The 60948-nt window shown below is 35.7% G+C and overlaps 6 protein-coding genes and 1 non-coding gene across 8 annotated transcripts; 6 read left to right on the forward strand and 1 right to left on the reverse strand.

Moving 5' to 3' along the window:
* Positions 1–1897: 1897 nt before the first annotated feature.
* On the forward strand, positions 1898–5490 carry LOC113704239 (uncharacterized). 2 transcript variants are annotated; one of them, XM_027226015.2, is made up of 4 exons: positions 1898–2057; positions 3890–4053; positions 4216–4506; positions 4695–5490. In XM_027226015.2, exons 2-4 carry the CDS (start codon positions 3913–3915, stop codon positions 5334–5336), a joined length of 1074 nt encoding a protein of 357 aa, XP_027081816.1. In that variant the 5' UTR covers positions 1898–2057; positions 3890–3912; the 3' UTR covers positions 5337–5490. The 2 variants fall into 2 exon arrangements, with proteins under 2 accessions (XP_027081816.1, XP_027081815.1); XM_027226014.2 differs by having other exon boundaries at positions 1901–2061.
* A 15634-nt stretch (positions 5491–21124) lies between these two features.
* LOC113703229 (uncharacterized) lies at positions 21125–24168 on the forward strand. The gene is made up of 6 exons (XM_027224529.2): positions 21125–21264; positions 21814–21885; positions 21993–22088; positions 23034–23137; positions 23224–23360; positions 23835–24168. The coding sequence occupies exons 2-6, from the start codon at positions 21826–21828 to the stop codon at positions 23915–23917; spliced, it is 480 nt and encodes a 159-aa protein (XP_027080330.1). The 5' UTR covers positions 21125–21264; positions 21814–21825; the 3' UTR covers positions 23918–24168.
* Positions 24169–25520: 1352 nt separating this feature from the next.
* On the forward strand, positions 25521–29388 carry LOC113703160 (uncharacterized). The gene is made up of 3 exons (XM_027224437.2): positions 25521–25643; positions 26283–26596; positions 28713–29388. Exons 2-3 carry the CDS (start codon positions 26405–26407, stop codon positions 28968–28970), a joined length of 450 nt encoding a protein of 149 aa, XP_027080238.1. The 5' UTR covers positions 25521–25643; positions 26283–26404; the 3' UTR covers positions 28971–29388.
* Positions 29389–32575: 3187 nt separating this feature from the next.
* Positions 32576–36709, reverse strand: LOC113704379 (replication protein A 70 kDa DNA-binding subunit A-like). The gene is made up of 2 exons (XM_027226261.2): positions 36284–36709; positions 32576–35217 (listed from the first exon to the last, which is right to left on the reverse strand). Exons 1-2 carry the CDS (start codon positions 36577–36579, stop codon positions 32898–32900), a joined length of 2616 nt encoding a protein of 871 aa, XP_027082062.2. The 5' UTR covers positions 36580–36709; the 3' UTR covers positions 32576–32897.
* Positions 36710–48559: 11850 nt separating this feature from the next.
* Positions 48560–50750, forward strand: LOC113703251 (hypothetical protein At1g04090-like). Its single transcript, XM_027224552.2, has 2 exons — positions 48560–48705; positions 48963–50750. Exons 1-2 carry the CDS (start codon positions 48600–48602, stop codon positions 50546–50548), a joined length of 1692 nt encoding a protein of 563 aa, XP_027080353.1. The 5' UTR covers positions 48560–48599; the 3' UTR covers positions 50549–50750.
* A 4333-nt stretch (positions 50751–55083) lies between these two features.
* Positions 55084–57238, forward strand: LOC113702955 (hypothetical protein At1g04090-like). Its single transcript, XM_027224141.2, has 2 exons — positions 55084–55224; positions 55474–57238. Exons 1-2 carry the CDS (start codon positions 55119–55121, stop codon positions 57057–57059), a joined length of 1692 nt encoding a protein of 563 aa, XP_027079942.1. The 5' UTR covers positions 55084–55118; the 3' UTR covers positions 57060–57238.
* A 2727-nt stretch (positions 57239–59965) lies between these two features.
* On the forward strand, positions 59966–60161 carry LOC113705167 (U2 spliceosomal RNA). Its single transcript, XR_003451815.1, has one exon. It is a non-coding gene; the product is annotated as a U2 spliceosomal RNA (small nuclear RNA).
* The last annotated feature ends 787 nt before the right edge of the window (positions 60162–60948 follow it).

Genomic DNA, 60948 nt, shown 5'->3' on the forward strand with positions numbered 1-60948 from the left:
CTCATATTAAGGACCATGGAGAGTAGTACATCTAGTATTTAAATTAAGGGTGTGTTTAATAAAACTAAAGTCTGAAAACTGAAATCTGAATTTATTAAGTTATTGAATTCTTAAGTATTAAATCTAATACTCCATCCGTCCCGTTTTGTTAGTCTTGTTTTCCTTTTTTGTCTGTCCCAAATTATAATCCACTTTCCCATTAAGGAATGTAGTAATCTTTCAAATTGTCTAAAATACCCTTATTAAATATCTTGTTATTAATACATTGTTATTAAATACTAACCCACTACATTGAATACATTGAGTTTTTCCAATACATAGATAAATGAAAAGTCTATCTTTGTTATTTATTGGCACTATTGGCGGTAATTAAAACAATCAGGGTGCACTATTGGCGGTAACTGATATTTATTGGCACCATTAACTGTAACTGATATTAATTGGCACTCTTCGTGATTAGCATAAGGGTATTTTAGGAAATTATTAATCTAAATTTATGTTTCCAACCAAATTAATTACACTTTCTTAATCTGTGTGAAAAAAAAACCAAGACTAACAAAACGGAACGGAGGGAGTATATTTGAGTACATATCACATTCAGTGATAAGTGAATAGTTTATTACTTAATTTTAGAAATAAATTTATTTAAGAAATTCAGCGCTAATTAATTAATTCAAATATTTAATTTTTTGTTATCAAACGGTTTGAATATGTTAAGATCTGAATTTATTAAATTTAAGTATCAAATTGGGTTATCAAAATAAGACTCAAGAGTCTTGAAAGTTGGCGCAATTGTTGAGGTGCGTGGAAAATTGTTCATCGCTTTGGTTGTTCTCTTATTCAACGCATCAACTTCAACATTCTTTCCATGAGTTGCAACTATTTCACTATTTCTGCTGCGATGACGTCGAATTCTTGTCCATCTTTGATGTCTTGATGTTTCAAGTAGTTGCAAGTTGCAACGCTTAATTAGCCCCTCGCGTTCCTAGTTTATCATTTTTTCGTTATATTTTTTTGTTTGTTGAAAAAAAATGAAAAAAAAAATGAAGCTCCTCGCTATTTTTTTGATTGTCAGATAATGTTTTAATTTTCCAAAATTGCCCTCATTTTAAGCGTAAGAAAAATATTTATATGCAATTTAATTATCCCCATGAACTATGACTATAGTTGTATTATGTCCCCTAAGGAATTTTACAGGCAATTGACCCCTACTAATTTAATTATATTTATGTTTTTGTGTTAGAAAGCAAATTTAATTCAAAAAATAAATCTTTCGACACGTATATATATTGAAGTTTGCTATTAACTAATCATTAAAAATACTATATAGCTTAGTAATGACAAGTGTGATGGGAAAAAGAAGGAGAAAACAAAAAAAATAAGAGAGAGAGAGGAAATAAGAGAACAAAATTAAAAAGGTTTGTTTGGATAGAGTATTATTTGGAATAATTACTGTATCACTTTTTGTGATGTGATGTATGTGAGATAAAAATGTGATTAGAAATATAAAAAGATGGATTGGAAAATGTGTTTATGATACAAGCGAAATATTATTTGAGATAATTTCACTGTCCAAATAAATCCATAAATATCAATGACGAATTCATCCTTGAACATGAGGTAAGAGATACACTGAGTAAGAGATTAAAAGAGAGAGAATAGAAAAAAAAAATAGAAGAATAAAAATAAAAATAAGTATATCAATGGTGATTTCATTCCTAAACATGAGTTTGGAGGTGAATTGAGCACAAGGAAACTGCAATTGCGAACTAAAGACTAGTTATGCCATCTTTTCATTTCAATGTTCTTTCGGGGGTCAAAATGCAAAAAAGATAAAGTTAGGGGCACAGTAGTTTTAGGGCCAAAATAATTTAGGAGGGTCTGCTGAAATTGACCCGAACAGAAATATCAAATCCCAAGTTCCCAACAACCGCCAACCAATTTTGTGCTCTGGGCTGTGCTCTCCACACGTTTCTCTCGCTCGCAGCTTTACTAGGCCAACCAAACCTGCTCCAACTTTCCCCGCCGAGTCATTCACCGGAAAATCCACCTACTCCGTCGGTAACCCATTTGCCCTCTCTTCTCAATTCTCTAAAGTTTACGACTTTCTCTGCTTTTTATTCCTCTGAAAATCTGGATTCACATGTTTAGTTTCTAGAATATTCTCATTAAAGTTTGTATAAGATTTATTTAGTTCTTGGGAAAAATCATGATTATTAGTAGCTAATTGGGGGGTTTTTTTTTTGCTTGTTTTGGGCTTTTGGTTTTGCATTTAATGTTATTTAGCCGCTGAGAGAGAAATCTTGTTGAGGTAAACGATGAATTTGTGACCTAATAATATGTGGTTTTGAACTGTTCGAAGTTAAGCCCATGTTAAGGTTTCAAGCATTTAATTGCTGTAGACGGACTAGAAAGTTGGTTAGCATTATAAATTTTTTTTTCTTGTAGTTTTTTTCCGGGGGAAAACATAGCTGCTCGCTAAATGGGAAAATTATACAAAATACATGGGTAGATATATGGGAAATAATGAGGAGGCATTTTCTTGTTACATGTGATCGAAGATGTATGCTTGGTGGTGCTTTTAAACTATTAAAAGTTCTTTTCATCAACCCAAGGAGTGATAAAGCATATGTTCCTTTCGCTTGATTTTATGGTAGCGTTCCTTGAGGTGGATTAGCCCAATTGGGGTTTGGGGAGTGTCCCATGGTAAACTCTCCCTACTTGTAGGTGGGAGTTTGATTGGCTATCCTGTCACCAATTAATTGCAGAGAGCATGGAAATGTGCTGTTCTTGACTAGAGATCGGGCATGAATCCATCTAGTTCCCTTTTCCCCAAAATCCCAGTTGGGCTCTGCTTAGGTGTGGGTTAATGTTGTTAGTGCTGCTAGAAAGGTTGCAGAATACTAAATTACACACAGGTCTTTGTATGTATTTTGTGGTTGTAGGGGTCTTAGTCTACTGAATTGAGTTGAGTGCGCATTATGTGTCAACATGTGTATTAGGATCCTTTTGGTGGTTAACTGCACAAAGATTGCTTCAATTGGGAATGTTGAAGAGAAAACTGTCCCTGGTGGGGGTTGTAAATGAGCCAAATCAGCCCACATACTCTAAGCTTAGCTTGTTTATTTGCCAAGCCAAACTCAATTAACTAAATTTGACTGAAAGTGAACGATAAAAATTTTGTCCGTCGCCTTGTGAACAAAAATATACTGGATAATAAGATGTTAGAATCTAAAAAGTGGGAAATAGAGTTTGAGGCATATTAATATACTCTTGAGTTTCCTGCTGTTTACCACTTTAAGTGGTTGTTGATGGTTTTTGGGGGTCATAAACATTTCAATGCTTATATATTTCTTGCAACACACTTTCCAAGTTTTCTATCTGATCAGCTTTCTGCTGACTAGTTTCCTGCCGTTATTATGCTGTGACTGGTTAGTGCCCTAGCTGGTTTTGGATTCTTAACCCTGTGCTAACCACTAAATCTGTTCCACTATAGCTTCACCTGATCAGAAGATGCAATACATCTTGAGTTCTAACTCAGCTTGAGTTGCCAAATAGGTGTATTTTTGCTTGTAATACTAATTAAACCTGTTTTCAAAATCTTGGAACAATCAAAACAATAAAGATCGTTGTTATCTCATGTTTCTCTGCAATTATTGCCTGCTTTGTGCCATCAGAAGAGTAGGTTCCAGTTCATGTTTTATATGCATTTCCTTTCTTCATTTGATGAATGGTACTTTCTACAGCTCTATCTACTGTCATCCGTTCGTGCTTGCATGACCATTATACTAGACATGAATTACTAGATAATGTTTCATTTAAATTATCTTGATCTTCTCCAACTATATGAGTTCTGCAAATATGAACTGTGGTAAATGCTGTGTTGCAGAAACCGGTTTGGAGGTAGAAAGAATGGAATTTTTCTTCAAGTCATTGAATGAGGAGTCACGTGACTGCTCCTTTGAAGAGCAGGACATCCAGAAATGTCCATTCTTGAGGAACGTCAGCAAACCAACCAATTTCTCTTTCTCTTCGCTGAACCTCTCTCTTCACGTAAGATGTTTATTCCTTGCTTTGATGATTTGAAGGCTTCCTACTAATTTACTTGGAGAAGCTAATTGAGGTGAATGTCTTTTGGAGGATTGTGATGCTCTGGCTATTTGCTTTGAGCTCCATGGATAGTATGCTTACCATACCTTTGCCTTTAATTTTCAGGTAAGAGGATCCAAAGGACCAATATTTGAAGATGGCCCCAGCTTCGAGACGGCCTTTAGACTTTTCCATGGAAAAGATGGAATTGTCCCACTATCTGGGAAGCCTCAGCTGCAATTTGAGAAAATTGAAGCAGAGCCTGCACCTAAATTTGACCCTTTGGCTGCCAAAGCTGCGACCATCAGTTTGTCATCATTTGGACCAGGTGGTCCATTCGGTTTTGATTTTTTCTCAGAAAAATGGAAAAAGCAGAAAAAGAGTTCAGGAACATCTAAAAAGAAGAATTCACATCAAGTATGTTTCTTTGAACTTTGCAAATATTATTGTTTCTGAAAGGGGATTGACATAATTTAGTTCCCCATTTCCATATCCATAACATGAACTTTTATGAAATTGAACCCTGAGGGCTTGCACATGATTTGCTGTGGTTTTGTTGTGAAACTGGTCCTTTGAATATTTAGTAATATTTAATCGTCTTCCAGGGAGATCCTTCAAAACATGAGGCACTGGGAAATGAATGGTTGGAAACAGGCAATTGTCCAATTGCCAAGTCATACCGTGCTGTGAGTGGTGTCCTCCCACTTGTAGCAGCAGCTCTCCGGCCGCCACCCGGAATCAAGCTTAAATGTCCACCTGCAGTGGTTGCAGCGAGGGCTGCCCTTGCAAGAACTGCTCTTGTCAGGACTCTTCGGCCACAGCCACTAACTTCAAAGATGCTCGCCATTGGTGCTTTGGGCATGGCAGCTAATGTTCCGTTAGGCATCTGGAGAGAACACACTAAGAAGTTCTCATTATCATGGTTTGTTGCAGTGCATGCTGCAGTCCCATTTATAGCCATGCTCAGGAAGTCTGTTGTTATGCCCAAGACTGCCATGGCATTAACCATTGCAGCTTCTGTCTTAGGCCAGGTTATTGGTTCAAGAGCAGAGCGCCTTCGATTGAAAGCCAATGCTGAGAACGTAAAGATGACAGCACTGATAGTTCCAGCTAGTGTTAGTACTGGTTATAACCTACTGCAGGCTGATGGTGTACCCTCTGCTCATTGTGGTAAGCAAGAGTTTATGAGAGATCAACTCCCCGACAAGGATATTAGCATATCTTCACCAGCCAGTGTCTGTTTCTGAAGTGGCACGGCAACAATCTAGTATAGTTACATAAATAAGAATGGAGTATTGCATATGCTAAGACAATGTACTAAGATACAAGTAAATTGGACTTGGAAACTATGATGGCAAGCGGATAATGTGCTATTTATGAGAATAAAATATGTAATTTGTATGCCGCGTGTGATATGATGTTTTTGGTTGTTAGGATGGGATAAACTAAGACTTGAAGGTGTGCTGCAGCCTGTCATTGTATTGCTTTAAAGCAATTAGTGCTTTGCTGATTTTATCTTTCTCCTGTTCCTTTTCATACTTGAATTATATCAAGAAACATATGGTGAACTGCTAAAAATTGCTTAGGTTGTGATTCTGAGCACGGTAGCAAAATGTTTTCAAAGTGCAGCTGTGCTCAAAGCTGAAAACTGGTAGACTTTTTTCTTTAAACTTATGAAATGATGATCAGGGCCCTTCCCCAACACTTAAAACCACCGCTGGTCGTTAAGTTCATGCCTGTTATGACTGTAACTGATTATTAGCTAAGGAATTTTACCACTCTCAACTGCAAGCGTTACTGCAACAGCTGAATTTCCGACTGTACTGAAAAGGGGTTAAACGAAAATCTACCTTATATTTGGCCTAAGTTACCTTTAAACTGACTACATGCAGATGGCTAAAAGTGTAAAAATCTCAAGGTTGGAACTAATTGATTGCGGAGACATGGTTTGGCAAGAGAAATGCTATGTTAAAAAAGCAATCACAGCTTCTGCATTTTTATGTTTGGATTATATTTTTCTGGATTTTTTTTTGTAGAAAAATTACTATAGCGATTTGATATATTTGAGGTAAAAAATTGATTGAAAAATGTGTTCACGGAAAAAGTAACAATTTTCTCCAAACAAGACCAATCATTGAGACTGTGACAGCCCCACCTTCCCCTAAGGCGAACCAAAGAGGTTAGTGGACTGCCTGCCCAACTCTCGCCAGGACTAACGGTGCAGTTTAGAGCGATCTATTGCGTTCCGGGACTTATAAACGCGCGTAAACAAGGCAAAAGGGCAAAATAACCCAAAATAAAAAAAATGAAGTTCGGAGTCAGCCATAAATAGTAACCGACCCGTCAAAACGCAACCAAATATCAAACAAACATTCACATCTTGAACTTTAGCAATTACAATCCAAAGTGACATACAAAAGTTTTCAAAAGTTAATATATACACGGTTTGCCAAATTGAAAGTGAAAACGGCCCTAAAGATACATTTAGGCTTTCATTTCATATACAATACAAAAGAGTTATACATCTAGTTCATTCGGCAACCATCTATCAAGATTCATTCCAAAAAGAGTCATATTCCTGTAAGGAAAACAAAAGGAACGGTGTGAGCTAATTGCCCAGTGAGATACTATCACTTACGCACCCAAGTGCATATAAGTATCAAGCTTTCATTCAATATTGTAAAATAAGCAAAGACACACGTCAAATATAGTGATAAAAGGATACAGATGGCTCTCAAGAGCCCTTTCCTCGTTTGCATTTCTTGATCGGACGTCATTGACTCTCCGTCAATGTTCAAAAGTACCAACCGTAGACTCCACTTTACTTCCACTCCTTCCACCTAACATACCCCTACCGGGCCCGAAATCCAAACACTTGCACTTTGGTTTTACTCGAGTAAACCGGAATCGAGAGTCTCGCATACTACAAGATTCCATATAACACTTCCCCAAGGCATATCAATTGGCACGACCAAGCCCTCGCCGACTCGATTCAATCAACTACCAATGGGGTTGAACTCAAAAATAACAATTGTAGTCGTTGGATACTCGTCCAAACGACACCAAGCCATGTATTTTATTTCAAGTAACACTTCGTGTAACATTCCAATCACATGATAACAATGATATAAAGCACATAGTGAGAGTGATAAAGTACACTTTCACTTCAAGCAATTAACATTCAAAGCACCAAGTTCAAGTATCAAAACCATATATTAACATACAAGTGAGTAGTACACTCACCAAGCTCGCAAATGTGGTTTCATGCACTTCCGTCAAAAGAACGTTGTGCACCACGGTCACGCCCTAAAACATGCAAACAAATACAATGAGACTCGATAACGAGTCATAAACCAAGGCCAAACATGACCCCAATAGGATTCCATAAGCATATACAAACATTAAAGGAAACCAGAAAATTCGGAAATGCAATTAGCTTTGGCCCTGAAAAAAACAGTTTTTGTCCTCGTTTTGCGGTAATGATACCAATTTCACTACGATTATCGGATGAAGGTGTACGACCCACCGATTCGAAGCTAAAAGACAGGGCTACAACATCACAGAAGGTCACTCAACCCAGTTTTGAGTGAAAATAGGTCAAAAATGCAAGATACTACATCAAAACCGTAAAAACAGATTCACAGAACGCATTCTAGCGGAAACATCATAACTCAGGCTCTCCAAGTCCAAATCCAGAAATTCCAAAACTAGATAAAAGCTAAGAAACAGGGCTACATTTCATTAGAAGGCCTCAATAACCAATTCGGAAGCAATTCCAGCCAAAACAACCAATTACAGGCGCAATTCTTACATTCGGGTAAAACCAGAACAGCTCTAGTAATTTCGACTTTTCTCATTCTACACTACTCCGATTGACCTGAAATTTTGTAGGCACCTCTAAAATGTCATTCCCTACAACTTTCATGTTTTAAGCCAAGGCCAATTCGGCCTCTAACTAGGAGCTAAAAATTCGGGCAGAATGCTCCCACTAGAACCCTAATTTTCTGAAATTTCTTCCAAACCAGAAATTGGTTGCAATTAATCACTTTTTCCACCTCCTAGTGTCATTATATACCATTTCCAATCATCATAGATAGCCACACAATCATGCTTATATTAAAACAGAAAAATCCCCAAAAATAATAAAACTTCATCACTTCAACCACAAATCAAGAAATAATCCATAAACTTGCATCTCATACTACCACTAAGCATGATTTAAGCATCAATTAAAGGAGGAGGGTGGTTCTTCACAACTCACCTTAGAAACAAGAGAGAGTGAGCAATTGGTCACCTTAACTTTCCAAATAACTTCACACAACAACTCACCACCACTTCCTTAAGTGGTTTTATGGAGCAAAATCAAGGTTGGATGGTTGGTTTTGATGATTTGGAGCAAGCTTGAAGAGTTTTCTTCCTTGTGCTTAGAGTAAGAGAGAGAGAAAGAGAGAAAGAAAGGGCCGGCCACTTCTTGATGATTTTTTGGTCATTTTTGGTTTATTTAAGTCAAATGGTAAGATCATGAATAGTGGTCTTAAGGTAAGAAGCAATCACATGGTGACACTTGTCACTTTTTATTAAATGCCTACCTAACTTCTCTCTCTTATACCAATCCACTTATCATCTCTTAACACCCGGTAAATTAATTTTAGTATCCAAAACTTAACCTAATTGGCCGAATTTCTCCGAACTTTTCGCACTATTGGGTCCCACGTCCGGTATACGCTCTTAATTTCTCAAAACCTATTCGATACTAGAAAAATCATCTAACAATTATATCTGCTCCTTAAAATTATCTAGAAATTTTTCTAAGCACGAAAATGCAGAAAACAAGCCATAAAAATACGAGAAACCTAGAAAATGAAAATTACGGGTTCTCACACTCTCTCCCCCTTAAAAGAATTTCGCCCTCGAAATTTCTCACCTTAACTCACGAAAAGGTTAGGGTATTTCGTTCGCATTTCTTCTTCCACTTCCCAGGTAGCTTCCTCTACCCCATGGTTTCTCCACAGTATCTTCACCAATGGAATCTGCTTGTTTCTTAGCTCTTTGACTTTCTGGTCAAGCACTTGGACAGGTTTCTCTTCGTAAGCAAGCGATTCGTCTACGTCGATCTCCTCTGGTTGTAAGACATGGGTTGGGTCGGGATAGTATTTATTTAGCATCGAAACGTGAAAAACGTCGTGAATTCGAGAGAGACTGGACGGCAGCTCTAATCGATACGCTACCGCTCCTATTCTTTGAAGAATCTTGTAGGGTCCAACGAACCACGGTTGGAGCTTCTTTCCTTTGCCCGCTGTGACACTCCGTAAAGGGGTGACTTTAAGAAATACATGGTCTCCAACCTCGAACTCCAAATCTTTTCTTCTATTGTCTGCGTAGCTCTTTTGTCGGCTTTGAGCTGTTTGGAGTCGTTGCCGTATCAACTTGACCTTTTCTCGAGCTTCCTCCATCCAAGGAATAGTTGCTGGATCCAGTGCCTTCCTCTCGCCAATTTCATCCCAATGAATTGGTGATCGACATTTTCGTCCATATAATGCTTCATATGGAGCCATTTGAATCGACGAATGGTAACTATTGTTGTACGCAAACTCTACTAAGGTCATGTGTTGACCCCAGTTGCCTCCAAAATCCAGAATGCAAGTTCGTAACATGTCCTCGAGAGTTTGGATTGTTCGCTCCGATTGTCCATCCGTCTGAGGGTGATAGGTTGTGCTTAAGTTGAGTTTCATCCCTAGAGTCTCCTGGAACTTTTGCCAAAATCGAGATACAAACCGGGGATCTCTATCGAAGACGATGCTCACCGGAACACCGTGCAACTTTACAATCTCGTCCATGTACAGTTGAGCCAACTTATCCATGGAATACTTCATGTTCACCGATAAGAAATGGGCCGACTTGGTTAATCGATCGACGATCACCCAAACGGCATCGTGTCCTCGCTGCGTTCGCGGCAAACCTGAAACGAAATCCATGGTGATGTTTTCCCACTTCCATTCAGGTATCTCAAGGGGTTGTAACAAGTCCGATGGTTTTTTATGCTCTGCTTTAACTTGTTGGCAAACGAGACATTTTTGCACGTACAGAGCGATTTCCTTCTTCATATTATCCCACCAATAATTTCCTTTCAGGTCTTGATACATCTTACTACTACCCGGATGGATTGTATACTTGGATCGATGGACTTCCTCTAGAATCTCCATTTTCAATGATTCATCCTTCGACACCACTATTCGGTTTTCAGGACCAAAATTGAAATCAGTGGTTTCTCTTTTTTTCACTTTCTCTCCCCACTTCCGTATCATCTGATCCTCCTTTTGAGCTTCTTTAATTTTTTCCAAGAGAGTGGAAGTCACTTTAATATTGCCAAAAATCACCTTATGGCTCCCAGGGCAGGGTTTCCATTCACACACGGAGTCTAATAATGCCCACTCTTTGATCATTAGACTCGCGACCTGAGCTTTGCGATTTAGGGCATCGGCCACCACGTTTGCTTTTCCCGGATGGTAGTTGATGGTACAGTCGTAATCTTCTAGAAATTCCATCCATCGCCGTTGCCTCATGTTCAATTCCTTCTGGGAGAAGAGGTACCTCAGGCTTTTGTGATCGGAGTAAACCTCGAAGGTTACCCCATATAGGTAGTGTCTCCACTTTTTAAGAGCGAAAACAACTGCAGCTAGCTCCAGATCGTGGGTTGGATAGTTCTGCTCGTGGGGTTTTAACTTCCTCGAGGCAAAAGAGATCACATTTCGGTTTTGCATTAATACACAACCCAGGCCTTCTCGGGATGCATCAGTGTACACAACATATCCGTCCACCCCGTTTGGTAAGACTAGAACTGGAGCCATGGTCAATCTCTTCTTTAACTCTTGAAAACTTGTCTCACTTCGAGCATTCCAAATGAACCGACCATGTTTCTTTGTCAAATCAGTTAGAGGACCGGCTAGTTTGGAAAAGTCCTTGATGAAACGCCGGTAATATCCAGCCAGTCCTAGAAAGCTGGGGACCTCTGTGGGAGTTTCTGGCCTCTTCCAATTAGTCACAGCTTCTATGTGAGAACCCGTATTTTTCCCATTTTCTAGGTTTATTTATTTTCCGTGGCTTATTTTCTGCATTTTCGTGATTAGAAAAATTGCTAGATGAATTTAAGGAGCAGATATAATTTTTCGATGATTTTTCTAGTATCGAATAGGTTTTGAGAAATTAAGAGCGTATACTGGACGTGGGACCCACTAGTGCGAAAAGTTCGGAAAAATTCGGCCAACTAGGTTAAGTTTTGGATACTGGAATTAATTTATCGGGTGTTAAGAGATAAGTAGAGGTTGCAATTTGGATTGATATGAGAGAGACAAGTTAGGTAAATAGTTAATAAAAGGTGACAAGTGTCACCATTGGATTGGTCTTGAAGTAAGACCACTATTTCTTTTCTTACCATTGACCAAATAAATAAAAAACTAACCAAAAAATTCACCATTTTCTCTTCTTCTTGGCCGACTCCTTTCAAGCACAAAGGAAAGAAAACTCTCCACAATTTTGGTCTCCAACCTTGCTCAATCTCCAACTTCAACCGGTTAAATTTGTAATTGCTCCATAAAACTCCTCTACTTAGTGATTTTGAGGTGATTGGTGAAGTTGTTTGGAAAGTTAAGGTGACCAATAGCTCTCTCTCTCTTGTTTTAAGGGTAAGTTGTGAAGAACCACCCTCCTCCTTTAATTGATGCTTAAATCATACTTAGTGGTTGTATGAGATGCAAATTTATGGGTTATTTCTTGATTTATGGTTGAAATGATGAAGTTTTATTATTTTTGGGGATTTTTCTGTTTTAATATAAGCATGATTGTGTGGCTATCTATGATGATTGGAAATGGTCTATATTGACTCTAGGAGGTGGAAAAGGTGATTAATTGCAACCAATTTCTGTTTTGGAAGAAAATTGAAAAACCTAGGGTTCTTAAGGGAGCATTCTGTCCGAATTTTTAGGTCCTAGATAGAGGACGAATTGGCCTTAGCTCAAAACATGAAAATTGTAGGGAAGGACATTTTAGAGGTGCCTAAAAAATTTCAGGTCAATCGGAGTAGTGTAGAATGAGATAAGTCAAAATTACTATTGTTGTTCTGGTTTTACCCGAAATTGAGAAGTGCGTCTGTAATGGGTTGTTTTGGCTGGAATTGCTTCCGAATTGGTTGTTGAGGCCTTCTGATGAAATTTAGCCTTTTGTCTTAGCTTTCATTTGGTTTTGGAATTTCTGGATTTGGACTTGGAGAGCCTGAGTTATGATGTTTCCTCTAGAATGCGTTTTGGTGAATCTATTTTACGTTTTTGATGTAGTATCTTGCATTTTTGACCTGTTTGCACTCAAAACTGGGTTGAGTGACCTTCTGTGATGTTGTAGCCCTGTCTTTTAGCTTCGAAACAGTGGATTTTACACCTTCATCCGATCATCGTAGTGCCTTTGGCACCATTACAGCAAAATGAGGACACAATCTGTTTTGTTTCAGGGCTAAAGCTAAATCATTTCTGGATTTTTCTGGTTTTCTCTATTGTTTGTGTATGCTTAGGGAACCCTGTTTTGGTAGTATGTAGATCTTGGTTTTAGTTTCGAAATAGTATAAAGTGCGTCGAAATCCAAGTTCTGTAGCTTCCGTTATGACTAAAACAAGATTGATCGTCAGAACTGCCTTTGATCTGGACAGTTCTGACGGGTACTTTGGCACTCAATTTTCGTTCTGTTCTGAGTGGATTCAGGTCTTGACCAAAACATCAAAGTTTTAGCCTTATGTCTCAGCTTTCTAATGCCTTTGGAATTTCCTGATTTGGATTTGTGAGCTGGGAGTTATGGTCCAGCAAACATACCCTGTCCGTCACTCTAAAGTGCGAATTTATGGAACGATTTTCCATACTTTCGACCTATTTCTGTTCAGATCCGGATTTAGGTGTCTTCATGAAAATTGTAGCCCTTCCTCTTAGCTTCGTAACGGTATCTCATGTACCTTGATCCGACATTCCTAGTCTAACTTTTGATCAAAACGGTTTGAGAAGGCAGATTTGGCCATTTCCGTTTGCCGTTCCGCGCGGGCGCGTTTGCCCATTTTGCCGTTTCCGCACTTGCATGTGCCAATTTTGCCATTTTGCTTGTTTTAAGTATGTTAGTAGCCGTTTGTGATATATTGTGACACAATCTTCAATTTCAGACGTTGGTGAGTTAGGTGGAGCTGGTTGAGCCTACTAGCTACTCCTCGCGGCACGAATTTTGTACTTTTGCTCTTTTGTTCGTTGTGTAAGTATTCAGGCCGCTCTTATGTGTTAGTTGCTTATGTGTTTCGATATGTATGAAAAGGGTACCTAGGCGAGGGTGTACTTTATCGCACTCGACCTAAACCCTAATTTGCGTACACATTTGTACATGACATATGTATATGAATCATTTTGAAACTAAACCCCTTAAGCTTGTGGCTCGGGGTGACTTTTGAATAAATTTTGTGAAGTTTGTGAGTTTGGGGCCCGATCTCATGACCTAGATGGACTATTCGAGCCGGTTAGGGCTTGGTTGAAGTTAGTCCAACCTGATTTGAGGTCACCAAGTTTGTGAATCCGGTTCACCGATTATGTGGACCAAGTTTGTGACCCGAGCTTGTGAACCAAGCTCAATTTCGTTCGCTCGAGCAAGTTTGTGAGGTGCCTGGCTAGAGAGGGTGATAAGGTGTACGGTGGGTGTACAAGTGAAGTTCTACGGACTATTATTTGAGGTCGACGGAGTGTCGGCAGGAGGTCACACATGGCAAACGATCTGGCTTTGGAGCCACATGTATCCTTATTATGTGATGTTACTTTTCTGCTTTTGCTTTACTCTTACTATGTAACTGTTGTTACGTGGAATTTACGCTTTTGCCCCTGTTTACTTACTAAGCATATAGTTTACCGCTTTCCTTTTGTTTTCCTTAGCAGGGGCCGACGCGGGGACTTTTGAGACATACACTAGTATAGTTAGGTTTGATTGTAACAGTCGGACAGTTGGGATGTTTGTTTTGTTTTGGTGGTTTGTATAAGAACCCTCCATAGGGTCTACCTTCTGCTGGTTGTTATTTTAATGTATTAGAGTGGTTTGACTCGATACTTTTGAAGATGTAAATAGAACTCTTTTGGCGTTAGATATATTGTGAATAGTATGCTTGTGGGTTTATCAAATTTTATTGTTTTGAAATTTTGAGTCCCGGCGAGAGCTGGGCAGGCGGCCCGCCGAACCCTCTGGTTCGCCTTAGGGGGAGGTGGGGCCGTCACATTCTACTTTCGCCGGGTCGACTGAAATACCCTCTTGAGAAATTACGTGTCCCAGAAAAGTAATTTTCTCCAGCCAAAATTCGCACTTGCTGAACTTGGCATACAGTTGATGGTCTCTCAGGGTTTGCAAGACAGTCTTCAAGTGTTGCTCATGCTCTTCACGGGTCTTGGAATAGACCAGTATATCATCGATGAAGACCACGACAAAGCGATCCAGGTAGGGCTTAAAAACCCTATGTATTAGGTCCATAAAGGTGGCAGGAGCATTGGTTAGTCCAAAGGGCTTCACTGCGAACTCGTAATGCCCATATCTCGAGTTGAAGGCGGTCTTTGGAATATCCTCCTTCCTAATTAGTAACTGGTAGTACCCTTGGCGGAGGTCCAGTTTCGAGAAAACCACCGCTCCTTGCAACTAATCAAATAACTCATCGATATGGGGCAGTGGATACTTATTTTTAATTGTAATATTATTCAGGCCCCGATAATCAATACACATCCTCAAACCACCATCTTTTTTCTTCACAAAAAGTACAGGAGCTCCCCAAGGAGACCCACTCTCTTGAATGAATTCCCGCTCCAGAAGGTCCTGTAATTGCAGCTTTAGCTCCTTGAGCTCAGCAGGAGCCATTCGGTATGGTGTTTTTGAGATAGGTGAGGATCCCGGTAGCAGGTCTATTTTGAATTCAATTTCTCTTTCCGGAGGTAAGGCTACTAATTCATCAGGAAACACGTCCGGAAATTCCTTCACTATGGCCACATCCTCCACTTTCAACTTATCTGTGGGGGTGTTAATCAAAAAGGCCAAAAATCCTTGCGCCTCTCGACTTAGCAATTTCCTAGCCCGAATGCCCGAAATCAAAGCAGATGAGGCTAACCGACCCCTTATATCCAACCTTAAGGTCGCCTCACCAGGAATGCGGAATTCGACCACTTTTGTTTTACAATCCAGTTAGGTATTGTACCTGGCTAGCCAATCCATACCCAATATCACATCATAGCCCTTAATGACCAAGCTTATCAAGTCCCCTAGCAATTTCCTTTCTCCTACCCACACTTCACAATTCCTATAAACCATACTAGTAACCAACCGTTGATTTTCCGTAGGTGTACTAACTTCTAGGTCGTATGGTAAACTAGCAGGTTTTATATCGATGTCACACATGAAATCAGGGTTAACAAAGGAATGGGTGGCACCAGGATCAATTAAAATTTTGGCAAAATGGTGAAAAATAGGGATCGTACCTTCTACGACCTCTGAGGAATCTGGGACCTGTCGAGGTTCTAAGGAATAGACTCGAGCTGGCACCTTAGGTTTCGCCTCATTCCCCTTATTCGGTCCCGTATTGGTCTTTGGCATGGTTTGAGTTCCCCTTCCGTCTTGCGTTATGAGTGGGCAGGTAGCAAGCTGGTGGTCTGCGCTTCCGCAACGCAGACATTTACCTCCCTTCTTCCAGCAATTGTCTTCAGAGTGATTTGGCTTTCCGCAGTACCCGCAAGGTCCACGAGACGCCGAACCTGAGCCCTTCTGGAAGTTTCCACCTTGGCCTCTCCCGGCTGGCCGCCCCTAGACTGAGCCCCTCTGCCGGAACCTGACTGTCGTCCACCTCCAGCTCCGCGTCCAAACTTGGAGGGAGTACCTTTGTCCCCTTGTCCGGAGCTGCTTCCAGGAAAGCCCCGCTTTTTAGCTTGGAAGTTCCGGACTTGCAATCGAGCACTCTCTACCCTTTGAGCCTTTTCTACGACCTCGCTAAAAACATTGATTTGAGCCACTGTGAGGTCCTTTTGGATTTCGACGTTCAAGCCCTGAATGAAACGCCTAATTTGCCGTTGCTCCGTCATGATCAGCTCAGGCGCAAATTTGAACAAACGGGTGAACTGGCTCTCGTATTCCGCAACCGATTGAGTTCCTTGGCGGAGTCGGATGAACTCGTCTTCCTTCATCTCCTGAACTAGAGGAGGGAAGAATTTCGCATTGAATTCCCTGATAAAATTCACCCAAGTCCCGGGCGTTTGTTCCCGTTCCCATTTTTGGCGTATGACGTTCCACCAGGAACGGGCCGCCCCTTCTAACTGGAAAACGGCAAAAGTCACCTGCCGTTCATCGGTGTAATGCAACGCCGCAAAAATGTCGACCATCTTCTCGAGCCATCGCTCGGCAACATCCGGATCAGGTCCCCCAATGAACTTGGGTGGAGCAAACTTTTGAAAGCGTTCGAGAGCTCTGTCTTCACTCTCGACATGATTGCCAGGGTTTCCAGGATTAGGGTTTGGATTCTGGCCTTGTTGCTGCACCACTTGTGCCAGCAAGTTAGTCATTTGCTGTATAGCGGCAGCGATTTGCACATTGGGGTCAGGGTTAGGTCCAGTAGAGGTTTCCCCAGTACCCCTATCCGGTGTGGGTTGTCTATTACCATGCCCACGACCCCGTCCACTACGTGTTCCTTCCATAAACTTTACTTGGTCTAGGCAATGGTACTAAACCAATATAAAACAATGCATGTAAGTAAAACCCAAAGCTTTTCCAAACAAAGATATACATTCCAAACAAGGCAAACAACACATATATATACAATCAGTCAAGTCAAGTACAAGCATGGACAATCCCCATGGGAATGGCCTCATCAAAAGAAATATACACGTAGCTAATCTAGCCATACAAAACGATTAGCTAAGACCCTTCTCTCTATCCGCCCTATATACAAAACCAAAACTATCTAAAACAACTCTAGGAGTCATAACCTAGACCGATGACGAGCTATGAGACCCACCCGACGGAGTGGATCCAACCCCAGCCTCAGGACCCGCGCATGAGTCCTCGTCACTCACGCCCTCAACCACGTCAGCGCAAAGATTCAGGATCGATGCAGCTCGAACCTTCACCTTGCGAGCTCGCTTACTCTCGCGCTCTTGGACCTCCTTCAGCTGAGTGCAGAGGTCATCAACCCTATCCTCGGCCTCAAGTACATCGTCCTTCAGGCCCTCAATGCACTCGGCCTGTCTCTCATTGGCCACCCTAAGTTGGGTCACCTCGGCCTCCAGTCGAGCATTCTCTCCGGCCAACTCCTTACGCTCCATGTCCACTGCAAACACGAGAGCGTTCGGATAGGCATACTTATGTTTACACTCACACCGTCGGAGACGGTTAGACGGGTTCCAGCGCACGATGGCCCCTCCTGGCCGTATCTGGTACGGGATCACTGGGAGCGCTACACGAGGTCGCTCGCCTGCAGGGTCACCACTCGGTCCACTAGATCCGTCCATCCTACACCAAAAGCAATTAACCATAAATAATCTTAAAGGCCATAAACAATAAACCCTCAAATCAAGCATTCCCATAACACCCAGGCTAATTCAAACCTAGGCTCTGATACCACCTGTGACAGCCCCACCTTCCCCTAAGGCGAACCAAAGAGGTTAGCGGACTGCCTGCCCAACTCTCGCTAGAACTAACGGTGCAGTTTAGAGCGATCTATTGCGTTCCGGGACTTATAAACGCACGTAAACAAGGCAAAAGGGCAAAATAACCCAAAATAAAAAAAATGAAGTTCGGAGTCGGCCATGAATAGTAACCGACCCGTCAGAACGCAACCAAATATCAAACAAACATTCACATCTTGAACTTTAGCAATTACAATCCAAAGTGACATACAAAAGTTTTCAAAAGTTAATATATACACGGTTTGCCAAATTGAAAGTGAAAACGGCCCTAAAGATACATTTAGGGTTTCACTTCATATACAATACAAAAGAGATATACATCTAGTTCATTCGGCAACCATCTATCAAGATTCATTCCAAAAAGAGTCATATTCCTGTAAGGAAAACAAAAGGAACGGTGTGAGCTAATTGCCCAGTGAGATACTATCACTTACGCACCCAAGTGCATATAAGCATCAAGCTTTCATTCAATATTGTAAAATAAGCAAAGACACACGTCAAATATAGTGATAAAAGGATACAGATGGCTCTCAAGAGCCCTTTCCTCGTTTGTATTTCTTGATCGGACGTCATTGACTCTCCGTCAATGTTCAAAAGTACCAACCGTAGACTCCACTTTACTTCCACTCCTTCCACCTAACATACCCCTACCGGGCCCGAAATCCAAACACTTGCACTTTGGTTTTACTCAAATAAACCGGAATCGAGAGTCTCGCATACTACAAGATTCCATATAACACTTCCCCAAGGCATATCAATTGGCACGACCAAGCCCTCGCCGGCTCGATTCAATCAACTACCAATGGGGTTGAACTCAAAAATAACAATTGTAGTCGTTGGATACTCGTCCAAACGACACCAAGCCATGTATTTTATTTCAAGTAACACTTCGTGTAACATTCCAATCACATGATAACAATGATATAAAGCACATAGTGAGAGTGATAAAGTACACTTTCACTTCAAGCAATTAACATTCAAAGCACCAAGTTCAAGTATCAAAGCCATATATTAACATACAAGTGAGTAGTACACTCACCAAGCTCGCAAATGTGGTTTCATGCACTTCCGTCAAAAGAACGTTGTGCACCACGGTCACGCCCTAAAACATGTAAACAAATACAATGAGACTCGATAACGAGTCATAAACCAAGGCCAAACATGACCCCAATAGGATTCCATAAGCATATACAAACATTAAAGGAAACCAGAAAATTCGAAAATGCAATTAGCTTTGGCCCTGAAAAAAACAGTTTTTGTCCTCGTTTTGCGGTAATGGCACCAATTTCACTACGATTATCGGATGAAGGTGTACGACCCACCGATTCGAAGCTAAAAGACAGGGCTACAACATCACAGAAGGTCACTCAACCCAGTTTTGAGTGAAAATAGGTCAAAAATGCAAGATACTACATCAAAACCGTAAAAACAGATTCACAGAACGCATTCTAGCGGAAACATCATAACTCAGGCTCTCCAAGTCCAAATCCAGAAATTCCAAAACTAGATAAAAGCTAAGAAACAGGGCTACATTTCATCAGAAGGCCTCAATAACCAATTCGGAAGCAATTCCAGCCAAAACAACCAATTACAGGCGCAATTCTTACATTCGGGTAAAACCAGAACAGCTCTAGTAATTTCGATTTTTCTCATTCTACACTATTCCGATTGACCTGAAATTTTGTAGGCACCTCTAAAATGTCATTCCCTACAACTTTCATGTTTTAAGCCAAGGCCAATTCGGCCTCTAATTAGGAGCTAAAAATTCGGGCAGAATGCTCCCACTAGAACCCTAATTTTCTGAAATTTCTTCCAAACCAGAAATTGGTTGCAATTAATCACTTTTTCCACCTCCTAGTGTCATTATATACCATTTCCAATCATCATAGATAGCCACACAATCATGCTTATATTAAAACAGAAAAATCCCCAAAAATAATAAAACTTCATCACTTCAACCACAAATCAAGAAATAATCCATAAACTTGCATCTCATACTACCACTAAGCATGATTTAAGCATCAATTAAAGGAGGAGGGTGGTTCTTCACAACTCACCTTAGAAACAAGAGAGAGAGAGCAATTGGTCACCTTAACTTTCCAAATAACTTCACACAACAACTCACCAACACTTCCTTAAGTGGTTTTATGGAGCAAAATCAAGGTTGGATGGTTGGTTTTGATGATTTGGAGCAAGCTTGAAGAGTTTTCTTCCTTGTGCTTAGAGTAAGAGAGAGAGAAAGAGAGAAAGAGAGGGCCGGCCACTTCTTGATGATTTTTGATGATTTTTTTAGTCATTTTTGGTTTATTTAAGTCAAATGGTAAGACCATGAATAGTGGTCTTAAGGTAAGAAGCAATCACATGGTGACACTTGTCACCTTTTATTAAATGCCTACCTAACTTCTCTCTCTTATACCAATCCACTTATCATCTCTTAACACCCGGTAAATTAATTCCAGTATCCAAAACTTAACCTAGTTGGCCGAATTTCTCCGAACTTTTCGCACTATTGGGTCCCACGTCCGGTATACGCTCTTAATTTCTCAAAACCTATTCGATACTAGAAAAATCATCTAAAAATTATATCTGCTCCTTAAAATTATCTAGAAATTTTCCTAAGCACGAAAATGCAGAAAACAAGCCATAAAAATACAAGAAACCTAGAAAATGAAAATTACGGGTTCTCACAGAGACTACGTAAATTTTTGTCCATCTAACAAGTCGTTAAGATGAACTTCATAGGTTAATTTTTTTAAAAAAATAGAAGTGATTTGAAAAGATGTATAAATGCAAAGGAGAGCAATAATTAGAAATGTATGGATTTACATAGTAGGTTGGATGTGGTTCAGAATTTGTTTTTTTTACAAGTAACTCATTCAAACAATTATAAAAGTGGAAAAGGTCTACTCACTCAATATTTGATTGCATAGGTAGAATAATTAAGAGGAAAATATTACCTTTTTTTTAAAATTTTCTTCCCCCTCTTAATTACAAAACCATTCGGATATGTACTTACTCGAATATAGGTAGATACAATATACACACACATAACATAAATTGTAATCCTCACCATTCTCATATAAGAAGAACAAGCAAAAAAAAAAAAGAATAGGAATAATTTTCCAGCAACAGATTTCCTTAGTCTGGATAAACTAAAATTAAAAGAAAGTAAAAAAGGCGAAAGCAAAAAATTACAGAAAGAAATCGAAAGAAAAAAAAAAACTCGATAATCAATCATAAACAAATTCAAAATTGGTCATATCACTACTGTACCAGGGCTTAGGTAGAAAGACAAAATCGCCCCCAAGTTTATAGAAATATTGTACGTTTTCTCCTTCAAGCCTCAACCCCCAAACCCAACCAGACTAAACCCTACTCTACACTGTAGATTTAACATTTTTTGCTTCTTCTCCACTGCCAATCCTAGAAAGTTTGGAGTATCTTCGTGAAATCCCAGGTTAGGATTTATGATTATTGTTGAAAAATAAGAAATTCCCTTTTTCCCATTATCAAATTTTGTGCATCGTTTTCTTTATATCAATTTTTTTTTGGGTATGAAGTGAGGTGAGTAATTGATATTTCTAGGAATCTAAAGTCGTGGATTTTATGTGGGTTAATTTTTTACTTTTGAATTTATTGGCTTTGAGATTTTTTGATCGGATTTTTTAATTTTTACCAGTAGATTTGTGCTTGTTCGTTGGCTAACGGAGTAGTATCCGCCTTTTCTTTAAGCTTTGAAGAAATGGATAATCCTTACAATCTGTTTGTTAGCTAGAGAAATGCAAAATTTTGAGGATTTATGGTGATTAGTTTAAACAAGGGTTGAGAATTGATTTGGGAATTTCGCCCCAAATGGATGAATTTTGTTGTGTAAAAGATCTTTAGCTTGTTTTAGTGGTAGCATGCCATTTGGATTGTTGGACATGGGCTTCCACGTTTTCGTTTTCTTATGTGAAGTTTCAAAACTTGTATGATTATATTTTGATATGGGTGACGGAAATTGTAGGGACTTCTCGAAATGGGTTGGAAAGCAGCACAGAAATTGATACATCATTGGAAGATTCTCAGAGGTGATAATGTAAGAAAAGAGTGACGAAAGTAATGTGGCCCATTCTTTTCTTATGGCCTTTCTTGTTGAAATGTTTGTTGTTCATTGTATCTCAAATTTTTTTTCCTAACTTGCAGGTGATGATAATTAGGGGAAAAGACAAAGGAGAGACTGGTCTTGTAAAGCGTGTTGTTCGCTCTCAAAATCGTGTTCTTGTCGAAGGCAAGAATTTGGTGAGCTGTTCTGCCTGATCTGTTTTACAAATTTTCACATTCCCTTTCATATGTTTTGGATCATATTGCTCGATGCTTCCTGAACAAATTGCACACAAGATGCCCAATTATGCTGTCTTATATTACTTCTTTTTGTTTTGTGTGAAAGCATGATTGACTGTAATATAGGAAGCTCCAATTGTGTGAGGCATATAGCAGATATTGATGATTCTATTTGTTATTTTTGGTAAGCAAATTTAATTGGAATGGGTGTTTCTCATTGAATTGTTCACTGGAGCACATGAATACCTTCCTGAATGTCTTACAACAAATTGAACGACAAAGTAATTACAAGTATTGGTGCACTTTACTGCATACTGGTCCTCTTTTGTTCAGTGGAGAGTCATTCTCCTGAAGCATCTTTCTGGGGTGAAGAGGAATTGAAAGAAGAGGATTAGTGCTTCACTATCTCTCTCATTATTTCTGTCTCTCTCTCGCTATTCTCCTTGGGTAGGAGCAATAGATTGTGTTGCTTGATTTGTTTTGGATGAGAGAAAGTGGTGATTTACAGTTTCATGGAAATCATTTAGCTGTTACCTAACTTTGTGATGACTTAGATATGGAGGACCTTAATAGAAGAACAAGCAGTTGGTGGATGATGTTGCTATTTAAATTTTTGACACCTGTTACTCATGATTCAAAATGAATAGGCAGTCAATGATGTTATGTATCCCTTGTGTTAATATTTTGAAATTTGAGAGCCATCTTATGGGAGAACCTCCTTTATAACTGCATGATAATCTATTGCTTTCACACCACTTGATGCTATAAGGATATTCAGTTGAGAGCTGGAGGGTATGGATGAAAATTATGTGTATGAACTTCCATGTTCACTAGTGTTTGGAAGTCTTCACTTTTTCTGTGTATTTTGAAACGGAATATCATTTTCAAATTTTCTCCTTGCAGGTTAAGAAACATATCAAGCAGGGGCAAGGTCATGAAGGTGGGATCTTTACAGTTGAAGCCCCATTGCACGTCTCAAATGTCCAGGTTGTAGATCCGGTGACAGGGTACGCATGGATGAACTAGTTAACTGATCCTATCTAGGTCAATTTTGCTTGCAAGGAAAGGGTGATGATGGTCTCTTGTTTGGCAGGAAACCATGCAAGGTAGGAATCAGATATTTGGAAGATGGTTCCAAAGTAAGAGTTTCCCGAGGTATTGGATCATCAGGTTCTATAATTCCCCGGCCTGAGATCTTAAAGATAAGAACAACACCAAGACCAACAGTTGGTAATGTTCAGCTACCCTTTGTTACTTATCTGCTGTTATGTTGTTTTGTCTTAGATTCCAGAATACTTACAGCATTCACACCTTGTCAAGATCTGAGAATTGTTCTTGGATGTAATTTATTGAACCTTGTCATGAGTTTAGGACTGCTGCTCATTGTTCACGTGCTTATAGTGACTGAAACCATTTGTCCGTATGGTTTTTGATGAGTACTCTCAATGTCTTTTTGACAATTACAATTAAAACATGTCAGTGTGAGGAAGACTAGACCAGCCTGCTAATTGCAGGTAGTGTGGTATTTCAAGAAGTTTAAGTTTGTGGTGTCTTCTGTTTTTAACTACCGAAGTATGTTCTAGCATTTGAAATTCCCTTGTGAGAGTACGAAAGGTTGTTCTGCTCAACTTCTGTTTATTACTGCATTTCTTTTGCTATTTTTTCCCTGCATCTTATTAACTGCATTTTCACTCTTCTATGCAGCTGGTCCCAAGGACACTCCAATGGACGTAGTACTGGAAAGGACATATGATCCTAAAACTGGGTTGGGAATGCCTGATCTTTAAGCCTAGTCATGCTTCAAGTTTACAAGATCTTGGATTGGCTTCTTATCACCTCCTGAGTATTGTAACTGATCTTGATAGTGCTCGCTGGCACTTAGAAACGTGGGATGTGTAACCAATTTGCTGTAGTTAGTGGTGTTAGCCTCTTGTGATGATAGGAACCACCATTCTTGAGATATGGGAATGGTAAAACTAAGTCACTTTTTGATTGAAATAACTAAGAAGCTGCTTCTGCACTGACAGGGATTGTGAAATTTGAGATGCCTAGTCTATGAAAATTCACATGGATTGCATCAGAAATGCATAGCTCTATACTTTTCAACTAGTACTAGGTAATTATCATATAAAAATTCATGTGCTTAAGAAGTTAGTTTTTTTTTTTTTTTTTGGCTTAAGAAATTGGTTTACTCTCTTGAATAATAAAGGAAACTAATATACTAACTTAATCTAAATTGGTTTGATAATTTATAAATCAAAATAGTTCGTGCATTTAACCTTGTTTAAACATTGAAATGATAATAACTCATTTAATTTCAACTCATCTTATCATATAACAACTCCATACAAGATTGGGGCACTATTAGTTGAGATTTGGCTCCATCAACTGTAATCAATTCATCTCATTTAAACTCATTAAGTTATATAACAATTCGGAGTTGGGGTAGCAAAGATTGAGATTGGTGCAAATAATTCTGATGATTGTACTTCTTAAAATTTATTTACACAAAAATTTACATTTGTTAAAGAAGTTGAAATAGATATAGATGAACAAAAGACTCGAGCATAATTTTTGTTAGAGGTGGCAATTTTCGACACGACCTGAAAACACGACACGAACCTAACACGAAATTAATGGGTTTGGGTTGAGGTTTCGGGAATTCGGGTCAGAATCGGGTTGGACCCGATGAACCCGAAAAGAAAACAGGTCGATTTCGGGTCAACTCGTGGTGACCTGATATGACCCGATATGACCCGTTTACGAATTAAAAATAATTTAATAAACATAAAAATAATTTTATCTAACTAAACTAAGTTATTCTTTTTTTCAAAGGCATTAATTACTTAATCCTAAATGAATTTATTTAATTTGTGTGAAGTTGAAATTATTATATTTGGACAAATAATATATTATATTATTTTTTACTTTTATATTGTTTTAATTTATTTTGTATTTTGTTTGGGATAAAACACTTTTACGGTGTTTAATTTATTTTAGATTTGGTTTGAAATTATTTATTTAAATTTTTATTACTTGATTATGTAATTAGTTTTGTGAGAAATTGATTTTATTAGAAATTACAGTGATAAATTAATAAATTAAAATTAAGTTTCGGGTCATTTCGGGTCGACCCGTCAACCTGAAATTTTCGGGTTCGGGTCAGCATACCTGACCCGTCACGGGTTGACGGGTCGGGTTCGGGTCAACAAATTTTCTGACGAGTTGACCCGAACCCGACCCGCCAACCTGATTTGGACCCGAATTACCACCCCTAATTTTTGTTAAAAAATTGGTTATCTTTATTGACTTTTTAACACGATCTTTATTAAAAAAATTAATCTTTCTTATTTCTTATCGACTGGGCCAACCTTTTTAGAAGCATAAGCAGAAATGCCTAAACCAATTTGTATTATTGGCCAGGACGTGTTTATGCTTTATAACTAGGACAATTAGGCTTGTTTGAACTCGTTTATACTCTGCGGCTCCAGGGGTGCTGGCCGCCTGCTGTTCAGTAGTAAGTAGGCATGGCCATGGTTCCATTTGGAACCGGGAACCGGACCGGAATCGGACCGTTTGGAACCGGACCAGAACCGGAACCAGAACCGTGGAACCAGAACCGTAATAGAACCTTGGATAAAGGTTCCGGTTCTGGTTCTCTAAAAAATAGAACCAGAACCAGAACCGCCGGTTCTAGAACCGTTAAAAAAATTAAAAATAATTAATATAAAAAATAATAAAAGTAGAGACATCATGATGATCATCATGATCCACCACAACCTTTTGACCAAGCTCTCAACGGATCCAAGAGGAAAAAATTGCAAAGAAGGGCTCGGAAGAAAAAGCTTGTATTCGAAGAGAAAAAAGGAGCTTCTTCAATTTTTGCTCTCGGGGGCTCCTGACTTGCACAGAGGTCCTCGGGCTCTCAACGGAAGAAAGAAACAACCATACGGAACCGGAACCGGAACCATAAGGAATAGAAATCAGAACTATGCGGTTCTGGTTCTACCTCTTTGAAGAACCAGAACCGCCGGTTCTGGAACCAGAACCAGAACCATCTTATATGGTGCGGTTCTGGTTCTACCTCTTTGAAGAACCAGAACCGGCGGTTCTAGAACCAGAACCGTTGGTTCTGGAACCGTGGCCATGCCTAGTAGTAAGCATCCGGGCCAACTGGTTAACGCAGTGGAACTGCCTCTCAGGGAGTTTTTGGGCTTTTAAGAGTTGCGGCCGGTGTCCAGCAACAAGGGTCTTCGATATTGTGGAGGTAAATAATGTGGTTGGGGGGCGGAAATGGAGCTGTGACGACATTCGTGAGATATTTCTCGAGAAAACGAGCACCCAATCTGCGGAAAATCAACCCTAAGGTGCCGCAGCAAGAGGCCGCCGTCATTGCTGAATCTCTCTATCACATCATCAAGCAGAACGGCCCTCTATCCGTCTCCAACACTTGGAACCACGCCAAGGTAATATGCCCTTCAAAGCAAATTCTGGAATTACTACTCTGCTTAGAATGTTATCATTTTGAAAGTTATTATTGTCTTCTAGTTGTTTGATAAAATGTTTCAATGAACTAATGTGCTTATTTTGGTACATGTTTTATTGGTGTTTTGTTTTTTGGAGGATTACTATATAGTCGAGGAGAAATAGACTTTTATCGCATTTTTGCTACAGTTGTATATAGCAATAGCTGGTATTTAGTACTCAAAATTTATCCTGGTTTACTTCAATTATTTATCTATTCATTTTTAGGCATTATAGGGAGCTGTTTTCTTAATGCCCTTCTCTAGCCGTGCACCTACTTTCACGATATCTTACCGTTAAGCCTCCCTGATGAGCAGTTTCACGAGGACATTTGTTTGACTTTGACCTTTATATTTCTCCTTGAGACCACACATTTATCTTTCCAAGAGAAATAGCCTATCCCAGGTCCCCAAAGCTCTCTTTATCTGGGATAATGCCTGTATTGAGGGGCAAATCATTTCCCTTGATAAAAGACAGATAGGTTAAACTACATTGAAGTCAGGAAAAAAAAGGAGAGACAATGAAGTTGGTTTTCAGAATAATTATTCTGTTGAACCTAATTTGATAATAGCTTCTTGTTCGAGTTTGTCAAGAAAGGGCACGTCCCTAAATTGGTACATTATGTTCCTCTCAGTTGCTTTCTTCGTATTAGGAAATATATTGGGGTGAAATATCAACCATGGCCAGTTTTTGTAGTTAATTTAGTGTCACTTTAGGAGAAACATTGCAGCACTGCCGAAATGGATTTGTATCCTGTATAAACCTAAGGAGACAATTTTTTATGGTACTTTTGTGGGCAAGGAAGTAATTTCTAAAAGAAATCTAGTACTTCTTCTCAACATCAAATATGTTGACAACATGAAAGATGTAAAATGTTTAGAGCATTATTTTCTTAACCAAACATCCTCATAGTATTGCTTCTGTGAACCCTTGAGTAAATATTGTTCCTGAATTGTTAGCCTGGGATCCAATTTTGAACTCATACCTTATCGAAGATTAACATCTCTAGCAAACTGGATGCTTTCCTTATACACCTACCCTACTACAAAAATGGTCATAAGATATTATGTTGGAATTTGATTACCTTTCCCAGCTCAACTTCAAATGATTACACGACTGACCTCATGTATTCTGATAATTGTGTCATGTTTTTAGTACTGCTGCTTTTTTATGCTGATTAATGCTTATAGAACCCTAACTGAGGGTTGGGGAAGTTAAAGTCATTCTTGTAGTTCACTTTTAACATAGTTTACTTGGACAAAAATTGACAGGTTCCAGAGAAGAACTTTTTTTTTATGTAGAAATCTTTCTCAAAGTAACATAGTATTTCATGTTTAACCAAGTAGCCTTAATCTTTCTGTTTATAGTAATTGTATGATACATGTCTTTTGAAATGTTTATGTTGCTAGAATCTCAGGCACAAGGAAATGATAGCTGAAAATCTTTTTCTGTCTTAATTTGTCCCTATCTTATTGAAGCTGTCTAGCTTTCTGTGTTCATCTGTCTCTAATTTACGTCCCTTGCCAAAAATGACCATCAAATTTTCCTCCCATTTTCCATTTGAAACCCTTACACATAACTCTTTGCTTAAAACCTTATGTGGACTTTTATGCATGACACCAAAGAGAACTATTGCATTAGAAAAGCATTCCTTTATTTGTCTTTTCCTCTGAACTTGCTCCTTTGGTGCCACACATAAGCTGACGTGCGGCTGACACACTATTGCATTAGAATTTATTTTAAATTTTAAACACAATATTGCAGTGGAATTTATGTTATGTTTTAGTTTCACTGGAAGATTACAGATGCTGTTTTTCTGCTACCTGATTTATTTATTTATCAAGAATTATAGCAGTGATAAGGCATCCTTTGTTCATTTATTTTCACTTGTTGGACTTAACTTTTCTACTGTATTTACTCACACAACAAAATTCTGGTCCATTAATGATTCAAGCCTTATAGCTTGCCCATGCACACTTTGTTTGTCCTCTCTGATCAATTTCAATCAAACATCATAGATCAATCCTCATCTCTCTTTCTTGTCGATATATATTGCAGGAAGCTGGTATCAATGGATTAAATAGCAAGACACACATGAAGCTGATGCTTAAGTGGATGACGGGTAGAAGCATGTTGAAGCAAACTTGTAACCATGTCGGCTCCAGCAAGAAATTTGTGCTTTCAACTCTGCCTGAAGAGTCTCAAGTCAACCAACCAAAAAATTCTGTGGATATGGTGCTTAAGTGTGAAAATCCCAACACAAAAGGAGTAAGACAGGTGCAGTCCAAGACAAAAGGGGCTAAACAAGCACGGTAGTACACGTCAAAAGGAAAACAAGATGATTACATGCTTAGTGAGCATCAGAGAGATAAAATGGTTATGCCAGTGGTGAATGCATACACCGCGGTGTAGCTTTTGTCAAGCGCATTGGTGTCATCCTGGATCTATGTGGTTCTTATTAACGAAACTTTTAGCTACATGAAGCGATCTGTACGTGGCTTTCAGGTTATCCAAGTTATGAGACTTAGTGGCTTAATCCTTAACCTATTTGCTTTTTTCCAATGGAACTTTGTAGCTCTATGAAACCATCTGCATATTGCTTTTGGATGACCCAGATTGCGAGACTCAGTAGCTCTGTTAGTGATGTGTTTTTGGCCCGGAATGCCTCTCCAATCTCGATTGGCTGACTTATATTCTAGTACTGGCCTTCCCTTAGGGATTGGGTTTTGTTTCATTTTGAACCATTTTGCTCTGAGCGACTGGTGCTGTTCTTTATTGAGCATATCCTCAATTGTTTTGAGACATGGAAACATATGTTCGACCTGAAGGAGCTCCCTTTGACTCCCCGTTAGTTTGAGATCTTGAGACCATTTTCCCTCCTGTGCACTGCCTTTTTAAGATCTAAAAGTCTTTGGGATCATTTAGGCCGGGCTTGTTTTTTCTTTTTTTCTTTTTCCTTTTTTAGTAGAAAACTACAACTTTATTCATTAACCATTAATCAACCAACTAGATAAATCAGTCATAATAGGGGAAAAAGTAGTTCCAGGTGGATGCTTAGCCAGATTCAATAACCAGAGCCAAACAAAATTCGCAAGCTTAATTGGGCTTTGTTTTGATTTTAAACTTTCATGTTTGATTCTTGTTAATCGGATCGTTCTTTTTTAGGTCAATTGGCTGTGGATTTAGTTCGCAAGGTATAAAGTACCATTCTGTTCTGGAATTTCAGGAGTTTGACCTTAATTTGGCCGATATTTGTGACTCCTTTTTAGAATTTTAGCTTTTGTTTTTTGTGAAAAAAATAGATTCTCCTCAGCAAAAGGATCTCAAAAATATATACGAGAGTAAGAAAAAGATGACCTTGGGAAATTTCCAGCAATTCATAGTGCAGTTCTGGTGCTAACAGCGTATGATTTGTGATAGTGAAAGAGAAGAAGAGGAAAATACAAGGAAACCAAAAAGATAAATAAAGAAATTAAAACCCATTCCTGAATTATAGAACTACCAAACACTCGATGGAACCGTGAATCCATCGCTACTATCCAGTCATAACTGTCTATAAGCATCTATGAAAATAAAACCATTATCCCCAATAAGAAACTAAAAAGCTAAGGGTGTGTTTGGATCCTTGTTTTTGGAGCTGTTTTTGAAAAACTGTTTTTCGCATTCCAAATGCTACAGTAAATGTGTATTTCTAAAACAACTCCAAAAACACCATATCCAAACATTATATCAAAAACAACTACATATGTATATTATATATATATATATTATATTAATATAAATTGAAATATACAAATTGAAAATTATATATATTATATATTATATAAATATTTATATACATTAATATTATAAATAATATATTATAATATACATAATATAATATACATAATATGTAATATTGTATACATAAATGTGTAAATATTTATACATAATATATTATGTACATTATATTATAATATATACATTATTAATGTATAATATTATTATGTACATTATTGTGTATAATAATGTCTAATAATGTTAGGTATAATATATAATATACATAATATGTAATAATGTAATAATGTATATTATGTATAATATATTATATTATATGTATACAATATTATGTATATTATACAAATTGAAAATTATATATTATATATTTATATATTAAATGAATATTTATATAATGAAATATACAATAAATATTACAAATTGAAATATTATATAAACACCATATTTATAATATTATAATATTTATAATTAATATTAATGTATATTATATATATTAAATATTTATATATTTATTTTTACATATTATAAATATTTTATTTTACTTAAAAAATATTTTTGCATATTTATAATATATTTATATGAATATTATATATTATATATAAATTATATATAATATAATATATATTTTACATTTATATAAATGTACATTTATACATAATATATATATATTAATGTATATTTATAATATACATTTATATTATGTATTATACATAATATAATACATTTATATTAATATACATAATATTAATTTTACATTTATACATAATATTAATACATTTGTACATTTATATTAATTATATTAATACATTTATACATAATATTAATATATATTAATAAAATTATAATTTATACATTTATATAATATTCATTTGTAATTTATACGTTTATAATAATATACACTTTTACATTTGTAAATATATTTATAATATGTATTATATGTAATATAATACATTTATATATTTTTATATAAATACATAAATATATTTATTTATAAATGTATATTTATATAAAAATATAAAATTTATAATTTATAATTTATACATTTATACATTTATGTAATATTCATTTATAATTTATAAATTTACAATAATATACACTTATACATTTATAAATATATTTATATTATGTATTATATATAATATAATAAATTTATAATAAATTTTTATATTTTTATATAAATATATTTATTTATAAATATTTATTAATGTATTATAAATCCATAAATGTATATTTATATAAAAATTATAATTTATAATTTATAATTTATATAATATTCATTTATAATTTATACATTTATAATAATATACACTTATACATTTATAAATATATTTATATTATGTATTATATATAATATAATACATTTATATATTTTTTAGCGAATATATAAATATATTTATTTATAAATATTTATAAATTTATTATAAATGCATAAATGTATGTAAAAATAAAATTATAAAAATACCCAAAAATATGTTTTAAAAATACCTCTAAAAATAATCCAAAAAAATCTTCAGTAAAAGTTTTTCATATAGTTTTTGAAAAACAACCTAAAAAACAACTAATCCAAACGGACTTGTATTTCAAAAACGAAATGCTACAGTGCTGTTTTTGAAAAACAACCCCAAACAGCTATAATTTTTTAGACATCATCTGTAGCAATTGTAGTATCAAGTCATTTCTTCATGGTACACGTCAAAAAAAAAATAAGGGATTATAATAATTCTAGAGGTCGATTTTATATTTCATATCTCATCCTGCAATGCAAGCCCCGTTCCATAATAGGTTAGCTTAAGATGCTTGTGATAATTACAGCCTTAAAGAGTCAGAATCAGAATTCAGAAAAACATCCATGTGAAAACTACAACCTTAATGTCAGGCAGGCATCGATTAAATTGCATCTTTCAAGAATTAAACAGAAATTAGTCAGACTTCTAATGATACAACACATGTATTGAGATTAGTACTTCTAACAAAGTGGTTCCCACGATGCCTCCTCCATCAAGCATAGTTCATGCTTCTATGAGCACACAAGAACCAAGAAGACACGCGAAAGCATCCACCAAACGCTACCCTTTTCAGAAAATACATCAAATGCATAGAAGGAAACATAAACCCTTCTTCCCAACACAAATGGCAAACGCATGTAGAAAAAAACAGATGTAAAATATTAAGTGATTTAGAACACTAATACACAAGCCAGAAGAAACAGCTAAAATAATTTACACAAACCAGCAAGCAAAGACTCCCCTTTGCAAACAAAGACAGATCCGAGGGCTCACTGTACTTGCCATCTCTAAAAACACGTAGACCTAGACTGCTTGAAGATCATTTCAAGTGCCCGACTGTACAGACAGACAACTTCAGAATATGACAGAAGGGACCTCCAACAGGAAACATGAAAATGCAAAAAACAATACTTGCACCTATTTTTACAGAACTGTTGCAATTTCATTTTGGAGTAGTAATTCAATAACCACCAACATGCTGCCTTGATACATTCCCATATCTACCAGGTGTCGCATGTCTGCTCCCGTAAGCTGGAGGAGCATTTACTAGACCAGGACAATCCCTTGCCCAGTGCCCTGATTGATGGCATTTGAAGCACTCACCACCACCAGCATTTGCAGCAGAAGATACCCTATTGCTAAAGCTACCACCATATGACTGTCCCTGATTACTTGCAACACTTGGACAGTTCACAGAGCTGTGACCAGTTCCACCACAGCTCGTACAGTTGGAATACATGCCAGTTTGCCTGGTTGGAGGAAACCTAGAACCACCAGATTGACTTCCATGGGAAGTTCCTTGGTAATTTGTGTTTAACCCACTTTCCCTACCGATACTAACTGTACTTGCATTATAATTTGACATAGAGGATGCAGGATCTCTAGTTCCACTTCCAAAACCAGTAATATTTTGTCCAGAGCTTGGGATGACATTTTCTGTCTTCACAGGTAGAGAACCATTGTCATCATTTTTCATCTTATCTACCAAGTCCAGCACATATCTGGTTTCGGACTCAAAATTGATTCTCTCAGCTCTAACTACTGTAGACTTTACACGCTGCTCGTCGCTAAAAGTCTCCTCCTTTACCTTCAATTTAAAGATATATTTCTTAAAGACAATACTACGCATTATTTCATTGAATCTGTCATCATCTTGCTCCTCATATTTCATGTAATACAAATTTTTTGCAGATTCGCCAATGATCTCCTCACCAGATTCCTGAAAAGCAGTAACCCATGTTAAACCTGTGTGATCCTGAATCTGAAGCTGGAGAATGTATCTGTAGTCACATTCATCAAAAGTCTGGTCACACCTATCACATTTCCATCTTCCATCACCATTATTTGTAACCTTTTTGTTGCATTGCCGATCCCCAATTCTGTTGGGACAAGCAGTATAACAAAAGTTGTCCAGTTTTATAAATGAAAGAGTAGCACATACAGTGATCCAGTCAGGCTTCTCAGAAGTGCCCAGCCTTTCATCTTTAATTTGAGATATAGTTTTGCGCACATCTGTACGGACAATACCTGCTGTTTCCCTGGAGATAGATACAGATGGGGTGCTCTTTCCATCGCTGTCAAACCACTCCTTCAGTTTATGGGCCTCAGGAAAATCTGGATTTATAAACAACTGGCTAGTGGATATTGTCCCCACTGCTTTCCCATTGAAATCATTGATTCTACCAGATTTGACAGCTAAAACAGGGAAGACCCCTGAATCACAAATATTTTGAAGTGTCTGACCTTCGGCATTACAAAAGTTTCCCCATAAAGTCAATTCTACACTTCTACCAGACATGTCCTTTAGCTGGAGACTTCTTTTCTGAGTTTCTGTACCATTTTTTCTCATTACACTGCTAGAGGGGCTAATAGAAGATACAACACCAATGACATCCACAACACTGTTGTTATCCATCCCTTCAATCTCACCAATGGAGCGAAAATGAAACTGCTGTTGCGGAATTGATCTGTCATCCTCAATGCAAGGCTGAATTATTGAAGTATTATCCAGGTGGATCTCATACTCATTTTTTAGGTGATTGAAAGCTTTTTGAGCAGGTTTCAATGTCCCTTTTGAAATCATATACACCTTACCCAGCTCAACCTGATTGTAGAATTGATCAGCCACCATGTTGAAGCAGGTCACCCGTACTTCTCCACCATCAGAATCAAGAAGGTCAAAAGAAAATACTTTACCATCACCGCGGGGATTATTATAGTGTCTAAGTTCCCCTTTTGCTGTGACTCTGGCCTTAATAGTCCACCTACCTTGATAGGGATTCAATGCAACAATCGGAATAATTCTAGGAGGTGCTTCATTCCTAGCTATGGGTCCTCTGTTTGTGAACACTGGTGACGGATGCTGATATGATGGCTGAGGTGGTTGCAGATAGCTATTTACTGATGATCTTGAAGTACCAGAACCAGGCTCTGCCTTTGAGTACACAGGGGGTGCCATTGTCGGATTATATCGTCCAGAATCAGGTTTACCCACAAAGGAACTGCCATAGGTATGTGAAACTGCACCAGAATCCATCTCAGGAGGTTGCATACGAGTTACCCCAGTGATGTTTGGTCTAGGAGCTGACCCACCAATGGTTGAACCAGCACTAGCAGATTGAGGGCTGCCAGTAACACTAACTGGCTGATTTACAACATGAGCTGATGCAGACGGCCTCTGGGCGGAAACATCATTGCTGTTCCTAAGCAGGTAAGGCTTCGGTTCACCAATAGGATCACAAGTTTCCCGTATCACCTCCAAATCGATGATAATAATTATCCTGCTCAATATAAACGATATCAATAATAAATGCACTAAAGAGAACAGAAAACAAAAACTCAAGGCACCATACTTGCCATCCACTAGTAATAAATCATCATACAAAAACATTCACTATACTACAATACTAACCCAATACCTTTTTGAACATTCGTCATGCTAAATAATTAATAGCTTCCACTAATTCTAACTTAGACTGAATGAGTCAAATACATGCAGTTATCCGTGTACAGAACTTTGATACTCCATCTATGGGGAAGAAATATATCTTAGGGTCCAAAGCAGAAATAATACCATCAGACTACTCAGATTAATTTACAGTAATAAATGAAAATGTACAAAGTTTAGGCTCTACGCAACAGGTAGATGAAAGATGAAGATAGGGGCAGAAGGGAAATGCAAATGGGGAGAAGAGAACACACGTTTGGTAGGATGACAATGTCCAAAACAAATAAAAATCAGCCAAAAGAAGAGGGGTGTAAAGCAAGCCCATAACAAACTTAAGCAGAAAAATAAATACAAATCTCACAATTTATGCCACCCCTTGTTTTCAAAGAAAGAAAAAAAAAACTTACAAAGTGGAAGCACAAAGTAGACTAGCACAAGACTTAAAATCCTGAGTAAAATTTCGTCCAGTTCCAATTATAGGTAATATACAACTCACGTATACAGCAAACAAACCATTGAGACCAAGACAGCTTAAAAGAATGCAAACATGAAACAACCGCACATGTTGCATTTAACTACCAACTTTCAAGAACTGAATTCTAACATGAAACTCCCAAACCAATACCGCTAACAAACTGATCTACCTTGACTCATATTCCGCAAAAGCACACAAAACACATGAAAGTACCAAATTTTGCAAATAGAGAACAAACTTAAGGGCTTTTTGGGAAATTTTATGCACGATTTCCAAATGACACAGCAAACAAGCTGAATAGTTCCAAAAATCCGCAAGCCACCCAACACACTCAAGAAAAGGATATTACCTACAAAAAGCACAAAAAAGCAGAAAGCTTTGTTAACTAAACAAAAAAAAATTGAGGGCTTTTAGGAAATGTTACATGCGATTCTGGATGACATTGCAGACGAACTGAGTTAATTGAATAATAGACCCATTCTGCAACCTCTTCGAGTTAACCAACACATTTTGCTGAGTCGCCAACATCCCTTGCTGAGTATTCACACCGTCCGACAACACCAGCCGGTATCTCTCAGTAGCATTTTGATGATTCTGCGTGTTCACCAATCTCACATCCATCACTTGCAAAACCGGCTTCAAATCCGGGTTCTGCTGCGCGTCGCGGTCCGATAGCATCGCAATCGCCCCTTCCGTGAGTTGCATCGCTGGCCGCTCCATCTTTTCCGATGCGATTGATGGCTATTATTTTGGGGGCAAATTTTTTCTGAGAGGGAAAATGAAGGGTTTTGAAAAACAGGGAAACCCTAGAAACTATTTCGGTGAAACTGAAGAGTGAAAAGTGAGGAGTCCTGAGGCGCGAAAAGAAACGTTTTTTATTTTCTTTTATGAACTGGGGAAGTACTAGAGTTACGGGTCAGTGAGGGAAATTTGGACCGAAGAAGATTTTTGACTTGCCACGTGTTATGTGAGGGCTAGGTAAATTTGATATATTTGGAGAGTGGATGCCGTTGAGTGACATTCATGTGAAGAAAGCATTTCCTTTTGCTGTTTTGGATTTTTTTTTTTTTCATTTTGAATTTATGGTTTTTGGATCTTAATTGAGCTTCCTCGGAAAGCTATTGATTGTTAGAGGAGAATTCAATATATCAGCCATTTTCGTTTTTTTTTTTACTAAAAATAGTCTAAGAGAAATAAATTTAATACGTAACCTTTTTTTTTTGGGATAATCCCTATAACTAAATTGTATTTGCAAATTATCCAGACTGATGGTTATTGGTGCATAAACCAGTAAAGGGATCATATCGAATGAAAAAAGCTATTTCTAAAAGGAATTCTTGAATTTATACGCAATTATATCTACTTTATTCAAAGTTCCTAAACAAACTAAATTAATGTTTGTTTGGATTGTAGTTTATTTATTAATTATTATTTACTTGTATCATCAACACATTTTTCAATCATATTTTTATTTTACATATATCAAATCAGAAACGTGTTACATTATTTTTTTTTCAAAAAAGTTATCCCAAATAATCTAAATATTTTTCAATTACATTTTTATTACACATAAATTACATCACTATAATTTTTCATAATGCTTACCAAATACATTGTTACTGACTTTTTAAAGGAATTATTCATTCTATTATGTTTTACCGCAACCGTGAGTACTCGTTTGCTTAGTCAAAAAAAAGGGTACTCGTTTGGCTTTGCCCATGAAATGGGAGGAAATGAAAAGAGATAAAGCAAAGGGCAAAAAGGATGTGTGAGCCTTTGGATAAGAGTTTATTTGGATAATTTATTTGAAATAATTACTATAGCACTGTTTATGATGTGATGTATGTGAGATAAAAAGGTGATTGAGAAGATAAAAAAAAATTGGAATTTGTGAGGCAAATTATTTTTTTTTCAAATTATCTCTATCCAAACACACTCATTCAAATTATTGTTATTAAACTCGGCATGGTAAGGCCCCAGTAGTAGGGTCAATGGGTTACTGATTCAACTAATGGATCACTAGTTAAATCGGTGAGTATTAATTAAATATTTAATATAAAATAATAATTTTAATACACATAAAATATATAATAATGTGCGTTAAATACTAATTATTATACTTAAAAAGATATATAATAAATATATAGATATTAACAAAAGATTTAATTTCATTTTATTGTACTTTTAAATAAATGAATAATATAGTAAAAAATAAAACAAAATTTATATCGTTTGTTTTAAAAAATATAGCATTATTTTATTTTTTTTAAAAACAGAGTAATTTTCTAACTAATCAAATATTGTCAGTTTAAAAGTAAAAAGGATTAATTGTATAATCTAAAAAGTTTATTAAAAGAATATTTAGTTATCAAAAAAAAACTAAGCAAATGGTAAAGTCTTTTACATATTTAAATGAAGATCCAATATACAAATCTTATCAAAAACTTATATACATTTTGTTTCGAAAACAAAGACCCACAATTATAAAAAAAAAGGGGTAAATTGGGTTAATTGAAAAATCAGGCGGGTCCCATTGTTGAACCACTGGGTCAAACGAATTTGTCTGGATTTAACCGGGTCAAATTCTTATCTGATCAAAATAGAGATTCGGCCTGGTCTAATGCCCGGATCACTAGGCTGATCGATTCAATCGCTAGACTGGATTGGATTTAATAACCGTGGTTGTAACTATAAATAGAAACGAGAAGTAGTGAAGAAACGAGTGGGGAAAAAAAAGAGAAGTTAATAAGAGAGAAGGGCTATATGGCAAGAAGAAAAATTAATTTGGACAAAGAAAGAGTGTTTGTCTAACAAGTAGATCGTTAATAGGGAATTTGGGTGTCAATTTATCGGAATCGAGAGAATTATTACTGATAGTAGTAATTAAGGGAGTATTTTTAGAGTTCCTCCTACTGTCAAGTTTAGGCTTTAAATTTTAGACCTAACAATTTAACGGTGAAAGGTATGGGAAAAGGAGCAAGGGCAATAAAAAAAGCAATAATTATCAATTTATACATTCATATAATAAATTAATTATGACTTAAATATATTACCAAGTATCTAGTAGACACCCGTTAAAAAACTTAAGGAGAATAAACGGAGTTAAAAGATTTCGAACTAGGAAAGTAACTTTCGTCTAACAAAGAAGTTATGCAACATTCCCAAAAAAGGAAAAAAGAAGATTTAAGATATCTAATATCTAACTTATTCAAATACTTTCTTAGATTAGTTTTACTTTTGAGTTTTGACCCAACGAAATTTAACACTTGAAAGTAAACCCGTCCCCGCCTCCCACCCACCCAGCCCCCGCCCCACCCACAAAAAAAGAAAAATATCCGCCAAAATACCCTCTTGGGCCTCTTAGGATTGGGCCATCCAAAGACAATCCAAAGTAGGGCAGGCTTCATGGACAATTGTAGGGAATTCTACTGTAGGTGGAAACTGCGGAAACACATTTAACTGATGGTGGCTCATTACCTCTGATAAAATTTGATTAACTCATGAAGTAGGTTTGAATTTTTTTTTTTGTTTTATCCAACATTTGTATTTTGATATGATCAATGGTTTTATTATATTTTTACATGTTCTTATGTTAGTATCTACATTTTTTTATTTTAATAATGTCTACATTCCTTTAATTAGTGCATGCAGTGTATGAAAATAAAAAATCTTGATCTCTTCTGGCTGTACCTTGCGACCAACTGTTACAAGGAAAATACAAACTTAATACATATGCTAGCGTGAAGAATTCTATGTCTTCATGTGGGGGTTCAAATCAAGATCATCATGGAAAATTTGTTTTTGGTTTAATTTACAAGAAATTTTGGGGAAATGGATGTACTATTAACTGAGGCTACTGCTTTATATTTTAGATCACAATTGTGTAACAGTCGAGAGTTTATGGATATTTTTCATTGAAGTGGATTCTAAATTTTTGGTGCACTTGCTGCTTTCTAAGGCATTTTCAAGGTGGGCTCTTTGCAATGTTTTGGTCAGAATTAGAGCCTCCATTCAGCATGTGTCTCGCCAAGCAAATGATGCTGCTGCTGGATAACTCCGTTTGGATTGGCTACTTTTTAAAAAACAAGTTTTTTAAATACAATACTACAGTAATACACAATAATTTAAAAAACATCTCATTCATATAATATATCCAAAATTTCAAAAAATATAGTAAAGATTTTTCATATACACCCCAAAAAACAGCTAATCCAAACGGAGCTGACCTTTGATAGGGCAACATATTTTTTTGACCAGCTTCTCAATTGCCAGATGGCTTACAGTCTATTATTTCTTTGGATAGTACTAGCCTTTCTTCTCTTTGTCTAATTTCTTTAAAGAATAAGGGAATAGTACTCCTTTTTTATTTTTCAATTGAACACTTTGCATGTAATGGAGGTTTTGATGCATGTCCCTCTCCTAATTTTTCATTAATTAATAAAATTAGAACTACTATTCCTCCTGGGTTAGTTCGGGTAATTTCTCAGTTTCTTCTGTATGGGAGGCGACTCGACAGAAAAGGGTTTTTAGAAAAAAAAAAAGAAAAAAAAAGAGAAGGGTTTGTCAACCGAAATATATATATATATATATTACAATTAGATTAATAGATTTGAATTCTTTTCAAGAAAGTGGTTTTCACAAATGAAGGAGTGATAAATGTCTTAAACATGGCAAAAGAACAGATGAGATTCCTAATTGGTTATGGTCTTAAGTTGACTCGCGAAAGTGATGTATTCAATGTGTTAAATAAAAAAGGGATATGAAAAGACGCACGGTATTATCGCACATTCGCACTACTGCTTCCAGTTACGTGTTTAGGATTAATTGCTCCTAAAAAGATCTTATGGAAAATAATTACAAATTGCATTTCTACACCAAAATTGTAGACCCATGTATTACCATAATAGGAACCACCCGAAAATAAATATGCTCGTCATTACACTTCAAATACACTAAATATATCACGTGAATGTATACATTAATAATTATTACTTCACTTTTCAATTATATATTTTTCTATTTAATCATACTTTTCTAAAAAATCAAAATTTGAACTCTATTTTACCGAGTCTCCTGTGGATCCTCACTAGATAGACCCAATAAAACTAATCTCAAGGTTCTTCATTTCTTTTGCCAAAAAAAAAGAAGAAAATTTGTTGAGTTTCTTCACTTTAGTTGTTGATCTTTTATTACTAATCCTTTATTATTCAAGTTCCATCAATTTTGTATTCTCATTTTCTTTTGTAAAACTGAGAGTTTAAATTGTTGAAAGGACAAAATCGGACACCACATTCAAGATAATGGACCAATATGGTCATTTTCAACTGTTTATATGCCATGCACATGAATAATTCTATTAGAAATTTTTAATATTTTTTTTGTTGAGGTCCTAGATTAATTTTTTTCTATAAAGATAAGGGACTAAAATGATCGTGATGATAGATAAAGGACTAAATTGTTTAAAACCTCAAAAATGAGAGATCAAAATAACCATTTTGCCTTCTCAAAAACCGGTTTTATTAGACCTTTGATTCATCGACAAAATTTCGAGTTGTTATGATCTATATATCCATCACTAGTATATATATTCACCGACGCCATGCACCATGCATCTTTTGGGAGATCGATGGTATGAAAACTTGAAAAGTAAAAATGTTTTATTCACACTTTCAATATGCCTGAGAAAATTTCCAGGAAGAACATATTTTAAACGTTGTGTACTAACGTAGTCAAAACTCAAAAGTCATAAGAAGTTACCTACTTCATTTGTTTTCTGACAGAGGTTTCCTAACTCTTTTAAAGATCGCCCTATTGTTTCTCATTAAAACATGGCACGCGTTTATCTTATTTCCAGCCCTGTGTGTCCATGGACTGGTTATTCAACAAAAGAAATACTGCTTGTATCTTTTGGAAAAATATTAGACTAAAAATTGAAGTTAAATAAAACATTTTTATAAAATTAGGAAAACAAAAAACATATATGCACATTCATATTTATGGGTAATAAAATCTCGGATGACTCCTAACTTTACTAAAAAATAGGGCAAATTACATTTTACTCCCTGTGGTTTAGCATTTTTTACATAACCCCCCTATGGTTTCAAAAGTTATACATAACCCCCTCATGGTTTGGATTAAAGTGTCAAAGTGACGGAAATAGTCATTCGTAACGGAACTTCTAAAAATATCAAAATTATCCTTATAAATACATGACACACTAATCCCGTATGATTTTTATATTTTACCATATAACCCCCTTGTGGTTTAATACTTTACCATATAACCCCCTTATGATTTTCAAAATATACACATAACCCTCCTTGGTTAATAAATACTTTTCAACTTTACATAAGGGTATTTTTGACATTTTAGGTGACTCCGTTACGAATTATCATTCCCGTCACTTTGACACTTTAATCCAAACCATGAGGGAGTTATATATAACTTTTGAAACCATAGGGGGTTATGTAAAAAATGATAAACCACAGGGGGTAAAGTGGAATTTGCCCTAAAAAATATTTACATAAAAAATCAGTAGGGCTTAAATGGGATCTCTCAAAGTATCCTTAATGTTAATTTTTGCCTTTTTCTATTACTTAAGTTAATCAAAGTGGGGGGAGAGTTGGATTGGTTGGGTGGTAAGGGGGAAGGAACTATAAGTAAGAAATCTTGAATTCAAAATCTTTAGAAAAAAAAAAATCAAAGTGGTCTTTTTTGAATTAAATTGCTATTGAATGACATGAGGCATCACTTGGATGTAAAGATTGGAATTACTCTTTTTTCAAGCTTCAACAAGGAGTCTGGAGTCTTTGCTTTATCCTTCCAATTCAGTCGAATCAAATTCTGCTTGTCTGCAAATTAATTAGCAATATGCATTATCACTTGTCCTACTTAATTTTCCCCCGGGCAAATCACTATCAATAACGCTCGAGTTATATAAATTCAGAGTATCATAACTTGCACGACAAAATCATTGGTGATCTATGTTTCTTTTGGACCTATCCATTTGTAAACTTCTTCTTTGTTAAAAATCTTGAAGACTGCCTAACTCTTGGAATATTCGTTAAACCCGATGGTGTTGAACTTAGGTCCGCTGCATTATTTCCTTCTTCTTTTGTAATAAAAAACTTGGATGAGTTTAGTTCCGGTCATTACTGCGAGCCAGAATATGTCCCTGTAGTCATACGTCTGCTTACATGAATTTTTATATATTATCTATCAGCACAGTTCTCACATCAATAGTAAAACTTGTAACAACAACTTTTATTGAGAAAGTAATTTAATCTTACTAATTGAACCAACTTATATTAGCTAGATCCGCTGCTCTCTATCAGCTTGCTAAGTTCCTGGTAGCGTTTGGAGTATTCCTATATTGATCTTTGCTTCAATTCCTTCTTCCATGATTGCTCAGCTTTCTTCATTGTCTGTTGGAATTGGACGCTGCCTTGTCTAGGTTTGCTGCAAGCTGGGCAAGAACACCAAAGAAATTATACTTTATTCAGCACATATAGAAATAAGCAATGTGAATGAAAAACCGGACACAGGTTACAATTTAAAAACCATTAAGCTTGTCTAGGTGTAAAATCAAATGGCAAGAGTAGTTCATCATTGTAAAATCCCATAAACTAATCCTCTATTACAAATAATCAAAGGGTATGATAGTTCATCATTGTAAAATCACATAATTGATTCTACAAATTATGTACATAAAAAAATAAATGGCATGATAGTCCCTTAACTAGGTACAAAACGTGACAAACCATACCTTGTGGTTTCGCAAACGTTATCTAGACTGTCTTGAAAATTTAGTTGAGTTGATAGAGACATTACTCAGGTGACCGTAAAATTTCTAATTCAACTTTCAAACCTTCCGCTTTCTTCCTTCCCTCTTGTAAATTTTGGAATCTCCCCTTGAATAAAGAAAAATAAATAAAAACATTATCCAGAAATTTACACTTCTGGTTGGGTAAACTATTAATTAGAATTCAATGTAAGAATTTTCCTTGGAATATCTATTTTTCGTCAACTTTTATACAAAATAAGTTTATTAACAAGTACACATCACAGTCACATCCGAATAGATTTGAATCCTTTTTCAAGGAAGTGGTATTCACAAATTTTGTAGTCAATGTCTTAAAAATGGCAAAGAACATATGAGAATGAGATTCTTAATTGGTTATAGTCTCAAGTTGTTACCGAAAGTGAAGTAGTCAATCTGTTGTAAAAGGGACTAAAATGATTATTTCATTGCATTACTGGTGATAGTTAAGCATTTGTGATTAATAGCTATTAAAAAGATCTTATAGCAAATAATTAGCAACCTTATTTCTACACCAATTTTGCACATGAATGATAGGAACTGAGTGCAAGGCAACCCCAAAAGTAATAAAATTCGAGGTTGTTCTTTTGTCGAAAAATGAAAATCATGTTTCTTCTAATTTGATGTTGATATTTATTTACTAATTGATTATTCAAGTTCCATTGATTAGTTGGTTCTCTTAAAATAACTATACTTACTACCATATAGACATGTCAATGGATCGGATCTTATTCAGATCCAACCCAGACTCATGTACTTAGATAGGGTTTGGAATTAATTTTTTAAATCCAAACCCTACTCAGATTCAAATCCTGTAAACGAGTTATGAGTTTGGGTAGGGTCTAATTTTCTATAATTCATATCTAAATCCAAATGCATACCAGACCCCACATAGACCCATGTATATATAATTAAATTATACATATATATTAGTAAATTTATAAAATATTCTAATATTCTATGGTCATTGGATCAAATACAGTAAGATTTTATGATTGTTTTCTTTTTCAACCTAATTCTTGCTGTCATTGTAATTAGTACAAACTTTTTCAGAAAAAGAAGAAAAAGTAAAAGCAAATAAATTAAAGATTGGGTGTAGATATAGTTGAAGTTTTAAAAATAAATCAGAACATTCAATAATAATTATTTTTTGAGTTCATAATATTGCATTCAGCTTCTCGAGTATTCATTTTATTATTTAAAAATAAAAATTGGATGGTATTTATATTTTTTGAAATATATATATTTTTAATTTAGTGTATTTAGAAAAATACTACGGGTACCAGATCCAAGAGAGTCGGGGTTTAGACTTATTTTTTCAGACTCATAAGCGTCTGGCCATTTGGGTTTGAATTTGAATTTGAATCCAACTAAATTTAATATGTTTGGATCTTGATTAAAAGAATCCAATCCAAACCCTATCAATTGACATGTCAACTACTATAATTCGACATACTACATTTTGAAACAAAACTTACCAACATGTATGGTACGTACCACAAAATTTTCCACATAAAACATTTTGATGCGTAAGGAATATTTTGTTTTAAGCAAAATTTGGATGAAAAACCGCAATTTACATCGGGGAGAAAGTTCTTTTAACATTTCCCGTGCACGTTAATTACCTATATCTCTAAAAACATATAAACGAAAAAAAAAATTGTTGCACTGACGTAGTCAAAGTCATAAGCAGTTACATATTTTGCCATTTGATTTATGTTTTCTTGCAAAAGTTTCCTAGTTCTCATTTAAAGGCATCTATATTGGTGGCGGCCAGGAAGAGTTCAAAGAGTCTTTTGTGCTTAATAGTTAGGGGTTGAAAAGGTGTGAGATGATTTTTAAAAAAAAGGGACCTTCATATTTTAAGTCATTAAGATAAGGCACATGTTTTCGTATTTCTTGTTTGCGTCTATGGATTGGTTATTTAACAAAAGAACTAGCTTGAATGTTATGGGCAGTATTTGTCTCAAAAAAGTGATGTGTCTTCAAAAAAGACAGCAATACTACGGGAAAAAAGTGTTTTTGTTTAGTAATATATGAGAACGTAGGACATACATGTATGATTTAGAATTTTTTTTCAAAGTTATGAATGAGAAAATTTGGTCAAAAAAAGATAAAAATCAGAAAGAAATACATACAAAAATGGAATATAAATGTTTATTAAACTTTATTAAACTTTTTCAGACAAATACGTGTAGAAAAGTGGAATAGTTTTTTTTTTTTTTTTTTGTAAGTGGGAAGTTTAAATTTAAAACCTTCTACTTGTCATCTCTCCAATCTTACCATCCAACCCAACCTCCCCCCCTCCCAACATAATTATTACTAGCTATCGAGGCACACTCGATGAGCGTGTAACTTGTTAAAAAAATATTTTTAATCGAAAGAATCACATAAATGGTGCAAGTGAATATAACTATTTTATGTAATATGTAATCAAAAGTGTATTGTATAGAAATATGTACAATGAACCATATGAACATTAAAATTTGGGAGAAAAGGTTGATTGATTAAAGAAGAATGGAGACTTTCAGAAGATGGTTTGGGAAGGAAAAAAAAACCATTGATTAGGGAGAACGTGAGAATTGGAGGGACATATTTTTGGTTAAATAGAAGTTGTGTGTCAGTTGATAATAGAGATAATAATTAATGGATAATAGAGAAGGGTAAATTTAAAAACACATAAAGTTAACAGCAAATTAACTACTTACACAGGCTTCATTATTGTAAAGATATGGAAAGGGACAAAATTTATGATGACCCATGTTCAAGGGGCTAGAATTATAAGAGTACGTATGCTAACAACAATCTTTTACACATAAAACTTGCAACAAATAAAAAAAAAAAAAGCATGCGAAATTGTAAAGGTCCCAAGTCTGAACTCGAACTTAATTCTGAATCAGACAAAGTCAAAGCAAACCACTCGATGTTGCATATCCTGTGCAACGAGGATTGGTGTCTGCAATTGAATTTTTTATTCTCTATTTCTTTTTTTTTTTAATGTCATATATATCCATGTAACATCATGTTTAAGCTAAGGTAAACTATTTAGGGAGCCCTTGTACCATTTCAATTATCCCAAATTGGACTATTATCTACTATTTTAAGTCTCAAATTGACCATTTAATAATAAACCATGTGAAATATTGACTTTTCAGTCTATTTCAACCATTAGATCTATTAAAACATTGCCCTTAGATCCATCAACTTTTATGGTGGATATATCCTAAAGGATCAAATTTTGACTCTTTTTATTATTAAGAGGCTAATTTAAAATTTAAAAAGATAAAGGACCATTTTAATGCAATTGAAATAATTTAAGAACTCCCTAAATAGTATTGTAATAGGAAGAGAGCAACTGTTACATTGGCTTTTTAATCCAAGAGCACTTTTTAAAGGTGGACATTACCAAAGTGCTTTATAACACGTTTGTACGAACAATAGTGTATATTTTCTAGTTGTTTATTTACGCCTAATGCAATTAACTAGTTAATTAACAATGCTTATGTGATGATAAGATTCAGTCTTTGATGTAGCGAAAACTAGAGAATATGTATAAATTAAAACTCTCAATTTCATACCCCATTTTCAATTTCGTACAATTTTTGGGATCTCTCAAAGTATCCTCAAGGTTAATTAGTTGTAACTTGTAACTTTTCCTTTTACTTAACAATTAAAATAATCAAAGGCGTATTTTCCGAATTAAATTTTTATTGAATGCCATGAGATATCACTTGGATGGAAAGATTGGAATTATTCTTTTCTCAAAAGCTTCAACAATGCTGGAGTTTTCGCTTTATCCTTGCCATGCAGCCGAGTCAAACTATGATTGCCGCAAATAAGATACCACCAATTTGCATTACAGACATGTGTGTATATATGTATATATGTATATATACATGTATATATGTATATAAATACTGTGTGTGTATATAGGGGAGGGATGAAACTTAAGAAATTGAGAAAAAATAGGGAGATTTGAATCCAAAACGTTTAATTCTTGAAATTTTAACCTTAACTATTAGATCAATCTTTGATAATGTATATTATATATCTCTTGTCCTACTCAAATTTCACACATGTAAATCACTAGCCATAGAGCTCAAGATGTTTAAATTCAAAAGAAATCATAATTTGCACGACAAAGTCATTCGTGGTCCATGTGTTGTTGGGACCAATCCATAAACAATCTTATTCACAGACAAAAAGAAAAAAAAAATCTGCTAATAATATTTTGTATAAAAGTCAGAGCATATGTCCATTTTATTCTATGAATGACTTCGTTAACAGGTAGAATTACTATTTTTTAAACACTTTCAGATGAAGTGTTTCACATTTAGTTTCTAATTATAAGTGGTAATTAAGGTTAGTAAAATCTCAAGGGAGGTTTGTAAAATTGTCCTTGAATGTCATGAAGCATATGCGAAAGATTTTGTTTCACCATAATTTGATGCCTAAACCAAAATTTTTAAATATCGATTTAATGACGGGACAAAAATATTGAAATTATTCTTTTTTTTTAAAAGCTTCAAGATCAAGGCTGGATTTTTTTTTTAAAAAGTTTTGTAATGCATCCAAGTCAAATTGTGCTTGCTGCTAATTAATTAAATACCAATGTGTATTATCACTTCTCCAACTTTATTTTCCCACATGTAAATCACCATCAATAAATCTGGAGATGTATAGTACAAATTCAAAAGATCATAACTTGCACGACAAAAATGAATTTGTGGTCCTTGTTTTGTTGGGACCAATCTGATAATATACCTTTTTTTTTTTCTTGAAAGATTCAACCTGCCTAGCTATTGGAATATTGGACATTGGCCACCTAATTGTTATCGAAACCTTGTTCTGTACTCTATATATAAACCCAAGCCTCATCTTTACTTCTCCTACACTACTTAAAAAAAAGGTTACTCAAAAAATGGGAAACTGTCTCCCAATCCCCTCTTTCTTACAAAAACAAAGCAAATCTTTGCCCATTGACACCATTTTCAAGTTCCCCTCTCCAATACCCACATGGTCATCAGGTTCTAATCAATTTATCTTCTTGTTTTCTTCCATTTTTAGACAATTCAAGAAAAATTAAAAGCAAGCATGGTTCACTAAATTTCCAGTCTTCTTAACTTAAAAGAGAAATCTGACCATTTTGATTTTTTTTCTTCATTTGGTATTTTTTTTCTACTAGACTGATTTTTAATTTGAAACAACAGCGGCTAAGTGATGTAAATTTGTATATATATTTCCTTTTCATTACTTGACTAATGCATTTGAGCTTGAATGACAGAGGGTGGCTTTGCAAGTGATTATATTGATCTAGGTGGACTCCAAGTGCACCAAATATCAACCTTCAATAAAGTTTGGACCATATATGGAGGAGGACCAGATAATCTTGGTGCAACATTTTATGAGCCATCCCAAATTCCAGATGGATTTTTCATGCTTGGTTCCTATAGCCAACCTAACAATCAACCCTTTTTTGGTTGGATTCTTGTTGCAAAAGACACCTCCACTGATCAATCATCAAGCAATGAAACTCTCAAGAAACCAACTGATTACACTTTAATCTGGAGCAGTGAGTCCTTGAAGACCAGCCAAGATGGCCATGGCTACATTTGGTTGCCAGTAGCACCTGATGGCTACAGAGCCGTTGGCTATGTTGTGACCGCGACACCGGACAAGCCTTCTCTTGATAAAGTCCGATGTGTTATCTCTGAACTCACTGATGAATGTGAAGCTGAAAACTGGATTTGGGGCGAAGGCAAAACAAGCAGTGATAGTGATTTCAATGTGTACAGTTCAAGGCCTAGTGTTAGAGGGATACAAGCGCAAGGCGTCGGTGTAAATACATTCATAGTCGAGAATGAATCAGATGATAATTCTTCTTCAACAACCATAGCTTGTTTGAAGAATAACAACTTCAGCAATTTTTCATCCATGCCTAATATGCAACAGGTTGAAGCATTATTTCAGGCATATTCTCCTCGGATATTCTTACACCCCAAGGAAAATTACTTTCCCTCTTCAGTCAATTGGTATTTTGAGAATGGTGCATTATTGTATACCAAGGGAGATGAGTCAAATCCTGTTGCCATCCAATATAATGGTGCCAATCTACCCCAGGGAGAATCCAATGATGGAGCTTACTGGCTGGACCTACCTGTTGACGAAAATGCCAAAGAAAAAGTCAAGAAAGGAGATCTACAAAGTGCTGAGGCTTATATCCAGATTAAACCTATGTTAGGTGCAACATTTACAGACATTGCAATTTGGATTTTTTACCCGTTTAATGGTCCTGGAACGGCTAAACTTGGATTAATCGACATCCCATTAGGCCGAACTGGCGAACATATTGGAGATTGGGAGCATTTGACCCTAAGAATCAGCAATTTTAATGGGATTTTGTACAAGGTTTATTTTTCAGAACATAGCAAAGGAATATGGGTAGATGCACCACTACTTGAATTTCATGATGGTACTAATAAACCAGTCGCATATTCGGCATTGAGTGGCCATCCAAACTATCCAAAACCAGGGCTTGTTTTGCAAGGGGCAGGTGATGTTGGAATAAGAAATGATGCAGCAAAGGGTGACAAGTTTTTGGACACGGGAGCAAAGTATTCAATAGTTTCAGCTGAGAATCTTGGCTTGGGAATTGTTGAGCCACCGTGGCTGAATTATTTGAGAAAATGGGGTCCTGATATTGTGTATGAATCTGGGGTTGAAGTTCAGAAAGTGGAAGGATCGTTGCCTGAAAATCTGAAATCTGCATTTGCAAGATTGGTGAATATTTTGCCTAAAGAAGTTTATGGGGAGGAAGGTCCTACCGGTCCAAAGGTGAAAGGTAGTTGGAGTGGGGATGAAAGATCATAAAAATATATGGTAGAGGCTTAGAGCCCACATTTCAAAATATCACAATGCATTCAAGTCAGATACCTTTTTTTTCCTGGTCATTTTTTGGGTGTTAGTTACAGCTTGTCTCATATAGCATTGATTCTTCATTGGACATATCTATTCTTTTTCTGTTTGGCTTGTAATTCTCTGGAAAATAAATGATAAGAAACACCTTCATGTACTTTTCTTTTCCAAGATGTGATTAAATTAAGCATAATGTTTCCACATGAAACACCTTCATTAGTAATTTAAAAATCCACAGGTTATACAAACATTATATGCAGTTAGTTTGTACAGTCACATTCTTGAACCAAATTAACCACTCCAACGTCCAATTTTATCAGGAAGTTTATGAAGGTAAAGCGATAAAAATAGTACTACCTATTGTAATCGATAGTTTATGCATAGCCAATTTTAGCTAAGAATACAACAAACTAAGGGTCCGTTTGTTTCGGGTGAAAATGTTTTCCAGGAAAATATTTTCCTAATTTCCCGTGTTTGGTTGCACAAAAGTTACTGAAAACATTTTCCTATGTAAAATATTTTCACTCATCTTATGGAAAACAACTTCCCTTCCAAACTTACTGAAGTTGTTTTCCGAAATGCATGCATCCCGCCTGTAGTATGTTTCAAACTTACTGAAAACATCTTGTAGTATGTTCTTTTTTTTTTTTAGTGTAAATAGGAGAATTCGAACTCAAAACCTCTTCCTTACACTCCCTTCCCCGTACCACCCAACCCAACCCTCCCACTAGTATATTCAAAATAATAATAATAAAAAAAACCTCATCCTGCTCATCCTATGCTAGTAATTAATTATGTATAATAGGGACATTCTTTTCTAGAGAAACTTTCAGCAGTGAGAGTGCAAGATATATGTTATAATAAGCATTGCATGTAATTGATATTTGACACTAAATGGCCAGCAATTTGTTTATTACTTAAGGAGATATTTTTTATTCATATATACATTTCTCCAAGATTTTTAAAATTAAACAATGAGATAAATTTTCTTATTCTGCATGGGAAAGAAGTATATAGTTATAATGTGTAGAAAGTAAAGATAGAGATAAAAGTGAAAATATTTCAAAAGTTAAATAAACACCAGAAAAATGAAGTAAGAAAATATTTTTAATAAACTAACCAAACACCTGAAAATGATGAAAGGGAAATGATTTTCATGGAAAATTACTTCCATGGAAAATATTTTCCCAAGGAAAACATTTTACTTCCAACCAAACAGACCCTAAAAAGAAAAAAAGGAATTATGAAATTTCTTATCAAATTCGTACATGAGAATGAGAATATAAATCCCATACTTGAATACACTGGAACTCTACGTACAAATACACTTCGTTAACTCTAGTAAGTAGCCATCATCGACAGCCCAATGTTGCCATTTGGCTCTCTGCAGTGTTAAGAGTCTCGTGACTAACTAGTCTAATATTTAAAATTAACTGAGATGAAGCTGAAAATAGCCTGGCTACTAGAATTCAAAGAATAAATCGTGCAAGGCAATGGTAATCATCTTCATTGTCGTTTTGCTTTGTTGAATTACACAGTAATATGATATTTATTAATCTTGGGTAAATTACATATAACCCTTGGGGTTTCGTCTATTGCCATATGATCCCTAATGTTTCAATCCACTTTACCCTCCTATGATTTTATGTAAAATGAAAATTTGACGAAAAATAACCTATGTAACATTGTTAATTGAAATACCAATAGTGCCCGTTATTAAATATTAAATCAATTAACGATTTAACTATCTCATATAAAAGTATAGGGGGATTATGTGGATAAATGTAAATACACAAGAGGTAAAGTGAATATTTATACAAATTATAAGGGAGTTACATGAAGATTAAAATTTTATCACACGTGCTTTTAGAACGCATTTGGTATAAAAGCTGTAACTGATTGTATATTTCGTCTATTTTATACTTTACATAAAGCCATAGGGGGGTTATGTAACTATTTTGAAACACATGTCAAATCACAGGCGGATTATAAGTAATTTATCCATTTTACCCATTAATCTTCTATCTCTTCTAGTAGCAGCTAAGTTGCCATTAGAATAAGAGCAAATGGCCAAGATAATCACCAAACTATTTAAAATGGCACGGTCTGGTCATAAAACTCTTTTTTTAGCCAAAAAGGTCACTCAACTATTTAAAATAGGACTATTGGGTCATGTTGGCTAATTTAACAGCTAAACTAATCGAAAAGAAGCATATTTGACCTGCTATTTTAAGTTATTAGGGGAAAAAGTCCTAAATTACAGGTCATTTTCGGTTGATTTAGCAAAGAATGACCTGAAATGTCTATTTTAAAGAGTCAAGTGACCTTTTTAGCAAAAAAAAAAAAAATTAATGACCAAATTGTACCATTTTAGATAGATTAATGATCATTCTGGCCATTTACTCTTAAAATAATAAAGTGGTGGACAAATTGTCCATTTTGATTGAGGTATATACCCGCGCCCATGAGCGGAGCCACAACAACTCAATCTTTTAGAATTTTTAGAATAGCCACAAAAAATTTAACCTTTCTATTATTGCCCCATTTTTCCTTCAGCACCCCCCCCCCCCCCAAAACAAAACCCGGGCGCAGAAATTTGATAATATTCCCTTTAACCCCACAATTGTCCCTCAAAAATTTTAAAATATTTTATGGTTACCACTATCATTTCTACAATGCAATATTAAAATAAAATATATTGTAGGATATTATTTTTATTTTCTTTCTAACAAATTTTATTCACTTAACATTAAACTTTTCTTAATTTTATGAATTACAAGTTAACCAACATTCATTTGAAACTTTTTGATCTACTGCAGAATGGGATTCGGCCCTCGATCCAATTCTACTCACTCGTGGATTCCAGGCCAGATGTTTTATAACAGTTAGATTATTCTGAAGTATTTTAGCACCTTTTCATGTTTAAAAGTGATTCATTACTAGTTTTTTGGTGTTTAAAACGTATGAGATTGAACAAGTCTCTTAACATCAATACTAACTTTGAGAACTTGATATATGCTATCAAAACTCTCCCTCTTCTTGTTGTATTTTAGAAGTAATTTGCTATATTCCTATAGCAAATACTCAGTGTAGTAAGGGCAAATAGTACCTGAAGGATAATATCATTCTTCTTTTGTTTTGTGAAATTTGGTACTGCAAATTTTTGCATTTTTACACTTTGTGTACATCAACACAAGTATCATTTTAAAACACTGTAAAATCTGAGTGGAATAGATACCCAAGACCCTGTGCTTGTTGCTGGAAGAATGGTGAAGCCATAGGAGGAGAAGCACTGCTATATTGGCTTTTTATTTAGTCCAAATGCGTTGTTTTTGAATTAAATATATCTATTCAATCACATAAGACATCACTTGGATGGAAAGATTGGAATTGGTCCTTTTTCAAAAGCCTCAACAGCAATGCTGGAGTTTTTGCTTTATCCTTCCCATGCAGTCGAGTCAAACTGTGCTGGCTGCAAATAAAAAACACCACCAATTTGCATCATACATATCTTGTTCAACTCAATTTTCACACTTGTGAATCACTAGCGATAGAGCTCAAGATATAAAAATTCGAAGGATCATAACTTGCACGACAAAATCATTCGTGGTCTATGTTTTGTTGGAACCAATCTATTGTTTTTTTTTTAATTTTTTTTTGTAGGGGATGGATTAAATTGAAGAAGTGGGGAGGGGGTTAAAGAGGGATTTGAACCCTAGAACGTCTAATTCATGAAACTTCAATTTTAGCTAGCAGAATCTGTTAAAGATCTTGCTTACGAAAAAAGAAAATAATCCTTTGTGTAAAACTTAGAGCATATGTCCCTTTTCTTCTATGAAGAGTGACTTCGTTGACAGGTAGAATTAATGATTTTTAAACGATTCAAGAAAAAGTGTTTAACATTTAGCTTCTAATTATAAGGGGTAATTGAGGACATTTAATTAACTTTATAGTCTCATAAATCTCAGCCGGATCTCGAGGAAGCATATGCAAAAGACTTTTGTTTCCCCATAATTAGATGTCTAAACCAAAATTTTTAGGAACTTAAGCACATGATCCAGCTAAGTAATTGGAAAGATTAGAATCAATGCAGATCTGGCCCTCCAATGGATTGAGGACTACGTGCATTGCTTTACTTTAGCAAATAATTAGACAAAAGAGATTGGAATTTATTCTTTTCTCTTTTCATTTAAGCATCAAGAGCAAGGCTGGTGGTTTTGCAAGGCATTCGAGTCAAACTGTGCTTGCTGCAAACTAATTAATTACCAACGTGTATAACCACATCCTGCTTAGTTTTCCCACGTGAAAATCACCATCAATAATTCTCGAGTGCATAAATTTATAGGATCATTGACTTGCACGGCAAAATGATTGGTGGCCTGTGTTTTGTAGGGACCGATCTAACTATTGGGATATTTGACTTTAGCCATCTAATTTTTATCCAGACCTCGTTTGTTGCTTTATATATAGAAACTGAAGCCTCCTCTATACTTCTCCTACACCACTTTGAAAACGTTATTAAAAAATGGGAAACCGTCTCCCAGCCACCTCTTCCTCAGAAAAACAAAGCAAATCCCTGCCCATTGACACCATCTTCAAGTTCCCCTCTTCAATGCCCAAATGGCCATCAGGTTCTAATCAATTCATCTTCTTGTTTTCTTTCATTTCTAGACATTTCAAGAAAAGTTAAAAGCATATGTGCATGGTCCACTAAGTCTCTAGTCTTCTTAGCTTATAATAGAAATTTGACCATGAAGCTACGATATGATTGTTCAATTGACTATCTTCATTTGGCCAATTTGATTTTATTTCTCTTAGATGTAGATTTGTATATATTTCCTTTTCATTACTTGACTAATGCATTTGAGCTTGAATGACAGGAGGTGGCTTTGCAAGTGATTATATTGATCTAGGTGGGCTCCAAGTGCACCAAACATCAACCTTCAACAAAGTTTGGACCATACGTGGAGGAGGACCAGATGATCTTGGTGCAACATTTTATGAGCCATCCCAAATTCCAGATGGATTTTTCATGCTCGGATCCTACAGCCAGCCTAACAATCAACCCTTTTTTGGTTGGATTCTTGTTGCAAAAGACACCTCCACTGATCAATCATCAAGCAATGAAACTCTCAAGAAACCAACTGACTACACTCTAGTCTGGAGCAGTGAGTCCTTGAAGACCAGCCAAGATGGCCATGGCTACATTTGGTTGCCAGTAGCACCTGATGGCTACAGAGCTGTTGGCTATGTCGTGACCGCGACACCGGACAAGCCTTCTCTTGATAAAGTCCGATGTGTTATCTCTGAACTCACTGATAAATGTGAATCTGAAAACTGGATTTGGGGCCAAGGCAAAACAAGCAGTGCTAGTGATTTCAATGTGTACAGTTCAAGGCCTAGTGGTAGAGGGATACAAGCTCAAGGCGTCGGTGTTAATACGTTCATAGTCAAGAATGGATCAGATGATAATTCTTCTTCAACAACCATAGCTTGTTTGAAGAATAACAACTTCAGCAATTTTTCATCCATGCCTAATTTGCAACAGGTTGAAGCACTATTCCAGGCATATTCTCCTTGGTTGTTCTTTCACCCCAAGGAAACTTACCTTCCCTCATCAGTCAATTGGTATTTTGAGAACGGTGCATTATTGTATACCAAGGGAGAGGAGCCAAATCCTGTTGCCATCCAATATAATGGTGCCAACCTTCCCCAAGGCGAATCCAATGATGGAGCATACTGGCTGGACCTACCTGTTGACAAAAACGCCAAAGAAAGAGTCAAGAAAGGAGATTTACAAAGTGCTGAGGTGTATCTCCAGATTAAACCTATGTTAGGTGCAACATTTACAGACATTGCAATTTGGATTTTTTACCCGTTTAATGGTCCTGGAACGGCTAAACTCGGATTGATCGACATCCCATTAGGCCGAATTGGTGAACATATTGGAGATTGGGAGCATTTGACACTAAGAATCAGCAATTTTAATGGGATTTTGTACAAAGTTTATTTTTCAGAACATAGCAAAGGAATATGGGTAGATGCACCACTACTTGAGTTCCATGATGGTACTAATAAACCAGTGGCATATTCGGCATTGAGTGGCCATCCAAACTATCCAAAACCGGGGCTTGTTTTGCAAGGGGCAGGTGATGTTGGAATAAGAAATGATGCAGCAAAGAGTGACAAGTTTTTGGATACGGGAGCAAAGTATTCAATAGTTTCAGCTGAGAATCTTGGCTTGGGAATTGTTGAGCCACCATGGCTGAACTATTTGAGAAAATGGGGTCCTAATATTGTTTATGAGCCTGGGGTTGAAGCTCAGAAAGTCGAAAGATTGTTGCCTCAAAATCTAAAACCTGCATTTGCCAGATTGGTGAAGATATTGCCTAACGAATTTTATGGGGAGGATGGTCCTACTGGCCCAAAGGTGAAAGGTAGTTGGAGTGGGGATGAAGGATCGTAAAAGAAGGCCAATTAAAGACTTAGAGCCCACATTTCATAGTATCACAATGCCATTAAAATCAGATACATTTGTATTTCCTTTGTTATTGCAATGTTGATTCTTCATTGGAAATATCCATTCTTTTTATGTTTGGCTTGTAATTTGTTGGACAAATAAATGATAAGAAATACTTTTACGTATTTTTCTTTTCAAAATTGTGACTAAATTAAGCGTAATGTTTTTCTTCTTGTTACCTTCGTTAGTATTAAAAAAAAAACAGAAATTATGCAAACATTAATTATATGCAGTTACATTAGGAGCCTTGTTTTTTCACATTCTTCTAACTAATTTGCCACTCCATTGTCCAATCTTCATCAAATTAACATAGAAGTTTATGAGGGTGAAATGATAAAAATACTAATAACTATTGTAACTCGTATACTCGCTGAAATTTTATATTATTTCAAGTGTCAGCCTCTTAGTGGTCGATGAAGTTTTTAAAATTTTTTTTTGGACAACAAAAGACTGAATTTGCATTACTTCAAATAGTAGACTCGTCACAAATAGCGCACGTAAAAAAGTTTTATTCCTGGCCAATTTTTGCTAAGCAAATAACCAAAAAAAATTTTTATCTGCTCAAAAAATATAACATTTCATTTAAAATTCGAATTTGACATCGACAATATACATCCCATACTTGAATTAAACCATTTGTTTGGATTGTAGTTTTCTGTAAAAATTTTTTTATGTTTTTCATAAACACGTTTTTCAATCACTTTTTTATCTCACATAAATCAAATTGTTACAGTATTTTTTTCTGCGAAAACTCCTAAAAATAATAATCTAAATGGGAAGTCTACGTACAAATACATTTCAGTGAAGTCTAGCCAGTAGCAGCCATTGACTATCCAATGTGGCCATTGGCTCTCAGAAGAGACATGCCTAACTATTTTAAAATTGCAAATTAATTGTGATGATGCTGAAATTGAAAGAATAAATCGTCAAAGTCAATGGTGATCCACGTGGGACAAGTATTCTCTTCTTCATTATCGTTTTGGTTTTTTTTTTATTCTTGATTTATTAATTTTTATTCTCTTTCAGCAGCAGTTAAGCTGCCTCTAGAATAATAAATTGCTAAATGAATTGTAAGTATACATTGGTAATGAACAATAGAAAACAATAAAAGTATGACTTATTTAATGAAAAATAAACAATAAACAGTAGAGCACTGAATAAATTATCAATAAATACTCAGTCAATAATTGAATAAAAATATAGAAAAAAGGCAGCACAGAATTGCAGCCACATTTGGGTACTTTCTTTTTCTTATGGCTCTTAAATATGATCCTTTCATAGATAACGACATTCTTAATTGGCAAAAAGAAAAAATTATTCTTATTGCTTATATATGCATCGAAGAGGTCAATCATTTAATGTTTATTCTATTTTAATGTTTACTTATGTTTGAGTGTTTGTAATTGCGCTCCTTCTTTTTTTTTTTTTTAGCATTGTGCATAATTAACAACAATCCCCCATATTTCTTGGAAAAGTATAGGAATACGATACTCAAAATTGCAAGTGAGAAATTAATTAATTTCACTTAACATGTGTCCCATTTAATTATCCCTTAATATGTGTGGAAAATTTTAAGTCACAAACCTTCACTTGATCTCCTAAATCTTGGACAATCTTAGTAATACAATATTAAATTTCTCTTTACATCTCTTTTCTTGCCCTCATTCTACTTGATGCATATATGCTACTAGAAATTTGTCCGTGCATATATTGCACGAGGTAACAATTTAATGGAAATGCGTGATATTATTTTAGTTGCATTTGGGATGTCAATGTATTTTAAAGTATTATGATCAAATGGAGAAATTTTTAAAAATTAAGTAAACAAGTAATTGAAGTGAATATTAATTATCTATTATTGTATAAATTTATTTTACAATGATAAGCAAAGAGGTATTTGTTGTAAATTTAGCGACTCCAAACCTAAAAGTGTAATTTCATAATATTAAAAATATTATATTTAATAAGGCTCATCAAGGCTATGAGATTGTAGCCCTAATTCAACAATTTATCTAGTTCATTTTCTTCAATTAGTTTGATGAAAAATAGCAAATTATATATCGAATCAATATTGGTTATCAATTATCTCCATTTGGCTACTTAATTTCTGCTTTTTTTAATGAATCCTAATAATTGAAATTAACGAATTTGACCAAGCTAACATTGTTTTTTTTAATAAATATTTTTTAATATAAATAGAGGGCTCGAACCTGAGATCTCTCACTTACACTCGCTTCTCTCGAATCACCCAATCCCTCCATTGTTTGGTTACTTATTACTTTAGCATTAAATGTTCGACCTCAAGTATTTTGACCATAAAGAGGAAAAAGTTGTAAACATATGTTACAATTTCAAGGCTTACGCATACAGTGTTGCCATAGACCTTGTGATGGTCCATTTAACTTCTTATATGTTCAATGGCTCGTACCAAAAGAATTTTCAATCACCATTTTATCTCAAATATATCACATCACAAAAAGTATTACAATATTACTTCAAATAATTTTTTCAAATAATCTCCTTTCCAAGCAAAAACATACATATTCCATCGTTTAAAAGCGGTATAAAATTTGCCGCATCCTCGGCAGTAGAATCCCAAAAACTTGAGCCTCAATAGAAGATTTTACAATTGATTGCGAAGTAAATCAAACAAATCAAAATGCAAAATTTATACTCGTGAGGAATTTTGGAGTCACGGGACCAATAGGAAGCCATTTAATCTCTTCCCCTTTAAAGCACCGCCAAAAACTTGAGGAGGGTGGATGCAACGTTATTAATCCCACATCGGCCAACGAGAGGAAGAGTCGGCAATGGCGAGGCTATAAATAATGTAACCCAATACAAAGAAAAGCATACCTTTCTCGGCCTTTTGGCTAAGATCAAGTGTAGTATCTGTTCTTATCAGTTTAATATCTGATACGTGGGCCATTGGCCCACACGATATTAACTCAATTTTTTAAAGGGGAGAGCCCAGTTTGGTAGCTTGCTACCGGGGCTCTCGAGCGTCGCCTTGGCGTGGCACTAAAGCCTGGGCCTGGCGCACCCTACCAAGTCTAGTTGAAAACTTGTTTGCGAAGAAGCCCAGCTAAGTGGGCTAGGTTTTGCAATGACAAAATTTAGTTAATCATTTGCAAGATTTGGAAGGGAAGGTAGCTCCACATTCATCTCAAATTTTAGATATGGTACCCAGCTTTTAGTTTCAAACTATTTCTTGGCCTAAGAAAAGTAAAAATTCTCTCTATAAACATATTTGAGTCCTTTAGTTTTAAGTAGAACTGTTAAATGGAATGAGCATGATTGCTCGATAAGGCTCGAGCTTGTTAATTATGATAAATTAGTCGAGTTCGAGATATGCTTGTTTAATTAACAAGTCGAGTAAGTTCAATTCATTGTTATTTGTAGTTCGATTAGACTTGATAAAAAAGAATATATGTGTTATTTATTTTACAATTCAAAAATATAAAAATTATAAATTATAAATTTTTATTAGGGTTAATTTGCACGACCTGTGCAAGCTCGGCTCGTTTGTGATAAACAAGCTCGGCTCAATATATCTAACAATATATTGAGGTTGTAGCAAAAGCATTTTGTTGTGGCTAATTGTTTTGTTGGCTATGCTTTTGCTAATTGTTCTACTCTTAATTGGGCACATAAAACATAATTGTGCAACAAGTTTAAACATATAAATTTTTCATCATTCTATTCAAATTACTTCTTTGGCCGGGGAGTGCCAAATGCTGTGGTTGATAAGTGCCGTGGACGAATTAGCCATTGGCACTGATCTTATTGCCCCTAGCAAAGGAGATGAAATAGGGATACGTGGGTGAAGAAGTCG

This window comes from Coffea arabica, chromosome 8e, assembly GCF_036785885.1.
Source record: "Coffea arabica cultivar ET-39 chromosome 8e, Coffea Arabica ET-39 HiFi, whole genome shotgun sequence".
In the NCBI taxonomy this organism is placed as follows: domain Eukaryota; kingdom Viridiplantae; phylum Streptophyta; class Magnoliopsida; order Gentianales; family Rubiaceae; genus Coffea; species Coffea arabica.

What these genes read in the sequence shown, in the direction of transcription:
- LOC113703251 (XM_027224552.2), top strand. Translation starts at nt 48,600, where the DNA reads ATGGGAAACTGTCTCCCAATCCCCTCTTTCTTACAAAAACAAAGCAAA. An exon ending in AATACCCACATGGTCATCAG is followed by an intron (nt 48,706 to 48,962) that starts GTTCTAATCAAT and finishes CTTGAATGACAG; the next exon opens with AGGGTGGCTTTGCAAGTGAT.
- LOC113704239 (XM_027226015.2), top strand. Translation starts at nt 3,913, where the DNA reads ATGGAATTTTTCTTCAAGTCATTGAATGAGGAGTCACGTGACTGCTCC. An exon ending in CGCTGAACCTCTCTCTTCAC is followed by an intron (nt 4,054 to 4,215) that starts GTAAGATGTTTA and finishes TTTAATTTTCAG; the next exon opens with GTAAGAGGATCCAAAGGACC. An exon ending in AAAAGAAGAATTCACATCAA is followed by an intron (nt 4,507 to 4,694) that starts GTATGTTTCTTT and finishes ATCGTCTTCCAG; the next exon opens with GGAGATCCTTCAAAACATGA.
- LOC113703160 (XM_027224437.2), top strand. Translation starts at nt 26,405, where the DNA reads ATGTGGTTGGGGGGCGGAAATGGAGCTGTGACGACATTCGTGAGATAT. An exon ending in ACACTTGGAACCACGCCAAG is followed by an intron (nt 26,597 to 28,712) that starts GTAATATGCCCT and finishes TATATATTGCAG; the next exon opens with GAAGCTGGTATCAATGGATT.
- LOC113703229 (XM_027224529.2), top strand. Translation starts at nt 21,826, where the DNA reads ATGGGTTGGAAAGCAGCACAGAAATTGATACATCATTGGAAGATTCTC. An exon ending in TTGTCGAAGGCAAGAATTTG is followed by an intron (nt 22,089 to 23,033) that starts GTGAGCTGTTCT and finishes TTCTCCTTGCAG; the next exon opens with GTTAAGAAACATATCAAGCA. An exon ending in GTTGTAGATCCGGTGACAGG is followed by an intron (nt 23,138 to 23,223) that starts GTACGCATGGAT and finishes CTTGTTTGGCAG; the next exon opens with GAAACCATGCAAGGTAGGAA.
- LOC113702955 (XM_027224141.2), top strand. Translation starts at nt 55,119, where the DNA reads ATGGGAAACCGTCTCCCAGCCACCTCTTCCTCAGAAAAACAAAGCAAA. An exon ending in AATGCCCAAATGGCCATCAG is followed by an intron (nt 55,225 to 55,473) that starts GTTCTAATCAAT and finishes CTTGAATGACAG; the next exon opens with GAGGTGGCTTTGCAAGTGAT.
- LOC113704379 (XM_027226261.2), bottom strand. Translation starts at nt 36,579, where the DNA reads ATGGAGCGGCCAGCGATGCAACTCACGGAAGGGGCGATTGCGATGCTA. An exon ending in AATGTCATCCAGAATCGCAT is followed by an intron (nt 35,218 to 36,283) that starts GTAACATTTCCT and finishes TATATTGAGCAG; the next exon opens with GATAATTATTATCATCGATT.